Raw genomic sequence first — 69,405 nt, forward strand, 5'->3', positions numbered from 1 at the left:
TTTTGTCCAACTAGAAATCAAACAATTCTCACTTTTGTTCTTGGTATGGGTTTCATGCAACTCAAATTCAAGGGTTTCAGAATTGATAATTAGAGGTAATACTACTAATGCTACTTCTTGTACTGATAATCTTGAGTTAGAATTGCATGCCTTTGGAATTAGAAGAAAAAGTTGCTTTGTTATGAATGCTAAACTTGTTTGGAATTTGTCTCCTATTATTGGATACCTGAGAGAGCTTAGGGTTATATATGGTCCATTCAATGATCTTACTAGTGAAATTCTTGTTCAGATATGGGAATTAGAGAATCTTGTAGTCCTTGATGTAGAACGGAATTCCACTCAGGGAAATTTTTCGAGTTATAATTTTTTTGGCTTAAAAAAATTGATAATTCTTAACGTAATAAATGACTTGTCTAGAAAACTCTCCGCAAAAGATTCATAGATATTCTAAATCTTTACGACATTAATTATGTAATCTCGTCCTAATTTTGGGGCAAATACTTTTTTCGTGTACTTTAATTCATTTTGTTCCCTTTTATTCTACTGTAATGAGAACGTCTTGCTCAAGGGAATAATTTGTACATGGACTAAAACCAATATTCCTTTTAAAACAATTATAAACCTTGGAATAACATCATTTATTCTGTTTTTCGCTAAATTCAACACACTCAAAACCTACAGTTTGCTAGAAAAGGTGGAAACTTCTCCACAATTCTGTTAAACCCCCGTTTAAGAACTCTCAATTTTCTCAAACCAGGAAAATTGTTACTCGAAAAATTTCCCTAAATGGAATTCCGCTCTATATATCAAGAACTACAAGATTCTCTAATTCCAATATCTGAACATGAATTTCACCAGTAAGATCATTGAATGGAACAGATATAACCCTAAGCTCTTTGAGGTATCCAATAATAGGAGACAAATTCCCAACAAGTTTAGCATTCATAACAAAGCAACTTTTTCTTCTAATTCCAAAGGCATGCAATGCTAACTCAGGATTATTAGTACAAGAAGCAAAGATTAGTATTATTACTTCTAATTATCAATTCTGAAACCCTTGAATTTGAATTGCATGAAATTCCATACCAAGAACAATAGCCAGAATTGTCTGATTTCCAGCTGGACAAAATGCCAGAAGGAATACCAAATGATTTCTTCAATTCTAACAACAGAAAATGTAAAGAACTCTTAAAATCAAACCTAATTTCTTGAATATTGGAACAACACTGACCTCAATTGAACATGGATCTAAATTGAAGCGAAATAAATTGTAAAAATTCATGTAATCAGCCCTAACTATAATAGTTGTTTGAGATTTTTGAGCTTACAAACAACTCGGGGTCAAACACATTTAAAAGAGTAGATTTATAAAGATTGAAGTGTCAGAAAGAAATTTCATAAAATTGGAAGGTCGGGAACATAATTTCATGCAACTCTAGGGCCAAAGTTTTAACAAATCAAAACCAATCCGAACAATTTTATAATAGTGAGGGCAAATGTGCAAATATGGTCCTCAACTTTGCGATTTAGAGCAGATATACTCTTCCTTAAAAAAATGGTACATATATACTCCTACAGTTACACAAGTGGTGCAAATATATTCTTTTCGCTGACGGATTTTTTTAAAAATCATTTAGCTTATTTTAATTAAAAAATGTCAGGTGACTTTAAAAATAAGTCTACCCATTCTTTTAGTAGACAATTTATTTAAAGTCACGTGACAGTTTTTTTCTAGTGGGTTGTTTGGTTTTTTTAAAAAAATATCTCGGTTAAAAAATAAGTCTAACCATTTTTTTTAACGAACCAGACCAGATCCAACAGAAATAATTACCACGTGGCTTTAAAAAAATAAGTGAACTAAAAAAATTGGTGACTTATTTTTTTTAAGCCACATGACCTTTTTTTAATTAAAAAACAAGCTAAATGATTTTCAAAAAATTCCGTCACCGAAAAGGGTATATTAGTGCCATTTGTGTAACGGCAAGTGTATAGACGCACCATTTTTTTAACGAGGATATATCTACTCGCAAAGTTAAGCTATATTTGCACCTTTGTCCTCATTACAACATTTTTGTGCGTCAATTGGTATATAGCAATTATTCTTCTTCTATATGTGTATATGTTTAGATAAATTTAATTAGTTATTTCGTCATATAAAAACAAGAAATCCCTGACTTAAAAGTTAAACTACCTAATTACCCTTTTTATTTAATCTAAATGCCCTATTTTAATTAAAAAGAAAAACCTAATGCCCGGAAGGGAATCCAACGCTTTATAGCAAAAAACCGTTTTTTAAAAGCAAAACGGCTTACAAATATCCGTTTATTTGCCTTATAAAGTGTAGTGGTGCGGTTAATAAGTTCTTTGCACACGTTAAGGAAGATGAGTTTGATTTTTTTCTTGACTGATAATGATAATTCATTTCAGTTTTGATCACAAGTTCTGTGTTTTTTTTTTTTTTTAATGATTACTATTAGTATATGTTTCAATGAATGTATGAGAAGCAAACCATGTGTATGTAAGTTCACGTTCAAAATGAACGTGTGTGGGATGATCCTTATTTTTGGGATCAGTTACGTTGGAACTGCTTTCCATGTTTGAAACTGCTGCCCAAGATGAAACGCGCTGCCCATTTAAAATTCGGTCAAGTAACTGTTCTTGATGAGAGAATAGTATAAAGGTGAAGCAAATGGATTTGGGTTCCTAAGCACAAAAACTACTTAAAAACTTAGCCATCTCAAGACCATTGTGGTTGGAGGTACGTCAATCTTCTTTCCGCTGCGGTAATGCTGTGTAAAGTCTTATAGTGTACACATTTTTTTTTGTATCATTATGTAGATTTAATTTTTTGAATAACAAAATGCTTAATTATTTTAGTTCATGCCTTTGAATTCTTTGGGTTTCTGTGAATTCGTTGTAACCTATTAAAAAAGGTGATATTTCTTGAGTTGTGGGATAAATGTATAGTAGTCTAAGTAACAATTGTGAAGCAAGATCAGAATATAAAACCAACACTGTAATTCAATGTTTTGCATTAGAGTTCTTGATATAGTCTATTATTAATTAGATGTTCACTTTTAATCCTTTTCTGTTTTCGTTTGTATCTATTCAATTTCTGAAACCATCAATAAAAATGTGAAAAGTTTTACTCATAGATATGAAGGGACGTGCTCCTTTAGAAAAATTTAACTGCTGATTTCAAATTATGAATTTATACACATTCAAACCACTTTACTTCTTTTGTTCTTTAATTATCAGTTTTTGCTATTTTCTGGAGTTCCGAACAGGAAGATTTTCCATCTTCCTTTTTCTATTGCTTACATTTTCCCCCTTCTGTTTGGAAGGAAGTTCAAGTAACTTTCTCTGTGTGTTCCTTTTGTCCTCATTTTTGTTACTGGTTCTTCTTATCATGTTTCCTTTTGACATAGTGACTTTACAAGTTTGAGAACCAGATTGAAATTGTTGGTGAAATCCTTGTTTTTTGTGTTTGAATTCTATATAATTATTTACTTAAAACTTTATTTGATAATTTTAATATTTGTTGCAGCTCTGTGTACTACAAGACTCGACATACATGTGCAACGTACATGCAAAGAGACTGTAATGTGGCACACATTCAAACGCAGGAATAGTACAATCTTTTGCCAAATCCTTCAAACGGCCCACGTATGCAACTTTTTCCTCTTTAACTATATTGTTTTACTTCTGTCGCATTGGTGTATCGGCCACTCAACTATTTTCATGTAGATTTTCTCAACTATTTTCATGTAGATTTTCTCAGACTTCTTTCTTTTACTGAAAGTTCGCTCTTTGACTCCCATATCTTTCCAAAAATAATTGAATCTCCATAGCACTGCAAGAATTTCATGAGACTTTTCACCGTTGGAAAAATTATTCTTTGCAATTTTATATAAGCACTGAAAGACAGACTCTTTCTATCTTTAATTATCCCGTTTCATTCCCTTTAATTCCTCATATATATATTTGAAATGTATGAAAAACAGTAAGCAGCACATACATGCCAAAATCAGAGAATCAAAATACACAGATACCTTCAAATACATTTAAATATGAGGTCAAATACATATGTATACATGTATTTGAAAGTATCTGTACTTGATGTTCAGTTTATCAATTGTTCAAATACACAAATACATTAAAAATACATGAACAACTTACATGCTACCAGCGGCTTGCTGAGACAGATTTTCAACATAGACTACTTCAAGAATATCAATCTGTCCCTTATCCGCATAAGCTGCGTGTTTGACCAAATCTATGCCTTTTTGGTCTACGTAGAATCCACTAATATGTAGGAAATGTGGCAAAAGTGTAAAGTTTGTGTATTCCATCCCTAACAACTGCATTATGTCGTGCTGCTTGATATGAGTTGTAGACGTAAAGATGCCTATCCGTAATAGAAGGATACAAAAACACACAAAATATATACATACAAAAAGAAACCAGTATATTAAGACAATATGCATCCAACACTTATCTTAAAAAATATAGATACAAAAATACCTGTCCATGAATGAAAGGACAACCAATATCCAGTGATTTTCTTCTTTTATGTTGACTGGTATAAGCACATTGTCAACCGTATGCCATGGGACATTTGCAAGAAGCCTGTGCCCCTTCACGTACTCGCACAAGACTCGCTCTTCATTGGCCATATTGGTTTGAGTATCAAGGTTGTGAAAGATGCGGTAGACAACATCAATTTTCTGCTTGAAGAGACAGTCCACGTTGGTGAATTTGTAATTGGTCCTTTTGTCATACTTGCCTTTCTTTCGAAAGTAGTAGGAAATGACGTCAATGTGCTGAAATGATTAAATACAATAGTTAGAACACAAAAAATACATAAAGTATTTCAATAACTGGATATGTAAGTCAGGTATATTGCACTTCATCATTCCAAAGTTGGCCAGGCATTGATAAAAGGTAGAACCAGTTTTTATCGTCGACAATTGTGATGCCAAAATTGTACTTTCCCCCATGATAAAAAACTGCCATCTTCTTTTTGTAATGGTCTTGCTTGTTCTTTCTATAAAATAAAAATACACAAATACACACGGTTATTCCTTATAGTATACATGTAATATCTTAAAATGTACTAGTGGTGAAAAACATACTTGTTATCATGCCTGGCAAGCACATTGACGTCATTTTCTACTACTTTCGAAAGAAAGACAAGTATGACAAAAGGACCAATTATAAATTCACCACTGTGGACTGTCTCTTCAAGCAGAAAATTGATGTTGTCTACCGCGTCTTTCACAACCTTGATACTCAAACCAATGTGGCCAATGAAGAGCAGGTCTTGTGTGAATACGTGAAGGGGCACAGGATTCTTGCAAATGTCCCGTGGCATACGGTTGACAATGTGCTTATACCAGTCAACATAAAAGGAGAAAATCATTGGATACTGGTTGTGCTTTCATTCATGGACAAGTATTTTTGTATCTATATTTTTTTAAGATAAGTGTTGGATGCATATTGTCTTAATATACTGATTTCTTTTTGTATGTATATATTTTATCTGTTTTTGTATCCTTTTATTATGGACAGGCGTCTTTACGTCTACAACTCATATCAAGCAGCAAGGCATAATGCAGTTGTTAGGGATGAAATACACAAACTTGCTACACTTCTGTCACATTTCCTACATATTGGTGGATTCTACGTAGACCAAAAAGGCATAGATTTAGTCAAACACCCAGCTTATGGGGATAAGGGACAGATTGACATTCTTGAATTAGTCTATGTTGAAAATCTTTCATGTACTTTTAATGTATTTGTGTATTTGAACAATTGATAAACTGAACATCAAGTACAGATACTTTCAAATACATGTATACATATGTATTTGACCTTATATTTTAATGTATTTGAAGGTATATGTGTATTTTGATTCTCTGATTTTGGCATGTATGTGCTACTTACTGTTTTTCATATATGTTTTCCGCCCCTTATTTGGTCTGCAATAACAGTTGTTTCATTCTCTTTTGCAATTACATCTATGATTCAAATATATATAAGTAGTGAACTTGAGGTAATCGAAGATTTAGAACTATTATTTTATTTGATATAATGCTTCGTCGTCTTCTAATTTAAGTTTCGCTCTTGTAAGAGAAAAAAATTGCATTTACTAGTTTACAACTACATTTATTTCTTTCCCGCTCCAACAATATGAAATTACTGTTGCATTTAACCAGTTCTTTTTCATAGGTACACTGATTTCTGGCAGTCTTTCCAAGGAGTTACCTTCGACGACTTGCCTCCTCTCTTTGGCAAAGAACGGTTTTTATTTTCTTAATCTTTTTCTTCCTTTCCTTCTGCATATGTAGTTTCATATTTTCTCCCCTCTTTTTGGTCCTAATTTGTAACTATGGGTGAGTATGCTATGGAGTCCAATAATGTCTTAAAGATATTCAAAATGATAACAAACTCCGACAACAAAGTCCTTAATACGGTAGTTGTTTTCCACTTACTTATATGAAGTTTTAAACTAAATTAGATTGTTATTATAGCCTCTGTTATTCATATACATCCATATATAGTGGTTGCTTCTTAATTTCTTTTGATTCTCCAAAATTTGTGCTATATTAGTATTATTATATTTGTCCTGCTTTGCTATATTCTCTTTTGTACTCTGTTTTGTTTTTTGATTTAGGAGCGACTAACACATTTAACATGCCAAGAACATTGTAATGATCAGCAAAGCAGCTTTTTGAACCAAGAACATTGTAATGATCAGCAAAGCAGCTTTTTGAACCAAGCACAAGAAGTTTAAAGTTACCTTCGGAAAATGAGATGACTTACAAGCAACACTACTCACAAACATGTTTACATTTATCAGTTCAAACAGAAGTTAAAGGACATAAATAGAGAAATTCCTACGTCAACACACATCTACTGCAGTCACTCTACAGAAAAGCAGAAAAGGATCCAATAATTTTAAAGTCCAGAACCAACAATAAAAACTCTACTTCTTTTTTTTTTTTTTTTTTTTTTGTCTCCATCACTAACTTCATCGTCATTTATGATTAGGCTTCTTCTCTTCCTAATCATTCTTGATGAAGTTCTTCTCTTCCAACTGTTAGCACCATCACCATCATGTAGATCTTCTTGAGAGTCTTCCAAGTTGTCCAATGAGGCAGCATAAAAGGAAATATATTCACACATAAATGAAATATGTACTTTAATCGGTAGAAGTAAGCCGCCCTAAAAAAAAGAGTAAAGTAAATTGCATTTTCATTGATAAATCCTTCTGCGTTCTGTTTTCTTGGGTTCATTGATATCCTCCACTTCGCTTTTTCCCTGCAGAAGAAACAAAACCTAAACCTTATTCATAGTGTACATAATGCTTATTACAAAGTGAAAAAATCTGTATTACCTTTAACTTTTTTTCTTTCCTTAAGTAGTACTGTAATTCTAATTCCTCATCTAGAATGAAAAGCTTTGTTACTGTGAAATTTTCAAGCCCCTCTTTCAGATAATTGTTCAATTTTAGCTTGAAAATGAAATATCCCTTGCCGCAAAGGCTTTGGATTTGCGGAGGTACATCATTATTTTCCGACAATAGCCTATTTACCAACTTGTGAGCTCAAGTATCTAGGAGCTTCTAAGCAACAACATTAAACAGGATTAAAGCAGTCTCTCCAGTGTTGTCTTCGACTTCTATGTGTATTTTGTACCTATGTTTACAAAAAATCAGTTTGATAATACGACAATATGAATCAGAGTTACATTACCCATTGCTTTCTTACCTCATCAACGGAAACTTGCATTCTTTAGCGCAAATGTGGCATGTATAGACACCATTTGTAAGTACAATCTTCTTCAAGCACGAGTTGCCGGAAAAATAGCACCAATCAAAACTATTGTCTATTTATGTAACCTTGCCCCTCACAGTGACAATGCAATCCTAACATATAAAGAACACAATTATATAGTGGAAGCATATGGAAGAATTGTGAATCAAAAAATGGAAGCAAGCATAAATAGGGAAATAACAAGTATATCGACACTCTAGTCAGACTCCAACAACTCATTAGTGTTTGTCATGCTTAGAAATATCTCTTCCTCAAAGCTAATGCTATTGACATTAGAGCTTTCAATAGTTTGTACCCAAACAGATATGGTAACAAACTTTTGAATCAAAGAGGTGATGTAATCTATTTTAAGATTTACATATATTTTGCTCGCAGTGGTGGCAACCAAACTTTACGATACATTCAAAATGTTAGTAGAAAAATACAACAACATGATTATTAGAGCTATTACCGCAGAATTCTTTAACTGTTATAGAAGTTACTATGACAATGCAAGGGCCAGAATCGTTCTTGTACATTGTCATAGTAACTTCTACAACAGTTAAAGAATTCTGTGGTAATTGCATTGTTGTTGTATTTTTCTTCTAACATTTTGAAGGTATCTTAAAAGCTGGATTGTGCATTCTTTGTTTGCTTACCACCATTGCGAGCAAAATATATGTAAATCTTAAAAGAGATTACATCACCTCTTTGATTCTAAAGTTTGCTACCATATCTGTTGTACAAACTATTGAAAGATCTAACGTCAAAACATTCTCATTGAGGAAGAGATGTTTCTAAACACAATGAACACTAATGAGTTGTTGGAGTCTGACTGGAGTGCCGATATATAGGTTATTTCCCTATTTATGCTTGCTTCCGTTTTCGAATTAACAATTCTTTCATATGCTGCTACTTATATAATTGTGTTCTTTTATATGTTAGGACTGTATTGTCACTGTGAGGGGCAAGATTACGTAAAATAGACACCTATTTTGATTGGTATTACGTTTCCCGCAACTCGTGCTTGCAGAAGATTGTACCTACAAATGGTGTTTATACATGCCAAATTTGAGCTAAAGAATGCAAGTTTCCTTGGTGAGGTAAGAAAGCCATGAGTAATGTAACCCCGATTGATATTGTTGTATAATCTAACTAATTGTGCGAATGTAGGTACAAAATACACATTTAAGTCAAAAGAGAGTTGGGGAGACTGCTTTTGTCCTGTTTAAACTCCTAGATACTTCAGCTCCAAGTTGGTCAATAGGGCTGTCATAAGATAATAAAGATATACCTTCGCAAATCCGAAGCCTTTGCACCAGGGATTTCATTTTCAAGCTAAAATTGAACAGTATATAATATGAAAGTGGGGCTTGAAAATTTTGCAGTAACAAAGCTTTTCACTCCAAAAGAGAATTTAGAATTAAAATACAACTTAAGGAAAGGAAAAAAAGGTAAGGTAATATAGATTGTTTCACTTTGTAGTAAGCACTATGTACACTGTGAATAAGGTTTGGGTTTGTTTCTTCTGCAGGGATAAAGCAAAGTGGAGGATATCAACAAACCCAGAAAAAAGAAAAAAAAAAAAAAAAAAAGGTAGACGGATTTGTCAATGCAAAGGTAATTTTCTTTACTCTTATTTAGATTGCTTTCTTCTACAGACTAAAATTACATATATATTTAATAGATATGTGAATAAATTTCCTTTTGAAAACAAACAGGAACCTGCTACTGCCTCATTGAACAACTTGGAAGACTATCAAGAAGATCAATATGATGGTGATGGTGTTAGCAGTTGGAAGAGAAGAACTTCATCAAGAAAGATTAGCAAGAGAAGAAGCCTAATCATAGATGACGATGAGGTTAGTGATGGATAAAAACAAAACAAAAAAAGAGTTAAGAGCGTTTATTGTTGGTTCTGGATCCTGCTTTTCTGTAGAGTGACTGCAGTAGATGTGTGTTGGCCTGGTGGCAATTGACTTGAGCCTTGAGGTGCTCCCTTTCAAGGTCTCAAGTTCGAAACCCGCTGGTGCTAATTTCGAGGGCGCGTAGAGGAAATACTGGATGGTGCGAGCTTCTGAAACTCGCTCTGCCGCGCCTGTGCGGATTAGTCGGGATTAGTCAGCTGTGGACACCCGGTGCTTAATCAAAAAAAAAAAAGATGTGTGTTGATATAGGAATTTCTCTATTATTGTCCTTTAACTTGTGTTTGAACTGATGTGCTTGGTTCAACAATGGAAGGGGTGAGAGGAACTCATTTGCCTGATGGCCGTTTGTATCTCCTTCAACTTAATCATATTCTCGCAGTGCCCCTTCTTTAAGTTTTTTAATTCTCGGATTGCAGTTATTGGAAACTGCATAAGCGAATTAAGAAAAGAATTACAGTGCTATCCAAATTAATTTAACCTGACTTCTCTTGATAACCAGTGAGTAAAAAAACTCCAGAAACACATTCTGCTCCTTGCTTGCTTCTAAATGAAAAGGAAAATACTATACTACTATGAACAACCAAATTGAATGTGATTTCGAGATGAGAATGAACTTTGAATTTGGTAAAAAGGATACCTGATAAACAATTCAAAATGGCATTTGAATTCTTGGTGAATATTGTTTTACTTCTCTGAAGGCCTTGAAATCATAATTTTGTATCTCTTCAACTTGTGTTACTATTTTAATGGGAATTAGAGAACCTGTCCGCGCTTTACAAATTCAATTAAGATAGCCTTTCTTCATTATTTGGAAGGGATCAAATTGATCGTATCTAATAGCAATAAGCTACTGGAAAATTTTGCACCATAACTGGAAACTTTGAATTTTGGGTGAATATTGTTCTACTTCTCTGAAGGCCTTGAAACCTTAATTTAGAATCTCTTTAACTTTTGGTACTATTTTAATGGTTACTAGAGAAGTTGTTCGCGCTTCGCGGATTATATAAAATATGGTGACTTTGAAAATAATACCTTTTACAGATTCAAACAAGATAGTTTTTCTTCATTATTTGGAAGGGAGAAAATTGATCGTATCTAATACAGTAGCAATAAACTACTGAATATATATTAAATACTATTGAAGACATTACTAATTAGTCACTAAATATGCATAAAACAAGAGTTAGCACTAAATTATCACAGAATATGCATGAAACAAGAGTTAGTAAGAGGTCTTTTTCAAAGCATTATTACGAAAACCAAATTGAAAACTTTAGCCTAGATCGAGGCTTTATGTTGTAAGAATTTCACCAGATCCAACAATTACATGGTATACAACCTCAACTCACTCCACACTCATTGCAGGCATTACCAAAAATACATGAAACGAGAGTTAGTAAGTCGCCTTTATCATTATTATGAGATATGGAAAACAATTTTGAAACCAAGAATGTGACAGCAAATGGTTTAAATTAATAAGATTCTGACAGCAAATGGTGCAAAAACAAGAATAGTGAAAAAAAAGTTTCTACTTCCCCTACTTGCCACAGATAAGAACTTTCTTTTCCTTGAAAACAAATATTGTCGCTTCTTCTATTCCACTTAGGCTCTTATTTCTACTATTCGTAGAGGTAAATCTCCTCTTCTGATTTTATTATTTGCTTATACATAGTGTTGGATATTTAAATTTGGATAACGGGTCGCCCATGTGGACTGACCCGCTCATTTAGAAAAAGATAAGATTGAGGAGTTACCAGACAAGTTACCTTGGAAGTTACAAGTCCATACAATCACTATATTTGTGGTGAATGAACGTATAGTGTGGTTTTGATATAAGGGAACTGCTTCTCTCTTTTTTTCAGTAAGAAAAATATACATTCCCCTTCTTCTACAGAGAAGAGTTCTTCTCTTATACTTCTTAATAAAGACACACTAAAGAAGACATCTAGTTTGTGAAACATAACTTTGTTTCCAAGAGATTCAAAGTTTGACTTGGGGTAATTTTGGTGGCAAGTTCAACGATTAAACTTCCGCTGCTTTAAGGTACACAATTCGTTGTCCTTGCTCCGTATTCTTTTTCTAACACATATCAAGATTCTGCTGAATCCTGATCTTAAACCAAATAAGTGGGACGGTACAGCATTTGAAGTCTATATACAAGTGCATATACAAGTGCAAGACCAGATCCTGATTTTGTGGAGCTATGCACTAATTAAGGTCTTCATACTTCTCGTGGTCTTCATTTACCTCCGAGAACTCAGTGCATACCCTGTAAAAATTATAATCAACTTGAATAACATAACGAAATGGCTTTGGGTTGAAGAGCTGTCAGGGCAAGACTATTCAGATATGTCTCTAACATGACTACTTTTCTCATGTCAAATGCTACTGTTCATACTTACTATGAAAATTATGGTATGAGTTTTTCTTTTCCTGCATCCTAACCATTGTGTTATCCCATTAATTATACAGGTATATATACAATTAAGTTCCAAAAAAGAGGCTTGCACCATGCACATATATTCATCCAACATTAAAAAGTCCCTCTACAGATCATATTAACAGAATAATAGCAGCAGAAATACCTTATCTGGAAGGTGATTTGATGGTTATAATTCTGTCAAGAACTTTATGATGCACGGACCTTGCTTAGAACTGAATCCCCACTGCCCATGTATGAAACAAGGGAAGTGCACAAAGCAGTTTCCAAAGAAATTCAGTGATCGATTTTTTTTTTTTATTCAGATGGATTCCTATTATAGGAGAAGGAACACAGGTATTGAAGTCAAGAAAAACGGTGCCAGCTTAGACAACAAATATGTTGTCACGAACTTGATTGTCAAATTTGATGCACGTATAAATGTCGAATTATGAAATTGCTCAAAGTCGGTGATGTACCTGTTCAAAGGTGTTCATAAAGGGTCTGATAGAGCAACCACAACTATTGAATCTACCAGTACTGCTGCAAACATTGATGAGACAAAAGAATATCTATACTACAGATACATATCAGCTACAGTAGCTTGCTGTAGGATCTTTAAATTTGACATACATTACAGAGAGCCTGCAGTTGAGCGATTGCCATTTCATTTGCGGGGATAAAACACCATACTATCCGAAGAAGAAATGCGAGCTGAAAACGTACTTAGCAGGCCCGATATAGAAAAAACAAAATTCACGAAATGGTTTCAAGCAAACAAAAAATATGATGATGCACAGAACTGACATATTCTGATTTCCCTACACGGTGGGTCTAGAATGCAAGAGACAAAGAATGGACCAGAAGGCAAAATGGGAGGGCAATTGGTCAAATTCACTTCGCACATCCTGCAATTGGAGAACGTTTTTATATGAGAATGCTGCTTAATATTGTCAAAGGATGCACTTCCTTCTAAATCATTAGAAGTATCAATGGAATCGAGCATAAAACTTATCGAGATGCATGCTATGCATTGGGATTATTAGATGATGATAAAGAGTGGAATGCCTGCTTGGCTGAAGCTTCACTTTGGGCCACGGAAATGAGTTGAGACATCTCTTTGTAACGATACTTATTCACTGTCAGGTATCTGATTCAAGCAAGGTTTGGAAGAATAAATATGGATATTATCAGAAGATATAACATCATTGCAGAGAAAGAGATTACGATTGAAAGATTTACTGTTAAATGAAAAACAAATTGAAGCATTAACCATACTGAATGCTGACGATGACACCGAAGACCCTGCATTCATTAAAAATATTGTTTACAAAGAAGTATTCCAGAATGTATGTCCTAGAGTTGTAGAAAGATACGAGGTATTTCTCCCTCATTCTCAATTTGCAACATGCATTACTATATTTCTATTAGATAAGTGTCCAAGAGGGACTAACACAGCAATGAATACTTGTACCAAAAGCTATATAAATTGTACACTTTAACCAACTACTTTTTTATTCCACGTGGACAAATGTCATAGTACTAAATATTTATTCTCTTCTCCTGTATACACGTATGCACTTCAATTTTAATTCTACGACACATTTATTTCCTCCATAACTTTTACTTCTCCACTTTTTCACTTTTCACGTTCTTTAAGAATTAATAAATGAAATACTCCTCCCCGTCCCATATTACTTGTACATTACTAAAATATATGTCCAAATTACTTGTTCATTTACAAAATCAAGATAAAATTAATTAAATCTTTCCCATCTTACCCTCTCCATCCCATATTACTTGGACACATTACTAAAAATATATCTACAAATTACTTGTTCATTTACAAAACCAAGATAAAATTAATTAAATCTTTCCCATTTTATTCTTAGTAATAAATGTTCATGAAAATAGTCAATTTTGATAAGAATGTATTTATTGGAGAGAGATAGGGGTAAGATAGTAAAATATATTTTTTATTTATGATTTCTCAAGGGTCGTGCAAAAGGGAAAGTGCCAAGTAATATGGGATGGAGGGAGTATATATTTTACCATAAAATTCATATTTATTGGTGTAAGTCTCAATAGCCTTGAAAAATAATTTGAAAATAAGTAATTAATGTGAAGAGTAAAATTAATAATAAGAAGAAAAATTTCTTTCTCTTGATATATTAACGTGAACAAGTAAAAGTGAACGGAGGCCCCGTTTTCCTTCTTTGTCAATACTTTAAACGTGAAGAGAGACAAACAATAGCAATGCAAATTTGTACTAAAAGTTATATAAATTGTACACTTTAACCAACTACTACTTTTTTTTATCCCACTTGGACATATGTCATAGTACTGATTATTTATTCGCTTCTCATGTATACACGTATGCACTTCAATTTTAATTCTCTAATATATATTTATTCCCTCCGTGCACTTTTACTTGTCCACTTTTAACTTTTCACGTTCATTAGAAATTAATAAATGAAGTATATATTTTATCATAATATCCATATTTATTGGTGTATAGTCTCAATGGCTTTAGAAAATGATTTGAAAATGAATAACTAATGTGAAGGGTAAAATAAGAAGGAGGAAAATTTCTTTCTCTTAATATGTTAACTGGACCAGTAAAAGTGAAGGGAAGGAGTGACTTTTATCCCCGTTTTCCTTATTTGTCAATACTTTACGTATTTCACTCTCCTTTACATTATTTGATTATTGTTTCTTTACATTTATAAAATGTATTACTTTATATCGGAATTAAAATTTGGTGATTTACGACATAACATATATCTTTCTAATTTTGATCTCTTTGTAACAGATTTTTTAATATATAATTGTTAATATAAAAAAATTATTAGTTTTGCTTTTAAAAATTCAATATATACAACAATGGTTCTTATGTTTGGATTTGAGCAGGTTAGTTAATTGAGTTGGATATCGGCTATTAGATACATATAAGATATTAAAGAATTTAAAAGAAATAATCTAGAATCAAAATATTAATTTTCCCTCATATTCTTACTAATTTTCTTTTTCACGTCGATGAACAACTTTTACTGTCATGACAATGAGAAAAAAGTCCGACTCTTTCCATCTCAAAGACTTAGTTTCATCATATGTTTTTAGTTTTTAAACTCCATTTTTTAATTACAACTAAAGTGATGGTACATAAAATACATTTCGTATATGTTGTTATATATAATAACAATTAGAATGTTTTTAAAAGTTATTTGCAAAACACAAACCTTAAAGACTGACTAATTAAAGTGAATAAACATGTTCAGCCTGTGTATCACACGGGCATATTTTGCTAGTAATCTTACAAGTGGTTAAATCATTATGATCATTTCTCAATGTTGTGCATTCAGAAAACTAGGCATACAGATGATGATTGATGATGGAGACTAACTGCCAATGCCGATTAACATTTCTGGTTCTCTTTGGCTTAAATGATCAAGAAAGTCGTTCCAATAGATAAAATGCAGATTATTACTTTCTACATAGAGCTTTCACTTTAATTACTACATAACGGATGTTAGTATGAAATAGATAATTTTTTTTATTACATTATAACGTACTGTTGTAATGAATTGGACGAATTTCCGGAAAGTGAAGACAAATAAGTTCCATTGATGTATATTATCTAACAGGTCTTTGACTAAGTGCTCACGTTATAACACAATTTGATTCGTTTTGGTTTGTTCCCAATCCAGCACGCAGAAGTTTCTATTTTGAAATCATTTTTAACTGTTCCATACAATTTGGGCAAGTTGCACCATTTGCTTTAGATTCATCTAACGTTTGTCAACTTTGAACTCATTGCAAGAAGGTTATAACCAACTATAAGTGGGTAATATATAATTGAAATGTCTGCATTAGCATTCTGCTATATAAAGGATGTAACTTAACTATCTTTGGCTGGCAATAATCTGGTTTCTTATCGCATCAAATTTTGGGGAATTACACTCTTTAGAAGTGCTTGTACTTCCGTCGAATTAAGTGTTTGGTGAAATTCCAAACATTCATGGTGAATTGTAGGAAATAGACCGCCATTCTTCTTAACACTCATAAACAACATTAAACCCCATCTTTGCACCAGGCTGCACCAAGTCAGCAGTTAAAATTGAACTAAATTAACAGAAACTGGAATTAGGATTTCCCAATGAGATAAATTGATACGTTCTAATTATCATCCAAAACTGATGCATTGCAAAATAAAATCTACTGGTATCATAAGCAGATCAGTTATACCACCATTACCGGAGTTCATGGACCATGTCATAGAACAACAACAACAACAACAACATACCCAGTATAATCACACTAGGTGGGGTCTGGGAAGGGTAGAGTGTACGCACTTACTCTGCCTTGTAAAGGTAGAGACGTTGTCTCCGATAGACCCTTGGCTCAAGGAAAGATGAAAAGACAACAGTAATAGAAGGTACGTAGTAACAGTAGCAAGATAATAAGATAGATGAAATGAAAGAAATAAGCAGGTAGCCCCAGAGATCTAAGATAAACGAAATGAAAGAAATAAGCAAGTAGCCCTAGAGATCTAAGAATAAACAGACGTAAAAAGCTACTAATACATCTGGACCATGTCGTAGATGAGAGAGGAAAACAATATGGTAAGCACTTGTAGCTATTTGAGGTTGGGGTGATGTTGGATGGATTATTGCAGGAGACATTAATGTCACCATAGACTTAGAAGAGTAGAATAATGTCGCAACTTTTGGTACAACCAGAGGCCAGAACAATAATGAATTTGAACAATAATGTATACATGAACACTATCTCTAGTTGATTTACCTATACATGGAGGACAACACACTAGGAAAAAAGGGCGGAGACATTGTATATTCAATGCATTTTGTGTACACAAAAATAGAGAAAAAGTGATGCTTGAATATTGAGAAGACAATTATATCAAGGAACAAATGTTACAATAAGAAGGAAGTATTAGAAGATAAAATTGATCATAATTGCGACATTGCTATCATCTATTAGAGTCTCTTATAAGTGACAATCTCGAATCTCGTCAGTTATGTTAAAAAATATTGTTCTAAATATCTTCCTTTTTTCTTTTACAAGAAATGACCTATGAGTTATTTGTATTATTCAGATATTAGGGAATGACCATACGTAAGCTTAATGCCGTCGTTCACTACCGCGCTTTACATAGTACACTTCTAAAAATAACCCCAATATATATATATATAACATATCTTCAACCATCTTTTTTAGTAGTATCTTTGTTGTGCTAATTGCAACTTTTATTGTTGTCGTGTAAAATGAAATTCCACCCACGGTTTTATGAGGGAAAGAAGTGGGAATCTTTTTTTGACTCTTGATTCTCCCACTCCATGGATTGCTTACTCCATGGGTTGCTTTTCTTTTTGTTACTTCAGTACTCCCTCTCAAAATACTTATCGTCCGTATTAAAAATATATGTCATTTTCGGAGTTCAAGATTTTTTTTTTCAATTGTCCTTTGTAGTAATTATTTTTTAAAGACTATAAATACCTCAAGTATGGCACATACATAAAGTAAATATTTAATAAAGAGAGCTTATCTTGAAACATTAATTAGGATAAAATAGTCAAGCATCCTTCCTAGTTTTATTTTCATAAGGGGCGTGTAAATGAAAAATGAGACAAATATTTTTTGAGACGGAGCGATACTGCTTTAGCCACTTTGAATTTTCCAATATCATTTTCTTTTAACTATTCTTAGCCTAATATTGTGAAATCTTATTGTTATTACTCAAACAAACATAAAACATATTACTACTATATATAAGAGGAAATGAGGTGCTTTTGTAGTCCTCACAAAATTTTTAATCCTATGGTGTTGCTACGTGTGGCTTTGTTTTGTCTTTTGCCTAATCTCATTTTTTGGACTCATTCTTTAATTTTTATGTGGGCTAATGTAATTGGTGTATATATTGAATTGTAATAACTTTTGTGAATTTTTTCTTGCTCTTTACTTCCTTCGGTTCATATTATATGATATTTTAGCTTTTATATTTAATTCAAATAATTTTTTATATAAATTGAGAAGGTATTAGTAGTTTTTTTAACTAAATTTCCTTTTATTAGATAAGTGAACTTTTGCATAACCAAAAAATCATATTAAGTTGGTACTATTTAACTAAGGTAATTTAGTAAAATCGTTTCTTACTTTCTAGCACAAGCTAAAAACACCATATATAGTAATATGGACAGAAAAGATTATTAAATTATCCTTTACATTATTTGTTATTATACATATTATGTAGTAAAATTTAGGCAATTATGAAGCCATATTAATGTGTTCAACCGGAGCATTTATTAGATCTCACTAATTACTTTTGCCCCGGTTTTAATTTATGTGAGACTTCCTATGTTCGCCAGAGTATTTCACTAAACTATGAAGCTACATTGAATTTGATGAACTTGATATTTTAAATTAAATTTAGATATTAAAAATACAAAAAGTACTATAAATTGTAATATTAACTTAGAAGAAATAGTTTTAAGCATAAACTATATATAAAGAACTAAATTGATTCTTGACATTCATTTAATGAATTTAATTTTCCCCTTAATTTCGTCTAAAACTAAGCTTAAAACACCACATGTAGCTAGCATAAACTTTCGTTACATGAAATATTATGAGTGAAATTAAAACTTAATAATACAAAAAAAAATTATTTCTATCTATAAATACAAAATTTATATGCTCACAAATTCATAAAAATATCAATATTTTTCAATTTATGGTTTTCACCGAGTTTTATTATTTTACATAATTTAAATTGTGTTACTTTACATAATGTTGAATCACTTGTGTCCCTTGGCATTTGATGATTTTTCTGCTAAACTTCCTTCCTCAATTAGTTTTTTGTTTAAAAATTATCTAATTAGTTGACTAAAGAACATTAATAAAAATGAAGACTTATCAACAATACATATTTAACGTGCCACTGAATTATTAATTATGCTGTAAGAAAATATGTAATAAATTATATTTTTCTAATTGAAATATAACTACTTTTATATCTTGAGTTTGGGCCCGTGCGGGCCCGGGATTAGCATAGACCTCTAATAACTAGTATCTACATATTCATTCATTGGCCAAATCAGATATATAATTATTAAAATATTAGATATTATAATTAATTATAACTTAAATATAATGAAGGGATTATGGCAAAAAACAAACCCATCACTTTTTGTCGAGTGCCACCCCTCAAGAAAATGTATCATTCTTTTGACGATTAAAATGTATCACATAAATTAGAACGACTTGGAGTAATATTTTTTGTCTTTCGGTTATTAATTAAATTTAAAACACTAACTTTTATCTTGAGATAATTTATTTATATTTAAAAGTCTTTCATTATTTTTTAAATTTCGTGTCCAGTCAAACACATACATCGAGACGAAGGGAGTACTTATTATCCAAAATACCCTTATATATATCTTACAATCCAACCAGCCATATCCTTCTTTCCATTTTTCAATTACCCTAACAATTCCCAAAAATGGGTAGAATCTCCTCCGCCATAGAATTGCCCAACGGCAAACATCGCCGCTACTCACCCCAACCGACCTCACATTACGACAATCGCCACCGTAGCCCTAGCCCCACCCCTACCCGTAACCCGACCCGAAATCGTAACCCTAACGGCGACCGCTACTCACCTCAACGCCGCCCCCACTACCGTAGTCCCAGCCCTAACCCTATCAGAACCCGTAACCCGACCCGAAGTTTCAGTCGGAGCCCTAGCGGTAGCCGTAGTCGCAGCCGTAGTCCGGCATACAGAGGCCAAAACCGAAACAATTCCAACAACGAACCTTCTAGAAGGTTCCAAAATCGCAGTCATAGTCCAGCATACAGTCCATATAAAAGCCAACAACAACATACGAATAATGAACCTTCTAGAAGGTTCCAAAATCGCAGTCGTAGTCCGGTATACAGTCCATATAAAGGCCAACAACAATCTAACGGCCGAAACAACAATCGACGATCCTTTGAAATTTCACCTGATCGTTCGTATCGTAGAAACCCTAGCCCTACGAATGATTTACCGCCGAGAAGATTTGGAAGGGGGAAGAAACCCTACCTTGATCGAAGAACTGTAGATTCCGAATCGGATGAGGAGCTTAAAGATAAAGGATTGAGTTTCGAAGAGTATCGTAGGTTAAAACGACAGAAATTGAGGAAATCGTTGAGGAATTGTATTTGGAATTGTACACCTAGTCCACCTAGGAGAGAAAACGAACCCGAATACGAAGAAATTGATGAAATTGTTGAGAAAGTTGAGGAGGAGATGGTAGAGAACGACGAAAAGGATGTGAAAAGATCAAAAATTGAGTCTTTAAGTGAATCAGAATCTGAGTCTGAATCTGATGCATCGGATTCAGAACCGAGGACATCTAGGAGGAGGAAGAAATCTAGTTCTAGACGTAGAAGTAGGAGATCGAGAAGGAAAAACGAGAGCGAATCTGAGGAAGAGTCGTCTAGTGATGATTCGGAAGAAGAGGAACGAAGAAAGAAAAGGAAAAAGTCGAGGAGACGTAAAAGGGGTAGCAGTAGTAGGAAAATTGGGAGCGGATCGGAGGAAGAGTCGACTGATTATTCATCATCAGAAGAAGAGGAAGAAAGGAGAAAACGAAGGAAAAAGTCTAGGAGAAAACATAAAAGGGGTAGTAGTAGTAGGAAGAAAACAAGCAAAAAGAAAAGCTATTCAAGTGAGAGTGAGAGTAGTAAAAGCAAGAGCGAAAGCGAAGAGGGTGAAATTGATCAAAAGGGTGTTTTGAAGAGTAAGAAAAAGAAGAATGAGGATAGTGATGTGCCAGAAAAGAGCTTGGAGTTAGACGGGGATGATAGAATTAATAATGAGAAGGCTGATGAACCAATGATAGATGAAGTTAATAGTGAGGTTCTTGAATTGAAAGAATTGATCGAGGCGAGGAAGAAGAGTAGTAATTTTGAAGATGAGGCGCCAGTTGGTCCAATGCCGTTACCAAGGGCTGAAGGGCATATAAGTTATGGTGGGGCACTTAGGCCTGGTGAAGGTGATGCTATTGCCCAATATGTTCAGCAAGGAAAGCGTATTCCACGTAGAGGAGAAGTGGGTCTTTCTGCTGACGAGATTTCGAAATTCGAGGGTCTTGGTTATGTGATGAGTGGTAGTAGGCATCAAAGGATGAACGCTATTCGTATCAGAAAGGAAAACCAAGTTTACAGCGCTGAAGACAAGCGAGCGTTGGCTATGTTTAACTATGAGGAGAAGGCTAAGCGTGAGCAGAAGGTTATGGCTGATTTGCAGCGACTTGTGCAACGCCACATTGGTGGTCAGGAGCCTGAAACTTCTCATGATCCGTTTGGAGGGAAGTCTACAGAGGGGGCTGATTCTTGATACCGTTTGTACGTTGTTTTACTTAAATTTTGGTGTTATTGCTGTTATGTGTAGAAATTTGATTGTTTAACTAGAAAGTGGAGATTGAAAATAATTTGTTGTTACCTATGTGTAAGCTGTTAATGTTTGGATTTTACTAATACTGTTTCACTGGTTTGTGTGGTAGTTTAATGTAATTTGAGGGAGCGGGGTTTGCTGAAATATGTTATGCTTCCGCAAGTTTGTTCTTAGGCATATAGGGTCCAACCGGTTCTAATGTAGCTGCAAATGGGCTCAAGTGCTTTGGTAAATTTCTTGGAAAAGCATTTTCTGCAGATTGTGAGCAGTCATATTTTCACGTAGCTCCTCAAATACCAGTTTCACCACATAAAGAATAAGATATTTGCCCATTTCCCTGTCTTTGAAACGTCTCTGAGTTACCACATTTATGCGGTAGCCCCTGTTCACTTCATTTCACAAGATGTTACACCATTAACTGTACATTAACATTATTTAGTCGGTGAGAATTTAGGACATCCAGACTCCACTTGTGGGATTACACTGGGTATGTTGTTGTTGAGAATTTAGGACATATTTTCTTATTTTTCTTTCTTGAAGTTAAAATTGGCTGAGTCATGCTCGTTGAACCCTAATTAAACTTTTGCTGAAGTATCATTCTGCTTTAGTCCATTCATGTGTGTGTATTTTTCTGGTCCGACGAGCTTTCTGTTGTGGTTCTGATCTCTTGTGTGTGGGCTGACATGTCATGCTACTGTTTGAATATTTAAATGTGATCGGGTTCTCATAGCATGTTATTGAATAGCTGCTTGCTATTTTTCATTTGTTAATATATTAGTTGCTTCTTAGCTTTTCCGGGAGGACCGGGACACCACGGTTATCCAAAAAAAGGTTGCTTCTCACTATCACACAAGTGGTTGGTGTACTCAACTTTCTGATTAAGTAGTTGTTGTGCTAATCATATGTGTTGCCCATGTAATCATAGATCATTTGCCTCATTGGTTGATTGCTTCATCCGTTGATATGTAGTGTAGTTATTTTGTACTTTCTAAATCAACCATCTGATTGGTCCTGTTATGTATTCAGCTATGTGGCTATTCTTATATGTTATCTTTCTTCGGTTACCTTTTTTTTTTTTTTTTTTTTTTTTGGTTCTTCCAAATTAGTTTTGTCAGCTGTAAAAATTATGTTAAATGAAGCAGAGTCTCGATACTTAGCCTGTTAGAATCCCTACAGAACAGAATGTGATTTTTTTTTGGGGCTCTCTTGTACATATTACAGCACTTGCTGTTTCTTATTGCTGCAACTTTTAAAAACTTACCCTTTTCAAAAAGTTGGATGAGTCGCTGATTGTTTTAGCGGTATGCTGTTTCAAATTGTTTTTATGACTTCTTGAGTGGTGTGTTTGAATGTAAAATGCCATTATGTGTGCTTCTTCAGTTGACTAAATGCATGTTCCCTATTTGGAGAAAACTTACCAAGCATGTGTAGAAGTTTTGTTAGGTTCCTGGATGAAATCATAATGATCCATTGAAGTATGCCCTAGGAAACATTGTTTAGGTTGATTGACTTCAATTGCAACTTGTAGTTTTCATGAAAAGAATGTAAGGCAGAAATGTACTATAGAGTGCCACTCATTTTAAATGGTCATTTCCAGATCCTTGCAGCCTTTTTGGCATCTGTCAAGGCTTGTATTACTTGATGATATTGTTATTTGTATTGTGTAGATAAGATTAGGCCAAAAACTGAAATGCTCACTACAACTTTTTGAAGTTATATCCTGTATGTTACAAAAGGACTAGTTTCTGCATGTTCAACGAACCATTTGAGTCTTTCATGTCAAATATGTTTTAATTGCAGTATGTTGTCCTCGTTTAAAGAGCATGTGCTGAAATTTCATTCATAATCTGCTACTATTAGGAAAATATGCCTTGTATCTGCTTAAAGATTTTTCCCGGCTTATACTGTACGATTGTCTTTGCGCAGCATGAAACGGAACCTTGGATCGACGATAAAGTTGTCTCCATGTGTTCGAGCCATGGAATCTGATAGGAAATAACTGTAATTGTGAATTAAAATCAAATGTGAACTAAAAGAAAATTAGTTTCATTATTATTCAATGTTAATATGCTTGTGTCATGGTTGGGGCTGCCTACATCAGACGCCCTTGGGGCGCGACCATTTCCCGGACCATGTGGGATGCTTCGTTCACTGAGCTAGCTCTTGTTTGTCTTTGAGCAGTATGTTATATTTGTAATGCTTGTAGAGCTTTACAACCTTAGGTTATAATAATGTTTTGAAGCCATGCTTTACTTCTACATTCTGAACATCTCAAGCCTATGTTTGCCTAGCAAAGTGCATGTTTTTTGATGTATGGCAGATAACTAGTCGAGTAACTGTGCAGGCTATGCTGTCAAAAGTGTACAGGAGTATTTCATTAGGGCATTTACTGTCATTGTCCCAAAACATGTCTTAGTTTGTTTGAATCTGCTAGCTTAATCAAATACATATATACAAACCTCACAGAAAATTTGGACGTGGGCTTGTTTGGAAATGATTTAATTACTGGTTCCATGTCTTTCCATTGCAATATTCCTTCGTTTTTCTTGAGGATTTTCTGGTCAAACAATCAGAGTAGTCAAGATGTATCCTAGTCAGTATTATTAAAAGCATTTTCGAAGTTTTTTTGCTCAGAACCTATTCTAGATAATCTAACGAGCTTGTTTAGTCCTCCATGTTCTGGCTTGAACTTATCCGCATTTGAGATTTTTTTTGGGTTTAATTCCATGCCTTATGACCTAAAGGTAGCTCTGATATGGCGTTAAAAACAATCGTCTTTTCTGTGTTTGTATCATCGTGACCAGAGGCGGATTTAGGATTTAAAACTTGTGGGTTAACAATAAACTCAAATTAATGTACAATATACTACTGAAAAATTGAAATTAGCTAACTAAACAGTAAAATTCATCACTAATCTTATTTGGTGATGGATTAGCGATAAATTATCAAAAAATTATGTTTGCTACTAGCGATATAGTGAAAGATTAACGATGAATTTTATAGCTAATTTTTAACTTCTTTTTTTTTTTTTTTTTTTTTTTTTTTTTTTTGTACATATTGGAGTGTTTCAAGACAGTGGTTAAAAAAGATTAAGAGAAATTGTATTACAACAGAAAAACAAAAAAACAAAAAAAGAGAATGAAGAACACCAAGTTTACATTTGACTGGTCTTGTTTTAGTTTTGACTTTTGTTTTTTGTAAAAGAAAAAGTGAAACAAAGTACTCTGCTTGGGTGGCGTTTTATGAAAAAACAAAATGCGAGCACAGGTATCAATCCCTGGTGGATGGCGCAGCAGAGCTTTGGCAGGCTTCCTCTTCACTGCGGAACCAACAGCTCAACTTGGTCCGAGAGTTATGTATTGCTATTCTAGTCAATTCTTTGTTGGTAATGCAAAGCCAAAGGTCTCTTTGTGGGTTCTTTTTTCTTACTTATTTCCTATATGAAGTGCAAATGTCCTACATAGGTGGAGGAAAATCTTCTTTCCTCCTTATATTGAATTGTGTGGTGTAGGGTTAGTAAATGGGCTAAAACAAGAGATGGGCCTCGCACACATGAGGATCTTTTTTTTTGTGTGGATTGCCCTTTATTTGGGGTGGTCTTTAAGTTTTGCCCTTCAAATTTGTGGTCTTTAAGGTTTGCCCTTCGCTAGGGATCCCTTGGTCACGGGTTCGAAACCCCGCTCAGTGAAAATTTAATTTTTTTTTTTTCGCAAGGCAGAAGTTGTTAAAAAAGGCAGAATTTCTCCTTAAGACGAAAATGGGCACACAAATTACGTCGCCGGCGGTGCCCCACAGCAAGCGGCTACGTCTTTTTTCTTAACTTATGCCTTGCAATTTTTTTTTTAATTTTCGCATGAGTGGGGGTTTGAACCGTGATCGGCGAAGGGCAAACTTTAAAGACCACCATTTTGAAGGGCAAAACTTAAAGACCTAAAGACCACCCGTAATAAGGGCATTCGGTAAGCAAAAGTGATGAATTTGCCCCCTCCCTCCCCCCGCGCAAGGTATACGTGAGGCCCAAATTAAATTTGGTTTTACTTGTTAGTGACTGGGTTTCTACAATTACATAACCATTCGGCGGGTTTCAATATATAAATACAAGATCTACAGTAGCGGGTGGGGGTGCCACCCGAAGGACCGGCCATATGTACCTCAAGAGTCTCAAGCCATTTAAATAAAAAAAAAATAGAACAAGGTGACAGAATCTTAAAATACGAGGGCTATTGATTGATCAAGTCATTAAACATATTCGATCAACATTTCATAAACTTTAATGGATAATCGAACAAAAAGAAACAACTTGCTAGCTTACCTCTTTCATGTCATTTGCTTTCTCCTTTTACTTAATTTTAGTCTCAGCCATTTTGGGAAGTCTTTGTTCTTTATTCAGTAAAATTGCTCTGTACTTTCTTTTTTTGCCTTATCTGGCCATTATTGTTGTTAGGCTTAGCCACATATTTGGTTTGGCCAGAAAAGAAGTACCTTCTAACAGGTCTTGAAGAACCACCTGCAATATTATTGACCAATTGTCCACCATTTCCTTTATAAAATTTTCTTTATCTTCTTGAACCGAAAGATTAGTCTGGAAGAATCAAGATCATGGCTATGGAATGAAGGTGTAATCAAGAGGTGAATGAACACTTAGTTTTTATTTACCTCTTCTTCTATGAACTGACATGAGAAAAATTAGCCTAGCATTCAAGGCATGTGTGGGAAATATATTCTTGCAAATGAATGTTTTATGTATTACTCCTATAGTATTTTTTGGAACATGTGTTTCACTGTGTTCTAAATTTTTTCATATATCATCATTGGTTCACATATATCATGACATATTTTATAACCTATGACGAGTATATAGAAATTATTATAGGTTTATCATAAATTTAGCAGTGGGACAAGTATATAAGTAGCCACTCGGTTGAAAATATTGACAACCGGAAGACCACATAAAATCAAAGGACATAACGTAGCCAAAAAGAACCAAAAAGTATTGTAACAAGGTATTGAGGTCCAAGTTCTTCAACGAATTCATAGATTTTATCTTCCATCAGCTGTAAAACATTTTTGTGACGCAAAAAAAATGTATATGCACTGCATATATGCCTTATAAATTATATATACAATTTATATATATAGTCTATACAAATTGTATGAGCACTAAATGTTTATAAGTAATGTATATGTGTTATATACAGTGTAGATACACTTTTCATACAATATATATATACACATTATACACATTTTTATCAGTATCCACTACCATCGTAGCCACTATAATCCTCGACGGCCATTTTTCTGTATAATTTGTACATAATAAATGTATATAATAATAAATATATAATCACATATACTCGGTATATAATGTATACACATTAATTGTACATTTATTATACAGTTGTTATACACTAACTAAACAATGTATAAATGCAGGAGCACCGAAGAACCGACAAATTTGTCCGGAAAACAGTTATATCACTTTTTGGAGTTCCCAAACATGCATTGATTTCTAATTTGTGATTATGTTTTTAAAACGGAAAAGGGCCAAAATTACCCCTGAACTTTGAAAAATAGTTCAAAGTCATTTTCGTTATCTTTAGGGCCAATTATACCCTTCATTATCTTTTTGTCAATTATACCCTTATGTCTAACGGCCGTAATGGCATCATCCCGTTGAAAAAATTATTTTACCCTCAAATAATTTTTTACCCACTAAAATAACCCAACCTTGACCCGAATTTTTTTTTCCAACAAAACTAATACGGATAATTTTTCTAACAAAAAAAAATAAAAATTTCCGTATTAATTTGGGCGGAAAAAAAAAATTCAATGTCTGGGTAAAAAATTATTTGAAAAAATATTTTGAAAATTGGGATGATGCATTAAATGTATGTAATAATAAATATATAACATTTTAAGATAAAGAAGTGTATAATTATCCCAAAGATAACGAAGTATGAATAAACTATTTTTTAAAGTTGAGGGTAATTTCTTTTTTTTTTTTTTTAAAAAGAAGCTTTGAAAGTTGGAATGTCTATTTCTGCAAATGGCCCCAAAACAAGTAAAAATGGACCCAAATTCTATCTCCAAATTAAAATTCAAACTACCGTCATCCATAGAATTTTTCCAGGTACATATTTTAATTCAAAAAATTATTTCTGATACGAATTATAGTGTATTTATTAAAATGCCGATTTTGCAATTTATAGTTGTAAAATACGAATTTAGAATTTTCTTTTTGTAAATTTTACTGGTTAATATGTAGGCTTATATATGATTTTCATGTGATAATAGGTTGAAGCGGTAATGGTATATATATTTGTTTGCGTTTAAGAAGTAAACCTCAATTTTCCTAAAATCTGAATAAAATTAGTTTTGAGATATGCAGTGGGTGTAATTTGTGTGTCTGTAAATTGTTATAAGCACTTTGTAAGATTTGAGGCAGAATTAATGCAATAAAGAACATTACCATATTTAAGAATGATTAAATGACCAGATTTATAGAAAGAGGAAACTATAAATCATCATATTTTTATCAGATAACAGCTCTATATAAAAACTAGCCTAACTGATGAAATGACAAGGTTTAGAGGACCAAGCTCTCATTTCCTCAAGAAAAATGTGGTGTCCTAAGTTACTCGGACTAGGGTGTGAATCTATAGGTCGAACCAAATTTTAAGATTCGGGGGTATGGATATGGGTTGCTGCTTTGTTGTCATATTTTTTTTTTTCCTGATATCATGCTTCTTTTTCCTTTTATCTTCCCTTGTTCTCTCGAGCCGAGGGTCTACAGGAAACAGCCTCCCTACCCCAAAAGGTAGGAGTAAGGACGTAAGGTCTGCGTACATCCTATCCTCCCCAGACTCCACTTGTGGGAATACACTGAGTATGTTTTTGTTGTTGCTGGAGGTATGGATACGGGTGTGGGGATTTGGCTAAAAATAATTCAACTATCTAAAAAGAGAGTTATATATTTAAATTATGAGACATTATGTGGAAAACTTACAAGCTATTCTGAGAAGAAAATATTGATCAAGAGGAGAATCCTAGAAGGTGATACAAGGAAAAGGATTGACATAGAAATTTTTGTATACAAGGTATTTCATTTTCTTCAAATTCACCTTAGTTTTTGTTTAGATTACAAAAATCATTGTATTGTCCCAAATTTCACTGTCGATTTTGGTCAAAGTACCCAAAATCGGTTGACCATATCTGGTATGGATCCCACACCCACACCCCTGTCGTGTCGACACGGGTGCGGCACTGAAAGTGAAGAGTCGGAGCAACTTAGGTGATGTCTCCATTGGAACACATTTTTTCATCACATCTAATGTATCCTTGTGTGAATTCAGAAGCTATTCACATGAAAAATTGCTATTCATGTTCTAGTAATCAAACCTTAAGAGCTAGTAAGTCTTTTCCGAAGTACTAGATTTCCGGCTGTAGGAAGAAATACAAAATGATTATTAATGCTTGTCAGGTAAGGGTAAGGTCTGCGTATACTTTACCCTCCCTAGACCCCACATTGTGGGGTTTCACTCAGTGGCGGAGCTACACTATGCCGAGGGTGTTCATCCGAACCCCCTCGGCGGAAAAAAACACTATTTTTATAAGGTTAAAATTATTTTTTATGTATATATATTAGATGTTGAACCCCCTTAGGCTTATTCGTATGTTTACTTTTTTATATTTTGAACTCCCTCGGCGGAAATCCTGGCTCCGCCACTGTTACACTAGGTATGTTGTTGTAATGCTTGTCATATTTTGCCAAAAGTAGAAATTTCAGTGCTCTTTGGAGACTCAGCAGTCAGCAATGCTTTTGGCCGATGTTCTGATCATATGTTCTGATCACAACTGGATTACAAAGTATGCGAGACTACAAATTTGCAACACCAAAAGAAAATATAAAAATTTAATTTCCCTATTGCAGATTGTCTTTTGATATCAGACATCACCAAGATACATTATCAAGAAACAGTATCCAGCCATGTCTGAAGAAACGATCTGACGATGGTGCTATTCTTAGTTTCCTTCATCCTACAAGAAAAGCCAGAAGAGCTGTAAGATCATTAAGTATAATAATCTAAGCAAAACTCAGTAAAGCTAGAGCAGTTAGCTAAGTACAAGAGCAGCAATTGATGATCTCAAATCAAGAGTGAAGAACAATCAGATCTGATGCTCTCATCCAAAAACAAATCAAAACTTCATATTGTATTGTTAACAAAAAGGATCTTAGGTCTAACTCGACCTCAAAGGCTAACTAATGAAGTGAGGATTGCCTAAGACATGAGATAACAGCCCGTGGGACATGTACCAGCTTGGTACTAATGTTAATAGAACTTTACCTTATCAAAAAAAAAAAAAAAAAAAAGAAAAAAAAAAAAAAAGAAGAAAAAAAGAAAAAAAAAGCCCATGTGACCCCCTAATTTGTTGAATTGTCAAATCTCTTGAGCAAGATATTCTGTACAAACTCTGAAATTCATCTCTCAATAAAATATTGCTGCACCAGCTATGTCCCCAAAAATAAACTCTCCTCCCGTCTCCAACCTTGAATGAGATACTTTCCACAAAATAATCCCATTCCTTCATGATATTCCTGCACAAGCCCCAACCGAAAGGCAAGACAACATCTCTAGTTTTCCAACCCCCTTCCGAGACCCCATATTTATCAACTATCACCCTCCTCCACAAAGCTTGTTCCTTCACCCCGAACCTCCACAACCATTTACCCAATAAAGCTTTATTAAAGACTTTCAAATCTATAATTCCAAGGCCTCCCCATTTTTTGGGAGGAGTGACGGTCTCCCACCCCACGGAGAAACATCTCTATTAACTGTTGTAACTGACCCCTTGTTCCCTATAGATTGTATTGTTCCCTTTTTTGTCCGTTGCAAAATGCTTTCCGCTTTCCTAAATGGAAAATATTATTCCTTAAATTGAAAGATTTATTGCTCTTTTTATTTGCAAAATGCTTTCCGCTTTCCCTTAAATCAAAATCTTGCTTCTTTTCCTGTTTATCACTGTTTTAAAATTACACTATAAAATATTTATATAAGGTTAGCACATCTGTAGAGCCTTTGTTAATACAACTCTCCTTGATTAAAAACAAAGTTATATGGGGATCAGTTTATTATTCTACCATCTCAACTTATGAGAAAAATAACTTCAACTATATACTTGGGTTCAGTTTCTCTATAACACTACATGATTTCAACTTTTCTCCATGCATAGGAGAACTAAGTCAGTAGAATTTTGGACAATGGGCGTATGATTCAAAGCCATTTTAGGGGGAAGGGGCAGAGATTATGGTCAGGATACCATCGTAAATTATTTCAAATTTCCCAATTGGCTAGCACAAAACTTTATTGAGATGATAGAGACCATTATCCACCGAGTTTGGAACCATGTGCATTGGCCCTCAGGGGATTTCTCGGCTAAAAAAAAAAAAAAAAAAAAAAAAAACAACTTTATTGGAATGTGCCTATCCCTGCATGAGTCTGTTGATGCTGGTAGATATACCAGAACTTGTCTTTCAAATATGTGATGTTTGTTTGATTTCAATTTCGTATACCAAAACAAACTAAAGAAGATACGTACCTTGAGTTGTGGAGAGCCATGGTCGTCCTCTAGGCCTCTTAACTGGGTGTCCTACTGGAGTTGTGGAGAGCCGTGGTCGTCCTCTAGGCCTCTTAACTGGGTGTCCTACTTTTGCTTCATGGCGAGCACTTCGAGGATATAGTTTGGAGACCTTGAGCAGTGAATGTCAAGTCAAGCAGTAATCAAATAAGGAACCTCAAGTAGTTATGAAATATAGAAGGATGTACCAAGTCACAAAAGAGGTTTAACATATACTATTAGCTGTGTGCTATTATCCATACATTAACATTAGTTTGAAAGTCACAATTTGAGTTCTTGACTGCGAAGGAGATTGTCAATGAGGAAACACTTGTATATTTGTATTTTTCTTGTGCATACCAAATACAGGACAGAGGTGGCATGTCAAATAAGTTCTTAGATAAAAGCCAAAGAAGTGCTTGGAAGAACAAGTTTCTTAAAAACAAGCAGTGTTGAATCTGTTGAAAATAATTAAACTGATTCTTGAATTGTGTTCTCAACAAATCAAATTGTCTCTCTACCTCCTTGATGAGCGACTATTAGTACTTCTGGTGTTTTCCACATTTTCTAATCCAGTTTAATGGAATGGATGGAAAAGGTTCATGAACAGGAAGATTAATTATGCAGCTGTTATCTTAACTAGAAGATTTCTAATTTTAGTTTCCTAGCAGTTATTATTATCTGTTGTTTCCTTCGCTTTGATTATTGTATTATTTGTTGTTGCTACTGTTCTCTTATCCATTATTTTCAGAATGGCTTCTTCACTATTGGATTTTCATTCCATACTTAATTTTGATATGCTTTACTTTAGTCGAGGGTCTATCGGAAGCAACCTCTCTACCTTCACAAGGTAGGGGTAAGGCTCCGTACACACTACCCTCCCCAGACTTCACTTGTGGGATTACACTGGGTATGTTGTTGCTAGGATTTTTAGGTGCTGATCTTCCAGATGGAAATTCTCAGTTGTGCAGTTTCAAGTGTCAATATGTCTATTCTTGAAGACTTATAAATATAGCCTCTTTAATTACATCTTTATGGTGGATGGATAATTCACCCCAAGAGATCAAGAGGAAAAAGGTACAGAAGAAGATGTGTTATTTTTGTGACAGATGCAATGGAAGAAAACATAAGTTCATTTACTTGAAGAAAAAAGAAAAAGGAAATGAAGTGGAACCAACATAAACACGCAGGAGTTATGGATAAATAGTTGGATTTTTCCTTGTGATTGTAGTCCATGTTGACATATTGGTTAGGTTACCAAAATTAGATTAGCAGGTGCAGGTGCAGGTGCTTTGGTTTGTCCTCATTCACTCTGAACTTTGAAATACTTTTAGGATTCCTTTTTAGCACTAATTTCAAGTCTCTTTGTTAGCACTATTTTCGACTGTGGGGATTATCTGATTACTGTTGTCTTTTATCAGGTTGAACAAGCATGGTTACCATGACTCATCAAGATACTTGCAATCATACAAAAACTTGTAATGTCAAGCTGTACATACTTTGGCTAATATTGCATTATGAATGAACATGTTACAATAATATAGCTAAAAGACTGGAATCAAAAGGATAGAGAATATTATAAGCTAAAGAGAACATCTTCTGTCACTTCAAGAAGTAATTAATTTGTAGACATGGGCAGTGATGAACAAGGCAATGGTAATTCTCTTTTGATAAGTACTCCCTCTGGTTTAAAAAGAGTGTCCACTTAGCCATTTGCACACCCCTTAAGAAAATACTAACTGCTAAGCAAAAATAGGTAATTTGACTAAACTACTCCTAATTAAATAGATATTGGGATTTAGTCACTTAATACTTAATAAGGGCAAATTTGGAAAACTAAGGTTAATTATTTCTTGATTTGATAAGTGAAAACTCTTTTTGAACCAAAAGGTAAAGGCTAAGTTGACCCACTTTTTGAACTGGAGGGAGTAATTTATATATGATAAGGTTTTAACCGTAACATGTATTTTTTGATGATAAGTTGGTTTTAGCTAGACTTTATAGCATTGAGTTGTAGCACATACATGATGACTAAATGTAATAAAATGGGAGAACGTAAATTTTAAAAATGATCTGCAATCTTTTATTCTTGTGCTCCTAATATTTTGCTATGTTACTCGGACTCTTCACTTTTGGTGCCGCACTTGTGTCGACACGACATGGGTGTGGGATCCATAACTGATCTGGTCAACCGATTTCGGATACTTTGATCAAAATCGACGTAGAATTTCTGGACAGATTCAATGATTTCTTTAATCAAAACTAAAGCTAAGGTGAAACTGAAGAAAATGGAATACCTTGTATATAAAAATTTCTATGTCACTTTGTTTCCTTTTATCTCCTTGATTCTCCCTCGATCAATATTTTTTCCTCAAGTTTTCCACATAATATTCCATAATTTAGGTTTTATAACTCTATTTTTATATATTTGAATTTTTTTAGCCAAATCCCCGCACCCGTATCCATAACTGGATCCGTATCCCCGAATCTTAAAATTTAGATCATGAAGGATCCGACATCTAGATCCGCACCCGTATCGGACACCCGCACCCGAGTCCGAGTAACTTAGATATTTTGTAGGGTGAGGTTTTCAGAAAACTTAAGGATATTGTGCTTGTGTTAATTTGGTATTAATGATTAAGATTGAGATGTTGATTTGATATTGATGATTAAGATTGATAGCTTAATTTTAGGAATATATTGTATTGATGTAAATGATTAGGAATTGATTGTGTAATGTTGTCTTTCCTTATTTAGTCTTAGAACTCATGTATAAGTACCCATTCTTATGGATTGTCTATTCATTCGTAAATACAAAAGCCCTTTCTTCTTGCTAAAAATCTTCATAGTATCGAGCCATTCTTTGCCTTTTGAGGTGAGTTTTCTCCCTCGCGGCACTAGGGTTCCGTGTTTTATCAAAGAGGTCGAGTTTTTCTCTCTTGTGGCTGTCCGCACAAAAAACTCCTCCCGTTCGATTCGTTTTAGATTATTTTCTCTGTTGGGGTCGCTAGAACATTCCGAGCCTATCCCTATCGCCTTTGATTTTTCCGATCACCGGAATTAGGATTCCGGCGTGGCGACCAACTTTCCGGCGATTTTTTCTGGAATTTTTTTTTCCAGTTCTCGGGTCGTAGGCCTATTCTAACCCTTCCCATCCAGATAATATGGGTGACACTACTTCTGGAGAGACTTTGTCTCAAGATGAAGTTCAACATCTTCGCCGTCTTCTGAACAAACTTGACTCTTCTAGTGTTGCTAGCCCCAATTATGTGCAGTGTATTGCTTTTAATGCTCGGCTTAATTGTTGGATTATTGATTACGGTGTGAATAGACACATGACAGCTCTTCTAAAGGCCTTCAAAATTACTCTCCTAGTCCCAAAGGGGATTATGTCAGAATAGCCAATGGCTCCCTAACCCCTGTCTCTGGAACAGGTTCAATCTTTTGTACTCTTGATATTACCTTATCATCCATTCTTCATGTGCCTGATTTTCCTATTAACCTATTATCTATTAGCGCTATCACCAAAGAACTAAGTCAGTGTCGTCGATTCTTTCCGATTATCGTGTTTTTGAAGACCTTCATACAGGGAAGAAGATTGGCGATGGTAAATCGCATAATGGCTTATATTTAATCGATGGAACTCGAGACTCGGTCGGAGCCTTTTTGTAGGAAATAAGGATGTCAACCGAGAAATAATACAGATGGCATGAACGGTTGGGACACCCATCTTTTTTTTTTTAAAAAAGTTATACCCCGGTTTATTTTCTAGAACCGAGTTTGAATCTTTGTCTTGTGATGCATGTGAATATGCCAAGCACCCTAAAAACTCTTATCCTTCCGAGTGACAATAAAAGCACAATTCCCTTTTCGACTATTCATTCGATGTACGGGGTCCTACTCAAACACTTTCTTTGTCCGGTAGTCGATGGTTTGTTACTTTTATCGATTGTTGCACTAGAATGACATGGGTATATCCGTTAAAAGCCAAAAGTGAAGTTTTCTCCGTGTTTTAAGTCATTTCATAAGATGATTTGTACTCGGTTGAGGCTAAGATAAAGATATTTCGAATCGATAACGGCACGAATACATGGATAAAACTTTTGGAGCTTACTTGAATCTTTTGGGATAATCCATCAAACTAGTTGTCCTTATACTAGTGCACAAAAATGGGTTCCGAAAGAAAAAAATAGGCATTTGTTAGAAGTAGCAAGATCCCTTTTGTTTACTCATGAATCTGCCGAAGCCTTGCGAGGATGCCATTCTAGTAGCTGCCTACCTCATCAATAGAATGCCACTTAAAACTCTTAATTTTCGGAGTCCTTTAGAAGCTTTAAAGGGTAAAAATGACTATACTATTCCTCCAAAGATATTTGGGTGTGTTTGCTTTGTTCATGCTAGGCACTCTGGGAAACTTGAACCTAGAGCTCTTAAATGTGTCTTTATTGGGTATTCTCCAACACGTAAGGGTACAAATGTTATCACCCTCCTTCTAGAGATTCTTTGTCAAGATGGATGTTACCTTTCGGGAATGAGAGCCCTATTTCGCATTACACCATCACCTCTTCAGGGGAGAGAATTATAAGGAAGAAGAGATGGTTTTTCGTAGTTCTATTGTTGAAACTACCGCCACAAGGAAAGAAAGGAGAAAGAATTGGAGACTAAAAAAAATTCGGCTACAAGAGAAAGTGAAATCGAGAAAGATTCGTGTGAGACGTTTGGATAGGCCTGATTTGATAACTTACTCAAGGAGAAATAGAACGTGAAAAGCCATCACGCAACCTCGCCGAAGTCGAACCTCTCTTCTCGGTGAGTTATCTATACTTCCTAACGAGTTAGATTTGCCTATTGCTCACAGGAAAGGAGTCAGATCTTGCACTAAACACCCTTTATCTAACTTTGTTTCCTATAATTCTTTATCGCCCTCCTATAGAGCCTTTGCCTTGTCTATTTCTTCTGTGTCTATTCCCCGGAAGCTTGGAGTCCAGAAGCTTTGCGATTCTAAGTGGAAGCAAGCTATGATGGAAGAAATGAAGGCCTTATCAAAGAACGAGACTTGGGAACTTGTCGCATCACCACCGGACAAGAAGTTGGTTGGTTGCAAATGGGTCTTCACTGTAAAACATAAAGCTGATGGTTCCATTGAAAGGTTCAAAGCAAGATTGGTGGCTAAAGGATTCACTCAGACTTATGGAGTGGATTATCAAGAGACATTTGCTCCTGTTGCAAAAATGAATACTATTAGAATTCTTTTATCTTGTGCCTAATCTTGGAGCGGGACTTACAACAGTTTGATGTGAATGCATTTTCATGGAGACTTAGAAGAAGAGGTGTACATGGAGATTCCTCCTGGTTTGGTACTGAACAAAGTCAAGGAAAGGTATGTAGACTGAAGAAAGCCTTGTACAGATTGAAGCAATCTCCGTGGAGCTTGGTTTGACGGATTCTATAAAGCAATGATCTCCTTTGGTTACCAACAAAGCAATGCGGATCACACCCTCTTTATAAGACATTTAAAGGGTAAACTCACTCTTCTCATAGTTTATGTTGATGACATAGTAATGACAGGAGATATTGAAGAGGTTGTTGGCACAGGAATTTAAGATCAAGGATCTAGGAAAATTGCAGTACTTCTTGGGAATTGAATTTGCTAGATCAAAAGAGGAATCTTTATTTCTCAAAGAAAGTATATACTCGATCTCTTGAAAGAAACGGTATGACAAGTTGCAAACCAGCGGGAATCACCCATTGAAAGCAATCACAAACTACTGAAAGCGAAGTTGGAAAAGAGAGATATCGAGAGATGCTGGTTGGAAGACTCGTTTATCTCTCTCACACTAGACCGTACATAGCCTATTCAATCGGCCTAGTGAGTCGGTTTATGCATGATCCTCGAGAACCTGATATGCAGTTCGTCTTTCACATTTTGCGGTATCTGAAGTCCGCTCCAGAAAGGTCTACTTTACTCATACGGTCACCTCCAAATAGAAGCCTTTACCGATGCGGATTGGGCTGGATCTTTAGATGACGGAAGTCACATGCGGTTATTGTACACTCGTAGGAGAAACTTGGTCGACTGGAGAAGCGAAAAGCAAAGTGTAGTTGCTAGATCGAGTGCGTTGGCGAGAATATAGAGCTATGGCCCGTGTTTGCGAACTTTTGTGGTTACAAAAGTTACTAGAAGAATTGAGATTGTCGAAAAAAGTAAACTTTCCTTGTATTGTGACAACAAGGCTGCCGCAATCGTATAGCTCGAAATCCGGTCCAAAGATGACCGAACAAAGCACGTTGAAATTGATCGACACTTCATCAAAGAAAAGCACGGTGGTGTCTTGAGTTTATTCCACGTGTCATCGAAAAACAACTAGCTGATGTGTTTACTAAAGGCCTCGACAAATGGACTTTTCATACACATCGGTTTGCAAGTTGGGCATGTGCGACATCTTTGCGCCAACTTGAGGGGAGTGTTGATTTGGTATTAATGATTAAGATTGAGATGTGGATTTGATATTGATGATTAAGATTGATAGCTTAATTTTAGGAATATATTGTATTGAAGTAAATGATTAGGAATTGATTGTGTAATATTGTCTTTCCTTATTTAGTCTTAGAACTCATGTATAAGTACCCATTCTTATGGATTGTATATTCATTCAGAAATACAAGAAGCCCTTTCTTCTTGCTAAAAATCTTCAGCTTGATTTAACAAAAATCACAATTGATGAACACACAATTTAAATAAATAAAAGTGTACTTTCTCTAACTGTTTAAGCTTTTAGATGAGGTGGTTACACACCTAGACCTAAATTGTGGGATTACACTTGGTTTGTTGTTGTTGTTGGTCACACTTCAATATGGTATTAGAGCGGACAGAAGTCCGGGATTTGAGCCTTACTGTCACCCATAATAAAAATAAATCATTTGCTAGGACCCACATATGAGGGGGTGTGTCGAAGATATTATTTAAGTAAATAAAATTGTGATATCTCTAACGTCTTAAGCTTTTAAATGAGATGGTCACACACTTCTACAACTTAGTAGATTTATCTTTCCTCATGTCAATTGTGTCTACAATTTTCATGATAGAAGTGAGGCTTGCATGTGAGCCCATACATTCGGAAAGCATTAATGCAATGGCATAGAAGGACTTCAATGTTAGAAATGAGGTGTGATTGGAAGAGAGCAACATTGAGCATAGAACCTGACTACTACACGTAACATATAACTCCCAAAATCTCTTCCTATAAATGTGATAGCGGACGGATGGTCTAGTTGTAAGGACCCTCCACCTTCAAAGATAGCATGAGGTTTGAGTCACCGATGGAGCAATGTGAGAAAAAGAGCCTATATTGGGCTCTTGGATATGGGGTTTAGTTGGGGTGGCGGCAACTTTACCAAATCAAAGAAATAATACTATGAAGAAAAAAGAAAAGAAATAGTACTACCTCTGGTCCATTTTAAATGTCGTTTTAGTCTTTCAAATTTGGTACGAGTAAGTGTCACTTTAGGAAACCAAGAATGCTTTATTGTTAGAAAGATCTAAAAAGTTTGTGGAGAGATAATGGGTAATTTGAAGAGATATAAAGGGTAACTTAGTCAAATAACCCATATAATAAATGTTATTAAATGGGTTTCTTAATGTTTGTGCCAAAAGCTTAAATGACATTTAAATACGATTTAAGGTAGCAGTATATAAATATCTAATGTCCCCGATCTTTTTCGGGTAAGAGGGACTTCTGATATTGATTAAATTTTTTTGTACTAGACTAATATTGTAAACAGATTCTTTAATGTAGGAGGGGGCTCCTTTCAGGATTAAGGAACTTTATATGGTGTGTGGAACAACAATATTAGTGAAACTACATGTTGCAAGTTTTGTATTAAGCTATCATGTTGTGTTCCTTCCATCAAGATTCATTCTTGTACTTGAGTATATAGTAGAAAATTTTCGCTCCACCATTTCTCTCTCTCTTTTTTTTTTTGGGCATAAATTTACCTCTCCGGCCAATTATACTTCCTTTGTTGGCGAAATAATTAATTTTGTAGATTAATCATCCTAAGTTTAAAACAAAACTAAGCACACAAAGGTACGACCCAAAAGTAGCCTTTTTCAGTTGTATGATGCTCGGAGCCTAAGATATGCTTATACAACCCGATGAGTCGATTCTCATTGTTTCTTTCTCTTTTCAGCTATCATCATTTACATTGCTCTGCCACTGGTCAAAAGAAAGACAGAGATTTTACGTTCTCAGTTCTTCCGACGTCCCATTCTCCTGTTCTAAGCAGTACTATATTTTACTCTCTTTGCAACCTTTCTTTTGTTTTAGTACTTTCTGGCCTTCTAAGAAGTTTTATGGTTGTGAATAGTTGATCCATATTTTCGGTTTTTACACTTGTTACTAGAGTAGTAGTTTAGGTAGTTGAATGTCACAAAAGAGTGTTGTCTTTTTGCTTTTACTATGTCTACTTCATAATTACTTCAAAGTCTACCAAGTAATATAAGAGTATAGATCTATTTTGAAGAGTGCTATATTGCTACTTGGGGGCATTTATGAAACTTGGTACTATATTATTCTCAGTCTTAAACTCTTAATTGCTCCTGGATTATGTATTGATGGCTCTCTAGCTTCTCTTTAGTGCAATTATTATTGGAAGGTTTAGTGGCTTATCGACTTGTCGTTATAACTTAAAAGGAGATCGAAGAGACTTTTTAGTCCACTTAGTTTTCAAACTTTTTGTGGTTGAGCATACAATATCCTAAAGCTGATATACCTATTTCTTCAACAATCAGACTTTCATCTCCGTATACAGAAGAAGATTCAATAGCAGCAGCATCTTAGAGAACAATTTTTTTGACATACCCTTGATGTAGTATCCATATGTAGAGCGAGTCTATTTTCACGTTCCTTTGCCTTTCCACCCTCATTTCCAGTAGCTTCATTTTGCATAGCCACATGATCTAGTACATTATTGTTTATCCTGAAAAAAGTATAATGCAAGCCATTACAGTTGTAATGACAAGCATGTGTAAGTCAAATGCCCTTTGAGATGTTACAATGCCCTGTGGAATCCACACAAACTAACAAACTTGTAGGTGAGTACGTCATGACAGACATCAGAATTGACATATTAAATGCACCAAAAAACAGAATTGACATATTAAAAAATGTATGCACAAATGGCAAACTAGATGGTCTCAAAACACCTAAGTTGTTGTTTCCGTTCAAAACAAAAAATCCAAGTTGTTGTGTGTTGCCTTTAGGGACATCCAGTAAAGTTGGAGCAGCCAAAATTGTTTTTAACCAACATTGCACTAGCTAGACAATAAAATTTGGCTTCAAATACCAGCTTGAACCTTATGCATGCATCTCAAAATTCACTTACAGATCTGAATTTTCTACCGGAACATTCATTGAGCAAGAGGCATTATCTTCTTCCATTGGAGATTGAGACGTCGAACGTTCTCTAATAGTAGTTGGTGATACGAGCAGCATAGTTCCAGGACCAATTTCATTAGGAGGAATGTTTCTGTTCTTTTCATAAATTAGAATATCTGCTTCTTCAAAGCCTTGTTCCTGTAGAATGTTAAAAAGTTGCCTCTGGAGTCTTTCAACAGGTGACAAGATGTGCTGTCTAAGCTTTGATCTCTTTCTTCTTGGGACGCTGTCAAGATTCCAGAGAGGATCTTTGTCTGCTTCTCCTAACAAAAGGTGAACGTTAATGCATACAAAACAATAAGGTATCAGTACAATATATCTTTTTCTTTGGGTTAAGCTTTTATATTTGTATGGTTAAGGTATGGTTGGACCGGTCAGTTCATATCTTTATTGAAAATCCAAATTATCTGAAATTTGTCAATGTCGGTTCATTGCGTAAAAGAAAGTAAATTATTGAAGCTTAGGGGAGACACTATAATTGATGGCCTGTGACCAAGAAAGGAAACTCAATATTTTGTTTATAGAGTATGATATAGTGATTGCTCCCCTACTGCTTATTTGGTAATACCATGAATGTGATTGCATAATTTGACAAGCAGATCACACTAATCAGGAAACAATAGGTATTTCCTGCGTAAAAATAAATCTTAAGTGTCGTGAATTTGATATCTGCTTATCAAGTTGTCTTAGAGATCATGGTGTAAGTGATTCTTTTGAGTAGTCGGTACTAGTGAAATCCTAATATAAAACAACCACTTGGACAATGGGAGAATGCTGATGAAAAATTTCTGTTTCACAGTTAAATTTGTTTTGTAGGGTCTGTAGATTCTTCCCCCGTTTTTCGCTCTCTCTCTTTTTTTCTTTGGGGTGGGATGGTGGGGTCAAATTCATCCATTTTTAATTGGAAGGACAAGAGAAGTTCTTATTTGGAATCACTAATAATATTGGGTGAAATGTTTTCTTCCTTTCCTTTTGAATCAGAAGACTATGCGCTGTGGGATTACTTTTTTGGCGAGGCGCATCATCCAAAGATTTGGTTGGCTGATTTAATCTATCTCATAAATTTCTTTGAGACTAGGAGTCTTGGGATTACTATCAGGCGAATCAGAGGAAACACATTGGCCAGAATTGAATAGGAAGCTATTAATTTTCTACTTTTTTTTTTTTTTTTTTTTTTTTTTTAACCCTTATGCTTAAGAAAGGATTTGATTGTGTCAGGCCTTAACATCAACCTCATAAAATGTAAGATCACTCTGGTTGAATAGTGAATAATAATGAGGAGATGGTGAAGGAGCTAAATTGCAAGGTGGATACTCTACCTATTACTTATGGGACTACCTTTGGGTGCTTCTAGCAAAGACCTTGAAGCAGTGTTATGAAAAGCAAAAAGCGCAAAAAAGATCTAAGGTCTTTTGTGGCTTTAAGCGCAAAGCGCAAATAAAGTGTGGGCTTTAATGAAAAAGGCGCAATTGTAGAAAAATACAAATACATATGTTTAGTCCAAGACCAATATTAATTAGCATGAATAACAAATATATGGACAAACAAGTTGAATAACAATTTACGATAAAGTGAAATATCAATTGTTTAGTCTCGCATCTTTAGGAGACGCTTATTGGCAAAGGAAAAGTATGTCTTAGAGCCTTGATGGTGTCAGTGAAGCACACATAAAGCGAGGCGAAGCGCTCAAAATGTTTTGCGCCTTGCTTAAGGGGTGGGAAAATTTTCGCAGACATATTTCCTCTAAGGTTGGTGACGGAAGCAGGATTAGTTTCTTGGAACATAAGTGGTGTGGGGAGAACGAGTTGAGGGCAATCTTCCTTAATATATATCGTGTTTCCAGCCAAAAAGAGTTCGTAGTCCAAATTCGGGGGTCTCACTAGGGGATTATTCACTGGGACCTAAGATTGAGAAGGAAGGATTGGGAGATGGAATAATTTCACAATCTGATTGAGTTTTGTTTGGACTAGCCAATCATAACAATTTATCGGATGTATGGAGTTGGCGAGAAAGTAGAGATGGATTGTTCACTATCATCTCTTATTATAAGAGGTCACTAGTGAGAGACGAAGGTACTTTTCTCCCATGACTCTATATGCATCCCTAGAGCTCTGAGGAAGGTGTGTTTCTTTTTTTTGGTTGGCGGCAAGGGATGCAATCTTAACAGTGGAAAATCTGAGGAAGAGGAGGATCACCTGTGTTAGTTGGTGCTTTATGTGTAAGAGTGCAAGCGATAATGTCGGTCATCTTCTATAGCATTGCAAGGTGGCTAATCGGTTACGGAGGGTGGCCCTCAACTTGTTTCGGATGCAATGGGTGATGCCGGACATAGTGAAGGAGGCTTTACAAAGTTGGACTAATAGGAGGGGGAAGAAATCCTCAAGAGCATGGAGTGTAGCCCCTTTAGCAATCATGTGGGTCATATGGAAAGAGAGAAATAAGGGGCGTTTGAAGGGATGGAGTAAGATTTTGCAAAATTGCAGAGTAGTGTTTTGTCTATAGTTTCTTTTTGGTGTACTTACGAGATCCCTATTTGTGTAGAGGATTGGATCTCTTTAGTTGAGAATGATACTTTGATGTAGGTTCCTTCTTTTGAGAAAGAAAGGATTTGATTCAGAATGTACATTATATTTGCCAAGACAAGTTAAGTGCTCTATCTATAAGTGAAATTATTTTACCATTTGTTTCTTCCATCTGAATGCAGTTGTATGAGGATGATCCTGCTGAACCTAAGCTTGATATGTTATTCATTTCCTCTTCAAGACAAGCTGAGGAGCCATCCTGTCCAGAAACATCTACTCCAACTTCTAGCTTTTGGTCGTCACGAGCTAAGAGACGCGGCTTCTTCACTGAAGGTAACTGATAGCTCTGTATTTCTCTCTTTCCATGTTTGGGAATATAGTCATCTAGTGTCCCCCTAGTCCGCCATCTTGATCCACATGCATTGCAGAGCACTGGTTTTGTAGGTGGCCCAGGTCTCCAAAGGGGGGTTCCTGTTTGAGTTCACAATTATATAGTGTTTAAACTTGGACAAACTATGAATACGTTCCTTGAAAGTAATCTCAGAACATACAGCACAATGATCATTGACTCTTAAGATTTTCTGTAAAAACGTATAGAATGTATTGCACGATAACGAAACTAGAGTATGTATAGCGGGGGAATTTTTTAGAAAAACAAGGGGAAATATCTTTCTGTGAAACGTGCTTCGACTTTTAGGATGTGTCAACTGTTTTTGTACTCACATTTTCATCACCATGTTAAAGAACCATACAAAATAGTTAAAATTTAGCTTGATGGTGGAAAGATTGAAAAGGATTTGCTTGATATGTTAAGGAACCATGCAAAATAGTTAACCTTTTGGCAAACCACATTTAATTGCGTGATAATTTTAAGGAGTTACTGGAGAACTCGCTGAGCAAATATTAACTTCTATTTTTATGGTCTTTAAGTTTCTAGAAAGTGTGGACTCTCGGGACAACTGTGTGAAGGAAGTTTTATCTCGACTTAAAATTGAGAATATGCGTGCATTCAGGACCTTTTCCCCTCTGTAAAGAAATTGATCTCGGGCCTAACTCAACCTCAAAAACTAACTCAGGAGGAGAGGTTGCCCAAGTCCATATAAGGAGTCCAAACACCCATCCCACAATGTGGGATGGGTGTTTGGACTCTTAACTTGGGCAATCCTTCCTCCATGAGCTAGGTTTTGGGGTCGAGTTAGTCCCAAGATCCATTTCTTTACACCCTCCATATTACTTGCCATTCTGAATCCAGCTGTCTATCAACAACTTTTGCTGAGAAAAAAGTTCGGAGTATACATCATCTAGAACTTAGGGACCACTTTGTCAAAAGATCAAATAATGGGGGCTAAATGTGCATGGATGCTAGGGATTGGGGAGCGAATCTGCAATTTATCCGAGATGACCTCAGTTCTTGTTAGACTAATGGATGCAGTGTTGAAAATCAATTAACATTTGGCTCGAGAGGTGAGTCAATTGAAGTACTCCATGTTTTATGTTTAACGTATAGGCAGTTTCGGGAAATTTGGGTATTTAGTAGCTTCATAATGTGAGTCTTCAAAGTTTATTTGCTGAACATCAGGCACATAAATTCTAATCATCACTGAACCAAGTATCCTGTAAAACATGATATTATTGTTAAACATAAAAGGGTGAGATATAGGTGGTCAATAGAACTTACGATTGATGCCACAATGGGAACATGGCCCTTCTCTACCCATAGAATCTGGTTCTGAATGATCTGTTTGAATCAGGTTGAATGTGCTGCTGCTAACCAATAGAGTTTGATTTGCTCTCTAATCTAAACGAATCGCAAGATATATATAAACAGATAAGAAATCGGTAGACTACAACTGGTCATTCCCATAGAAATAGATGGATCATGATAGAGTTTCCATTTTACCTTCCCTATAAAAATGATCGAGTTGCCATTAACGTTAATCTATTCTGAACTGTTCTGTTTCCTCTTATGACAGCTCCCCAAATTTGATTACTGTAATTTCTCAACTATTTACGCTATAGCTCCAATGAGAGAAGTGTTAGATTCTCTATCGAAAGAAAAGGGGGTGGGGATTTGGTGGGTGGAGTGGGTGGGGTTAAAGCTGGATTTGGTGAATCTTCGTAATTTTAGGCATTTAGTCTAGTGGTCAAGGCTTTTTAAGCAACAAATCTTAAGGCAAGGGAGTGTTAAATAGTTTCAAAATGATAATTCAAATATGTAAGAGTGAGCAAATAATAGAGTTGCCAAATAACATGTATAATGCAGTAATTGCCTGCAGTTGTGGGAATCAGATTTAGTATTGAAAAATCCAAGGAAGGCCCTCAGATTACACTACTGAGAGCAGATCAGAAAAGAATTTGTATTCCCTTGCACTAGTACAATAATCAAATAAACCGTTTTGCTTAAATATAAGATGGTCTCATTAACTCTCTGCAGGTGAGAGTTGAAGTCCATACAGGTGGTGAAATTGGATGGATTTCCTATTTGGTGATCACGCCTCATCTCGTGATTTAAATTGAGAATATATAAATATTATCATAGAGCTGGCTATTTCCTTGCAAATTTTCTTAAAGTCTTTGGCCCTGTGAAAAAAAGATATCTAAAAGAAGAAATTAAGTTCGTTCGCTTACTAGGACAAAAAAATTTCTAGAAGAACAAACAAACATTTTTCAAAAAAAAAAAAAAAACAATCTTTTGTACAGTTACCAGTTTCAAAAAAAAAAAAAAAAAAACCTTTTGTTGGTTTTGTTTTACTCAAACCAAAATTGTACCAACTTCTAAGATAGCCCCCAGATTCTAAATATTATCATTTTGACCCTCTTCTTGTAAGTTTAATTTACTTTTTGATCACCTTCTTTTCCAGAAAGAAAGGAATAAGAAAGCAGTTTCCAAAAACTTCCCAATAGACCGTTTAAACACACCTTAGTGAGTTGCCAAATCATGAGTTTTCTCATTTTTTTTTCTTGGCACTACTATTGTCAATTTAAGAGGTCCTTATCTCAAAGTTAGTCCTGAAAAGTCGACTCACAATTTTTCCTTGTTCTTGAAATGGAGATATGCTATTACGCAATTCTATCTTAGCAACCATTTTACTGCTTAATGGACTTAGTTATGAATGTTTCCTTTTTCAGGCGAGAGTTTCCCTGCTATTGAGATGCAGCAACGACACACTTATTTTTTCTATCTTACCTTCCTTGCGAATTTCTTTTGTCGCCATTGATAGAGTTTCATGTATCTAAGGATATGATTTTTCCTTTATATCATGCTTACTGATTTCCAAATAACAACAACCACTATGCCTTAATCCAAGCAAGTTGGGGCGACTCTATGAATCCTCATCATCTTGCTTCATTTAAGCTCATCTCGTCATGCTTACTGATGTAAAAATACTTATTTCATATTTAAGATTACTGACATATTTTACATGCATAATATATAGAATATTACTGGCTTTATGTACTCTGTTATCTACTTCACTGTGATACCCAAAAAATGTGCTTTTATTTTTGACATGGGAAGAGGAGAAGAATGTTGATCTTAGTTGTGTGCATATTCTTCATGTATCCATTTAGTGGCATGATACTGTAGGGTTTACTTCTTATGAAACTTTTGCATAATTGGATATAGAATTTGGTTATAAACTTCATTACTGCTGAGGGGAAATCTAACATATGGTGCCTAAGAGACAGTTTTTACGGTTCTTAATGGTTTAGTAAAGCTAGCACTTAATCTTCTTGCCAGAAACGTTGGAATATACTAGATATGATGTGTTTGATAAATTGACACGAATAATAATGGTATTTCCCTTGCTTGCTGGTTTACTGGAATGTGTATTAGGCACGGAATTTTCAGTATATATGAAACAGGAGGAAGTCCTTTGTCCCATGTACATGGATGTATAGGTTGTAGAAGTCGACACTCTGTGCGTTGCGGTAAGCTTATGTTGGTTGTTTTTTCACTGTTCCCATCTTTTGCAAAATTAAATCTGGATTCAATCAGCTTAATCTAGTGAAAAACATTATTCATTGATTTGCACTAGCGACTTGAGATGTTTCAGTTCATATGTCAAACTTGTTCTAAGTAGTGCATTATTGGTATTACTACTTATAAGGTTCACACTCACTCTGCCATCATACTTGTTATTGGCTAGTTGAGTATGTTTGAAACTTATAATGACTAAATGGTAAACTTATCTGTCTTCAAATGCAGGTTAACACAGATGTTTTGGCTCAGCCTCTGCCTTTTAGTGATGATTTAACTAGGTTGACTCTCTAAAACCTAGTAGTCAAACCTGATGATTTTTGCAGAACACTATGTTCATCAGATATTTTCATATAAAGGTTCTCTCAATATTTATAACTAAAAACTACGATCATTTGGCCTCATAAATAGTGTTAATAACTATGTGGCGTGAGTTGAGCTAATTTTACCATGTTACCTAGAATTTCCTGTTATTTTGGACAAACTTGTTTTGCATAACTTTCTTATTCAAGTGTTATTGCCTTAAAGGATGCGGATCTTTGTCTAATTACACTTGCTCCTAAATGTCTTAAATTATTTTTCGTGATTACTAAAAATAATTGTCTCAAATTATTTGTGGTTTTAGATTTTCAAGGCACAATTAGTTATTTTTTCTAATTTTACCATTTGTAAAAGTTTGTCATTTATGGATATGCACATAAATATAGAAAACATTTAATTGAGAGATATTACTCCAACTTAGACATAAATAGGAGTAGAGTTGGTAAAATACCCCTCTTAATTAATATTTTTTAAGGGATGTCTTAAAAAAAAAAAAAAAAAAAGCGACAGATAATTTGAGACGGAGGGAGTAATTTCAAGTAGTTATATTGTAATGACTCGTTTGGTCGTTAAGGCATTTTGACCCTTTTACCCCTGTTTACCCTTCCCTTAACCCAGTTAGAACATGCTTGACTCGTAGAGATGGGTAGTACGGTTCCCTGGGCGATTCAGATTAGTTTTGAGGGAATTAGTGGCTGAAAGCGAAAAAACATTGACGAATAGTTGACTTCTAGGTAAACAAACATTTTTGGGAATTCCGTTGATTCCATGAGGTTTGGAGAGTTGTTTATAACTTGGTGGGGGTGATTGGTTCGGTTCCCCAGGCACTCAGGGGCGCTTAGGGTCTTTGGTTGGAAACTTGACTTTGAGGTTGACCGGGGCAAGATGACCTGAGTTGGGAATTTTGAGGGCACGGGTGAGTTCGTAGCGTCTTTTATAGTCAGTTTGCATATTTGGTTTGTATTTGAGACGTTTCGGATGAGTCTCGGGATTTTGGGGTGTTGGAGTCAAAAACCAGATTTTTTGGTTTCAGCAGTTGCTGACATCCTTCTTAGCGATCGCGTGGAGAGGACCCGCGATCGCGAGGAGGCGCGTGTTTGAGTGGGTCAGTTGTGGTGTTTCGCGATCGCGGGCCATGGTCTCGTGATCGCGATGGGTCTTTGGGTCGGGTTGTCATTTAGCCTTCGTGATTGCGTGGTCCCAGATCGCGATCGCAAATGAGGCACTGTAGCTCTAGTGATAAAAATCCCAAAATCCGAAGTCTTCTTCATTTTCCATATTTCCAAGTTCTTGAGCTCGTTTTGGAGGGATTGCAAAGAGGTTTTGCCAATCTAATCTTGGGGGTAAGTTTCTAATCCTAATTTCTTTATTTCCAATTGGTTCTTATCATTGATTCTGGAACCAAAATGACTCAAAAAAAAAAAAAGACTTGAATCAAATACCCAGAAGAAAAAAAAAAGCGGTACAAAAGTACCTTTAACACATTATTTTACTGCGTTAAAGGAGCTCCCCCCCTCCTCCCCCCCTCCCGCCTTTTGTTTTTGTTAAACTCTCTTTGTTTTACTTTTCACACTTTTTTATGTACTTTAGCCATAGATTAATCATGCTTTGGGATTCCAGAACTTCAATATTTTATATAAAACTCGACTTATTTTTGTGAGATTAATAAGGTAGGCTCAATACATCAAGGATACGCTATAACACCTCATACCTTTAGACTAGGCTACGTTCATGATTCAGGACTTAGTAACCAAAATGGGAATGTTGGGATTCGAAATTTGCTCTGTCACAGTAAAAGTACGTGTTGCGACATTTTGTACGGGCGATACATGATGTGAGGGACGTGCATTGATGAAAATAACGAAGTTGGAGATGTACGTTGAAAATAATAGAAGTTGGAGATGATGTACGGGCTGTACTTCTAGCCCGTACGATAAAGTATGGGACGTACCACGCAAGTCGTACTTCCCCCGTCGAATACTGATGTTCACTGGAAATTGAAATCCAAGTACGGCGGCGAATGTACGGGCCATACATGGTGGCCGTACTTCACTTGCCTCGGCCATAAACTATAAATACGTGGGATCAATTTTATGTCCCGCTTTTTACATTCTTCAAGACCTAGGAGGAAGTCTTCTCCTCCTTCCATTGAAACACATCAAGATAAGCTTATTCTACGCATTCCAAGTCAATTCTAATGTGTACCCATGATTCCTAAACAAAAATTCATCATTCTTAACCTAGGGTTTTCAAGAAAACCCGTTTAAGGAATTCAAGATTAAGGCTTTGGGATTCTTCTTCAAAGTTCGGACCTTTACTACGAGTTTGGAGTATTATCAGGTATGTAGAGTTTCTATCTACGTGTGGAAATATCTTTGTTCTTCCCCACACCACGTTCCTCCATGATTATACAAGAGTTCACCAAAACTAGGGTTTTAGCCATGTTCATGATAACTCTAAATTCATTTACTATGATATACCATGTGTGTGATGTTGACACCCAATTTTGTCCCTCCCTTATTCCAATTTATTTCCTCGGGCTTTTAAATTAATTAAATCTAAATATTTTATTTCGCTACTATTTCTACTGCTATTAATATTATTACTTTCATTTTCACTATTCTAATATCAACATTAATAGTATTACTTTATTACAAATTTTAAATGGTTCGTCATCGTTTCACTTTAGGATTTGTATTCGTCAAAATTTTACTTGATTAAATCCTTTACTTTCCATATGCTAATTACTATTCGCCTTCGCATAATATATATTGTACTAGATATTAGGTCAAAAGCCCAAGAATAATTAAAATAGAGGGGAGAAGATCAACATTTTTAACCAATTCACATTTATTTTAAGCAGCCCACTACCCACTACCCGCTTAATTTTTTTTTTTTTTCTGATCCAGCCCAACCAAAATTCGTCTGACCCGGCCCATTTGTGTCTTAAAACCGGTTGAAGCCTAATCTTCAACCTTAACGCCGCCTCTATCGTTTCCTCTCTCTTCTCTCTTTTTCGTCTCTTTCTCTCCCTACGCTCTCTCTTCTTTCTCGTCGTCTTCTCTCTTCTCTCTCCTCCATTTCCAGCAAAAATCGGAACAACTTTAGCCGCGAACAGCCCCTGTCCTTCCTATTCCGCGCAAGTTTTGTCCGAAATGGAAAAGGGTTTCTTATTTTCGTCCCAAGATACAACAAATCTTCAAAAAAAAAGAATAGTCGAACCATTTTCAGAAATACCGAATCAACTCACGTGAAGTTCCTCCTATTCCACAACGTTCAAATTTCAAACCAATTTGTTGACCAAGATTTTGATTCCGTTTTACCGCTCTAAGAACCCTAACCTGTACCTATAAATACTTACGCTTTGGAACCCTAGTGGTTCAACAAGGAAAAGCCGTCACCTAACCCGAAATACACTATCATTTTCCCAAAACTTGCTTTCTTTGATTCTAGTGAACTTTAGCCGTTATAAAACTCATTTGGTTCGGGTTCAGAATCCATTCGTAACGAAAGAGTTAGATTCGAGGCCTCGACGCCCAGTTCATTGCACACAAACAAGGTAAACTTCGATACACTTACGCTTTCAACCTTTAGTTTCTGTTTTAGTTGAAACTTTAGCTCTTTCTGTTTATTTTATTGTTATGTGGTTTCTTTGTCGTCGTGTTATTCGTCTGATGTTTGGTAGCTGTTAGGATAGATTAATATTTATTATAATGAATTTGAAAGACGTGTACTCTAGTTTGGTTGGTTAAACTGAATTTCCAGGATTTAGAATCTATTTCAAGCTGAATATACATAAGATATACGGTGGGTTATCAATGTAAGAAGAGGACATACATCCGATATGCAACTGATATATATACCGTGGTGTATATCTTAGATATATTGTGTGGTTAAAACAGATCAGCATTGAACCATTTCCATAATTGTCTTTCATCTGTAAGTTTAAGTTTTCCGCTTTTGGTTAAGCTAATACGAACGTTAGTGGTGAGCATTGATTATTTGCTCTTCTATGATTTAGAGTCTGCTACTGCATATGTTCGTACCAAACAGGCCCTAATATAGCATTAAATCATGACATTTAATTCAGTCCCTTCTGTTGTGTTTAAATGCCCATCGAAGTAATAGTTTGGTATAGTGACCTGTAACATGGTAAACAAAATACCAACAAGTGCGTTTGTGTCCACATGTTGAGAATCGGTTTTTATTTAACATGCTATTTTGATAAGCTGACTTTGTTGAAGTTTAATTGAAAGACTGTCTTTCAAATATGCTTTTTGCCCTAGAATCTTTTAAATTGCCTCTTTTTGGGACTGAAGGTATGTCTTGGGTTTGAAATCTGAACCTTATACTACATATCATTAACATGTTATTAAGAAAATTAATGATAGTGTACAGTGGTTGACCCCTCCTTTTGATCAGTGGCTGTTTTATCTTGTCATGTGATGCTCACCTATTCTCTCTCCTTTTCTTCTCTAAGTTCTTGTTGATGTAGTTTATAGCATTTTCGTTTCCCTGCTATGGCTTTTAGTACTTAGTTCTGCTTCTAGGTCATGGTTTTGGTTGGTGTCGTACTTAGGTCGCTGTTTGTATTTGGTGCTGAATAATTTTCCCCTTTTCTGTTCATTTTTCAGATTCTATCCTTAGGTAGTTCATTTTGTTCTGTTGATGTTTTTGGTTGTCTTTCCCTAAACTAAAAATCATGATTCGGTAGGTTCTTTCTGTAGTTATTTGCTAGAGTGAATGTAGTATGACAATTTGGTCAAATGAGCTAATAATGCTACGAATGCCTCAAGTGTGTTAGACAGTCTGTTTTTACTTGACGACATGTTTTATTAAAACCGATCATGATCCTATTTTATCCCTTTCCAGTTAAATGAGAATGGAAGTTACATGTTTCTATGCCGAAACCATGTTTTGGCTTTATTTGTCGCATTAAAGTGGACCCAACGACCTGCTATTGTACTGAGAAGTTGATTAAGAATATACTAAAACAGTACCTAAATTCCCTTCTTGGTATTTCCCATCCCGTTGTACGTCTCGAATCCCGTGACTGTTTTAAAATGCCGTGATGATTTGTGCTTATTTGAATTCGTACATGTTAGTATATCTAATACATCCCTATGAATGTGTATGCATGAAATGCACTTAATATACATAGTATATATATATAATCTATGGAGTTGTCTTGAATTTGTATTCTCACGTGTTTAGCCTTATTGTTCATATACTAATCTTTTTCTTTTGTTTTATGCACGATCTTGGCACACGTGTCCGAGGGAGTCGTCTTCCGCATTCGGTGTTGGGCCAAGGCCCAACGAAAAATACCATTCCTCTCTTTCCAGCCCCTATCCATAGCAAAGAAAAATGGAAAAACAAATTCTGGGCCAAGCCCAATAACAGCAAACAGCCGCAGCAGCAATATAAATTTACTGGGCTTAGGCCCGACGACGTGAACAGCCTCGCGGCGGTTGGGCACGGAATAATGGGCCCGATCCATTTAATTTTCTTCCCCTCTCTTTTTACTTTATTGTTGTGTATTTTGATTTGTTTTGTATGGCTAACACTTTATCTCATTTCATTTTCTTAACTTAGACGAATTCTAGTGAAACTAAAGGGTTTAGTTTTAATATAAAGGGTAGTTACTTTAAGGAAACAAATAATTAATCCCATAAGCTTCATTTTTTTCTTTTATGTCAAAACTATTTATAGCATCTAATATTTATGTTATTTATTTGGAATAACTAATTTACAAATAGCGTAATTATATATTTTGAGTTAATAGAATCATGTTGTATCTTAAATTTTCAAGACGTTATTAATACACAAATACGAATTCAAGGACTTTTATAAACCATTTCTTCAAGATTTATCAAATTATGCATATTTTTAAACTAATATAATGAAAGAGAAAGAAAATTCATCACCTTTCGCATTCTACTTTAAGTCTAGATTTTTACACATAACATAATTTTATTCCAAGTTAAATCGGTTAGATTCTTCTTTTGAAAACTTCTGCGCAAATCATTTATTTTGCAAGTCTCATTTTCCGAACAACATTATTATTCAAAGTTTAGCAATACTATTTAAACCTTAGCACATTTTTTCAATCTTATTTTAAAATGGCATTCTATTTGAATCTTATTTAAACCCTTTTGTATAAGTCTTGTTTTAATTGGCATTTTTATTTAAAGTCATAGTATATTTTGAATCTTATTTTAAACAACGCTATTATATTTTTCTTTAAGACTTTAGTAATGTTATAAGCTACTTTCTTTTCGATAACGCTATATTTACACTTAGCCTAATTAATTCACCTAAGTCCGGTCGGATTAACCATTTTAATGGAATTTAGAGGATGCCTAATACCTTCCCTCTAGATTAGTTGAACCCTTACCTAGAATCTTAAGTTTCGCAGACTTTTAAAATCAACTTTAGATAATTACTTTAATTAACCTTAGGTGCCCTAATTCACCGTAAATAATTAGGTGGCGACTCCTTAACTTTAAATAACCCCGGAATTACCCGGATGTTGTAAACTATTTTGACCCCGGTTAAAATAGGGTATAACATGTGATTAATTCGTTATTGTGTTAATTCGTTGTTGTGTTCTTAATATTCCCTTTTGGTTATTGAGAATCTGTCTGTAATCTATAAAAACCCATACTTTGCATTCCATGGGTTATTACATACAAGTTATGAACTATTATGCTTATTTTATGAAAATCCTACATGTCTCCATGTTTTCGTACAAGTTATATTATATATATTATCTTCATGCAAGCAAGAATAATGTTTACAAGCAAGTTATTTAATTCATGGGCTACTAAGCCAACTATATCCATGTTCATGTTTTGAGAGTTGCACAGATTACCGAGAAGGCTCAGATAGCCTGAAACAACGTATGCCAAAGATAGGATAAGGGTCGCTCTGCCCAGTTAGGACGATACCTTCATGTTTACCCATTGTGGTTATTGGTCCATTCATTTTCATGTTCATGTTCATGTCTTGCACCCTGGCAAGGTACATGATAGCTTAGCTAGTCGGGCAGAGATCAGACGCCACATTGTTACGTGGTGTTCACATGTTGGTTATACTAATGGTCTCCCACAGATATCTTTACAGGTGGTTACATGTTGGTTATACTAATGCTGTCCCACATATATTTTTACAGACTTAAAATATTTTACTCATGTTATACATACATATTCATGTCAGATGATGTTCATGTTCAGTTTACAGTTTCAGTTTCAGTTCTATTATTTCATGTGCCATGCTTTACTTCATTCAGTTGCTTTACATACCAAAGACAATTCAAGTGTACTGACGTCCCCTTTATTTTTTCCGGGGCTTGCATTTCACGATGCAGATTTACAGGACGACGGATCAGCTCATTAGGACTCTACACGTATCAGCTATTGGTGAGCCCCATCTCATTCGGGGTTTATCTTATTTATGTTATTTCAGTTATGCAGTAAAGGTATGCCGGGGGCCTTGTCCCGGTAAACAGTTTAGCAGTCAGACTCATGTCAGAGGTTTCATAGACTAGTCAGTCATGTTATGTCAGATATTCAGAGTCGTATAGCCATCTTTGGCTCAGTATTTATGACAATCTGTATTCACGTTTTAATCAAGTATTTTATTTACTATTATGACATCTCATGTTTATTCAGGCTCATCATGTTTAAGTTATATTTCGCTCATGTTTATACCCCAGGTTGATTCAAAGAAGCCATGTGGTTCGCTCAATCACATGCAGTAAGGCACCGAGTGCCATGTTACGTCCAGGCCATGGTTCAGGGTTTGACATATGCAAAAATTCAGATTGTCGTTTTAATGGTTGAAATGTGCTCGAAGTCCATTTTTGTCTGAAAACTTGTTGTCATTAGCTTTAAGTTATTTATGTTTTAGGGTTTAGATTTAAGCGTGTTATTTTTGGTCAAAATTGCATCATTCGTACTAATCTCAAAATAATTAAATTGCATCATTCATAACAATATAAAAATACTTAAACTTGTTCATTAATAACAAACCAAACTTTTTAAAATACAATCATAATTCATCAATTCATGCCCTTGAGTTAATGCAAAACTAAACATACTAATATTCTTCAAATTAGCAACATCATCATAAATTAAACATATAACTAAAATCATAATATTCTTAATTATCATCAGAATTGAAGTCTTCAATATCGTCCTCAGATAAATATCTTGGGTTTCTTAAGACAGATCTTCTTTCTGTAGATGTTAGTTCCCTACCAGTTGATGATGCTTGTTCTTCAGCCAACTTGACCATGTAAAATCTACAACGTCGTGCTAGCATTCGGTTGTTCTCTTTCCTAATCCTTTGTACCGCAACCTTGCAAGAATCTTGATTAGTTTGAGGCATCCTCAATGGAAATCTTGTTGGGATTGGAGCGTTGAGATTTTTCAAGTCACGAACATGACATTGTGATTCGGCGTACCGATATGCGCATTTGCGAAGTAAACCACAATAATATTCACGTGGATCTGAATATTTCAGCTCTCGAAAATCATCATTACGCTCTATTAAAAGGTGGGGCTTGAAATCATCTAGCACAAATTCACTGTTATCGGTTGAGGAATCACTGGAATAGTTGCTTTGATTTGAGTTGTCATTACCACTGCTATTCGAATCCTTTGGAAAAAATACCGACCAAGCTACATTTCTACTATTCGACATTGAATTTTAAATAGATATTAAGTAGCAAAAGGCTACTTATATAGGTAACAAACTCAATAGATTGGGGGATCATGACTATGACTCAATAGGGTGAGAATGACTTTTAAGCAGGTTGTGGAGCCGTTCGTCACTAGATCAAAAGAGGCCAAAGGACTTGCAGCAGAAGGTCTAAAATGGATGCCAAAACTATCACAATTGTTCGAGTATAACAAATTTAAGGCTCAGCAACACGACCGGATGGAGTACAACTATGCAGAGCGCATATTTGAACTCACAACAAGTGTGCACCAAGGTCGTGGAGGTAACGTCCACACAATTTGTGAGATTCCAAGAACATGCACATGTGGCAAGAAATACAAAATGATTTTTAATTTTTTTTTTTTTATTATTTTTTTTTATTTTTTTTCAGTGCTCTTTGGACACTAAGCAGTCAGCAATGTTTTCCAAGGCAATAGAGGAAATCACGAGGAGCAGAGTGCATCCAATCAAGACAACTTATTTTATAAAGTAATCAGCACATGCGCACACGTTTTGGGTGCCGGAGGCAGGATGTAAGAACAATGTACAAATGTTTCAAAATAAAATCAAGTAGCTTATAAGACATTATTGATGGAATGGCTTAGAAAAGGAAGCAGTACGGTGCAAATATGTTCTTAAGATTTTATCATCTCCCTTTATTCTATCTTCAGTCAGGTCAGAGAGTAGTAGTTTTATAACGTTCGCAGTTCCTCGTCAGAAGTTGTCAGAAAAGTGCAACTGATTCCCATAATTTCCATCTGTAGTTCAAGCCTTTGAATCTGTTGCGTCTGATCTTCCACGATATGTTCATTCAGATTGTTTTCCATATTGACCGTAAGTGTGTCAACTTTCCTTCCTTTAATCGCCGACGTACCTGTACTGTCATTCAAATTAACTGAGTGTATGGGGACATTTATTAGAGAGGAGGACCAAGCCTGCAAATTGTCATCTGCTGTTTCAGACCTTCTATCCTTGTCAATATATCTGCCTGGAAAATTCATGAATGGCAAGTGGCATTTTCTGTGTGAGAACTTCTCTCCTTGGGTGGTTAAAGAGTCACTTCTGAACTCTGTGAATTAGTGATCAAAGAACATAGAGATTAAAAAAGGCATAGTACATAATCGGACACCTTAACTTGGACATGTAGCACCAGCTGAATCTCTATACAACTATCATATTTTTAGGAAAGGTAAAATGGCAACTCTATCATGATTCATCTATTTCCATGGGAATGACCAGCTGTAGTCTCCCGATTTCTTATCTGTTTATATATATCTTGCGATTCGTCACCTCACTCGGACATTTTAGATTAGAGAGCAAGGCCAACTCTATTGGTTAGTAGCAACACATTCAACCTGATTTAAACTAGAATCATTCAGAACCAGATTCTATGGGTAGAGAAGGGCCATGTTTCCATTGTGGCATCGATCGTAAGTTTTATTGACCACCTATATCCCACCTTTTATGTTTATCAATAATTTTATGTTTTACAGGATACTTGATTCAGAAATATGTGCCTGATGTCTTCAACAAACAAACTTCCAGGCTCACATGATGAAACACTAAATACCCAAATTTCTCTGAATTGCCTATTTGTTAAACATAAAACATGGAGTACTTTAATTCTCTCACCTCTCGAGCCAAATGTTAATTGATTTTCAACACAGCAGCCATAAGTCTAACAAGAACTGAGGTCATCTAGGATAAATTGCAGATTGACTCCCCAATCCCTGGCATCCACGCACATTTAGTCCCCAGTTATTTAATCTTTTGACAGAAGTGATGCTTAAGTTCTAGATGATATATATTCCGAACTTTTTTCTCAGGAAAAGTTGTTCATAGACAGATGGATTCAGAATGGTAAGTAACATGGAGGGAGCAAGTAACATGGCAAGTAACACGGAGTACTTCAATTCTGTCACCTCTCGAGCCATTCTGAGTCAAGCTGTCTATGAAAACTTTTGTTGAGAATAAAGTTCGGAATATACATCATCTAGAACTTAAGGACTACTTTTGTCGAAAGATTAAATACATGGGGACTAAATGTGCATGGATGCCAAGGATTGGGGAGCGAATCTACAAGTTATCCTAGATGACCTCAGTTCTTGTTAGACTAATGGCTGCTGTGTTGAAAATCAATTAACATTTGGATCGAGAATTGAGAGAATTAAAGTACTCCATGTTTTATGTTTAACAGATAGGCAATTTAGGGAAAATATAGCATTTCAATGTGAGTCTTCAAAGTTTATTTGCTGAACATCAGGCACATAAATTCTAATCATCACTGAATCAAGTATCCTATAAAACATGAGATTATTGATAAAAATAAAAGGTGGGATATAGGCGATCAATAGAACTTACGGTCGATGCCACAATGGAAACATGGCCCTTCTCTAGCCATAGAATCTGGTTCAGAATTATTCCTGTTTAAATGAGGTTGAATGTGCTACTGCTAACCAATAGAGTTCGATTTGCACTCTAATCTAAAATGTCTGAGTGAGGTGACGAATCTCAAGATATACATAAACAGATAAGAAATCGGGAGCCTACATCTGGTCATTCCCATGGAAATAGATGAACAATGATAGAGTTACCATTTTACCTTTCCCAAAAAAATGATAGAGTTGTCATTAACTTTATTCTATTTTGAACTATTCTGTTTCCCCTTAACTATTTACACTATAACTCCAATGAGAGAAGTCTTGGATTCTCAATTGAAAGAAAAGGGGGTGGGGATTTGTGGGGTGGAGTGGGTGGGGTGAAAGCTGGACTTGGTGAATCTTCATAATTTTTGGGCCTTTAGTCTAGTGGTCAAGGCTTTTTGAGCAACAAATCTTAAGGCAAGGGAGTGTTAAATAGTATCAAGATGATAATTCAAATATATAAAAGTGAGCAAATAAAAGAGTTGCCAGCTAACATGTATAATGCAGTAATTGCCTGCAATTATGATAATCAGATTTGGTATTGAAAAATCCAAGGAAGGCCCTCAGATTACAATAATGAGAGCAGAACAGAAAAGAATGACTATATTCAATTTCTTTGCAATTATGCTTTTTTACATCTGTATCCCCTTGAACTAGTACAATTATCAAATAAACCGTTTTGCTTAAATATAAGATGGTCTTATTAACGCTCTGCAGGTGAGATTTGAAGTCCATACAGGTTGTGCAATTGGATGGATTTTCTATTTGGTGAGCACGCCTCATCTGGCTATTTCCTTGCAAATTTTCTTAAAGTCTTTGGCCCTGTAAAAAATAGATTTCTAAAAGAAGAAATTACGTACGTTTGCTTATTAGGACAAAATTGTTTTCTAGAAGAACAAACAAACATTTTTCAAAAGAAAGCGGAAAAAAAATAGATCTTTTGTTGGTTTTGTTTTATTCAAACCAAAATTGAACGAACTTCTACAATAGCCTCCAAATTCTAAATATTATCATTTTGACCCTCTTCTTGTAAGTTTAATTTACTTTTTGATCACCTGCCTTTTCAGAAACGAGGGGAAAAGAAAATCAGTTTCCATAAACTTCCCAGTGGACTCTTTGAACACACCATAGTGAGTTGCCAAATCATGACTATTTTTGTTTTTTATTGGCACTTCTATTGTCGATTTAGAGGTCCTTATATCAAAGTTAGTCCTGAAAAGTCGACTCGCAATTTTTTGGTAAGATTTCCTTGTTCTTGAAATGCAGATATGCTATTATGCACTTCTGTTCTGTCTTAGCAACAGTTTTATTGCTTAATGGACTCAGTTAAGAATGTTTCCTTTTTCAGGGGAGAGTTTCCCTGCTATTGAGATGCAGCAACGGCACACTTAATTTTCTGTCTTACGTTGCTCGCACAGTTATCTGTCGCCTTTGACCTTGTTCCGTGTATCTTTTTTTTTTTTTTTTGAAACTGGTAACTGTAGAATTTCGTGTGTCTAGGGATATGGTTTACCCTTTATATCATTCTTACTGACTTCCAAATAACAATCAGTATTATGCCTCAATCCAAGAAAGTTGGGGCGACTCTATGATTCTTCATTATCTTGCTTCATTGAAGCTCATCTCATCACGCTTACTGATGTAAAAATACTTATTTCATATTTAAGGTTACTAACATATTATACATAGAACATCACTGGCTTTATGTACTCTGTTATCTACTTCTCTGTGATGCCGAAAAAATGTTTTTTTTCCTTGACATGGGAAGAGGAGAAGAATGCTGATCTTAGTTGTAAGCATATTGTTTGTGTATCCATTTAGTGGCATGATACAGTAGGGATTCCTTCTTATGACACTATTGCATAATTGGATATAGAATTTAGTTATAAACTTCATTACTGCTGAGGGGAAATGTAACATATGTTGCCTGAAAGACTTAGTTTTTACGGTTCTTAATGGTTTAGTAAAGCTAGCACTTGATCTTCTTGCCAGAAACGTTGGAATATACTTGTGTTTGACAAATTGATACGAATAATAATGGTATTTCCCTTGCTTGCTGGTTTACTGGGTTGTGCAGATGCGGGTTTGTTTGGAAATGATTTAATTTCTGGTTCCATGCCTTTATATTGCAATATTCCTTCAGTTATGCTTGAGAATTTTCTGGTCAAACTATCAGAGTAGTCAAGATGTATTCTGGTCAGTATTATTGAAAGCATATTTTGAATTTTTTCACTCAGAACCTATTCTAGATATTCTAAAGAGCTTGTTTGAGCCTCCCTGTTCTGGCTTGAACATATCTGCTTTTGGTGATTCATTTAGCTTTGCATGACACATCCTTTCTTGAAAAATATGGCTTTATGAACTCCCGTAGAGGCAAAAATACTAGGTGAGCTTTTCCCATATATCCTAACCTTGGTGATGGCCTTTCCTTTCATGTATGACAGGAAGGCCCTCCAGCTTGTCTGGTTAACCGGGCTACCTATTTCATGTTCCATAGCTAGCTCGGGTTGAACCACACTCTGTGGAAGCATCTTTTGAGGCAGACAAATTGATCATGTCGAATAATTCTTTCCAGTTCCTGCTACTCCTCTAGAGTCACCCGAATTTGTGCTGATGGGAGTTAGCAGGTACTTTGTGAAATTTGTTAAGGTGTGCGCAAGCTGACCCGGACACCATGATTATTCCAGTCTCTACTGTCTTTTCTAGTAATTTTCTTGACTGCATGCTCTGCATTTTCCATGAGGAAATGCTTCCATTTTTTCTATAATGGTTTCTTCACCAATTGCACTTCCACTAGTATCCCAGATTGATGAGTTTGTTTGAGATGTCCGGATAGTTTGACAGGTTTTAAGATGTTAAGCTGCTAAAAAAATTGTGTGTTTTGCCCATACTTGCATTTGCCTATAAGAAATAACCCTGCCATTATTATCTGCTTTGCTTTACTTGACACCAAAACAAAAAAATCTCTACCATTACATCATGCCTTTATCTCATATGTGAAATCAATGAACTAATAACTAACTCAAGAAACATATGAAAATACTGTAAAGCTGGACATTTAAGTCAAACATGGGACATATAATCGAAATATATAAGTCACAATTGGAAAGCATAAAACATCTATCAACATATCCCAAATATAAATGAAACTGGTTAAGTATGAAACTAGTCATGAGTTATCTAGACAAAACATAAGTAGTAAATAGATGCTTCGGGGCATACCCCGAAATAAACAAGCGGAAGGTGCTGAGGAGGATACGAGATCTATTCGATGGTACCGTACTCGAAGGTACCTGTCTCTGCACCCAAAAAGATAAGCAAATCTGAACGGGTTGAGTACATTATAACAGTACTTAGTAAGTCTCATGAACGACCTACCGAGTGATATGACACGGTTATAAAACATGAAATGCGCAAATAGCATATACTATTCAAACTGAAAACTGAAAACAACTGAAGGAAACTGATAACTTAGAATTGTGAAATATGAAGGCATTTTTTATTCTTTGATTCTATTAAAGAAATAGTTTGAGATAAGCAATTGAATATCTGAATTGATCCTTAAATTTTAGTTGTTCCATATAACCAATGTAGTGCTATTACAACCTAATTATAATGTTATACTTAGATCTATCCAGCGTTTAATATTAAATTCATTTTATATGCTTGAGTACATATATTAGAGTCCTAATTGTTATACCAAATATACCTAACAATATTGGTGCTGAGATAGTCCTCCTCAGTGGTCCAGGTGGCACATTAATCCTCTTATGATCTTTCATAAACTGAATAACATAGAAAAATTAAAATTAATAGTAAAAGGTGGACCAATGAATTAATAATTATTAATAAATTTTACCGTAATCTTTTTTTTCAAGAATTTGTTCTCCTTGAGAAGCTTCCTACATATAGACTTCAAATGTGCATCACGAGCCTTATAATCATCAACATAAAATGAAAACAAACAAAATCGCCGAGTGAGAGTGTTAGATAGGGGAGGAGCTACAATATTAGGTACGAGTTCAAACAAATTTAGTAGCTTTTAATTAAATCATATATTTGTATTAGAAAATTCACTAAAAATGCATCAAATATTTAATTACGAATTCAATAACTAAAACGAGCTATGGGTTTGGTGCCAAGTTCAGAACTCAAAACTTCAAATTTTGCCTCCGCCTCTGAGATCTCCTTTGGTTTAATGCCACGTCTTATGGCCAAAAAGGAGTTGATGTGGCGTTAAAACCATCGTCTTTTCTGGGTTTGTATCATCGAGACACCCCAAGAACCTACCATATGTACCTCGGAATCCTAAGGCCATTCAAATAAAAATAGAACAAGTACCAGTGACAAGGAAATGGAACAAGTACCTATGACTAAAGGAAATGGAACGCCCACAACAGGGTGAGAGAATCTTATTATACGAGGGCTACTGACTAATCAAGTCATTAAACTTAGTCGATCAACATTTCATAAACTCTTAATAGACAATTAAATAAAAGGAAACATCTTGCTAGCTTACCTTTTTCATGTCATTTGCTTTATTTGCCGTCTCCCTTGCCTTAATTTTAGTTTTAGCCATTTTGAGAAGTCTTTGTTCTTCATTCAGTACAACTCCTCTATACTTCCTTTTTTGCCTTATCTGGTCATTATTATTGTTAGGCTTAGCCACATTTTTGGTTTGGCCACAAAAGAAGTACCTTATAACAGGGCTTGAAGAACCACTTGCAATATTATTGACCAATTGTCCACCATTTCCTTTATAACATTTTTCTTTCTCTTCTTGAATTGAAAGATTCAAGTCTGGAAGATTCAAGCTCATGGCTATGGAAGAAAGGTGTAATTAAGAGGTGAATAAACAGTTAATTATTATTTACCTGTTCTTCTATGATCTAAAGTGAGAAAAATGAGTCTAGCATTCAAGGCATGTGTGGGGAATATATTCTTGCAAATGAATGTTTTATGTATTCTCCTATAGTATTTTTTTTGGAATATGTTTTCCATGTGTTTTAAAATATTTCATATATCATCATTGGTTCACATATATCATGACATATTTTATAACCTACTAAGACAAGTATGTAGAAATTATTATAGGTTTATCATAAATTTAGCAATGGGACAAGTTATAAGTAACCATCCGGGTGAAAATATTGACAACCGGAAGATCACATAAAATCAAAGGACATAGAGTAGCCACAAAGAACCAAAAGCACCATAACAAGAACTGAGGTACTGAGGTCTATGTTCTTCAACGAATTCATAGATTTTCTCTTCCATCATCTGTAAAACATTTTTGTGATGCAAAAAGATGTATATGCATGTTATAAGTTGTATATGCACTGCATATATGCATTATATAGTATATATAACTTTTATATATATATATATATATAGAGAGAGAGAGAGAGAGAGAGAGAGAGAGAGAGAGAGAGAGAGAGAAAATGTATGAGCACTAAATGTTTATAAATAGTGTATATGTGTTATACACAGTGTAGATACACTTTTCATACAATATATATACACATTATATAGATTTTTATTAGTACCCAATTGTAGCCATTGTAATCCTCCACGCCCATTTTTCTGTATAATTTGTGCATAATAAATGTATAATAAATATATAATCAACATATACTTAGTGTATAATGTATACACACTAATTGTACATGTATTATACACTAATTACACAATGTATAAATGAAGAAGCACGGAAGGAACGGCAAATTTGTCCGGAAAATAGTTATATCACTATTTGGAGTTCCCAAACATGCATTGATTTCTAATTTGTGATTATGTTTTTAAAAAGAAGCCTTGAAAGTTGAAATGTCTTAAAATTCGAAAATTTCTGATACGAATTATAGTTGTAAAAAATACGAATTTAGAATTTTCTCTTTGTATATTTTGCTGGTTAATATGTAGGCTTATATATGATTTTCCTGTGATAATAGCTTGAAGCTGTAATGGTATCTTTATTTGCGTGTAAGCATCAATTTTCCCAAGCAGATTGAATAATTAGTCTTGAGATATGCAGTTGGTGTAATTGTTATAAGCAGATTTGAGGTAGAATTTAAATGCAATAAAGAAGATTAGTACCATATTTAAGAATGATTAAATGACCAGATTAATATAAAGAGAAAAGTAATATAAATTATCATATTTTTAGCAGATAACTGATGAAATGACAAGGTTTAGACGACCAAGCTCTCATTTCCTCAAGAAAAAATGTGATGTCCTAAGTTGCTTGGACTCTGGTGCGAATCTAGAGGTCGATCAAAATTTTTGGATTCGCGGGTATGAATACGGGTTGCTACTTTGTTGTCATATTTTTTTTCTTTTATATTGCTTTGCTCTCTCGAGCCGAGGGTCTACAGGAAACAGCCTCCCTACCCCAAAAGATAGGGGTAAGGAGTAGGTAGGTCAGACGTTATCTTACCTCCCTGCTTTGGTGGAATACACTGGGAGGTTGTTGTTGTTGGATACGGGTGTGGGGATTCGGCTAAAAATAAGTCAAATATCTAAAAACAGAGTTATATGTTAAAATTATGAGACATTATGTGAAAAACTTACAAGCTATTCTGAAGAGAAAATATTGATCGAGAGGAGAATTCTAGAAGGTGATACAAGGAAAAGGACTGACATAGAAATTTTCATATACAAGGTATCCCATTTTCTTCAAATTCACCTTAGAGTTTGTTTAGATTACAGAAATCATTGTATTTGTCCCGAATTTCTCCGTCAATTTTGGTCAAAGTACCCAAAATCGCTTGACCATATCCAGTATGGATCCCACACCCACACCCGTGTTGACATGTGCGGCATTGAAAATGAAGAATCGAGCAACGTAGGTGATGTCTCCATGGGAACACATTTTTTCATCACATTAATGTATCCTCGTGTGAATTTCAGAAGCTATTCACAAGAAAAATTGTTAGGTTCGTGTTCTAGTAATAAAACCTTAACTGTTGGTAAGTCTTTTTCGAAGTGATAGATTTCCAGCTGTAGGAAGAAATACAAAATGATTATTAATGCTTGTCAATTGTCATATTTTGGCAAAAGTAGAATTTTCAGTGCTCTTTGGAGACTCAGCAGTTACAATTCTTTTCAAGGCAATAGAGAAAATCACAAGGAGCGGAGTGCATCCAATCAAGAATACTTATTTTATCAGGTAATTAGCACATCTGCTTTTTTAGGTGTCGGGGTGTTACACCTTGTGAATCTTCGCGTCGTTGTAAGCAAACTAACATGAGTTTAGAGAGGCTATGATACCCCTAAAAGGCTAAGGAAGACTTTTAATAAGTGTTAGACAAGTATTTAAGGGTTTTGAGATCAAGCGAATCGAAGAAATTAGGTTCGTTGAAAATTTAGAAAACTTGGCAGAATTTTTGACAGGATTTTGGTCCAACTTTGAAGAGGCATATCTCCTAGAATATAAGGAGTTACGGAATCCATAACCTATGTAAATTGAAGTTCAGCGAGTCTTCTTTCTAATGCAACTGCTAGATCGCATTTCTGTGAAATACGGATGAAAGTACGACCCGTACAATAAAGTACGTCTCGCACTTTTTGGGCGTATTTTGCCAAAATTTCCAGAAAGTTAAAATTTTTGCCTCCAAAGTATGGGATGAACAGTAACCCGTACTTTGCCCGAAATTTCCAGAAATTTGAGTCGGTGAAATTTTTTTCCCCAAGCTTTTAAATACCCATTTCCACGACCTGGCCTCATTTTTCACCCAAAATCAATCCGTAATTTATCTCTAAGCTCCCCTTAACACCCATAAACACACCAAATCATTCCAAATCAAATCAAGAGAAGATCAACCTTGAAAACCTAGTTAATTTATGGAGTTGGATGTTCTTGCTTTCACTTAGTGTCGTGGTGAACTTGGCCTTGAAACAAGTTGTGCGAGTTGAAGTTCTTCAAATAAAAGGTATTCTTCACCCAATTTGTATGGTTGGAGTTGATGTAAAGGTTTAATACCCTTAGAAGGGAAAAGAATTAAAGTGAGAAGCTATAAATGTTGTAGCGAAGAAGGACTCTGTGAGGTGAACTTGAAAAGGGGATTTGGTTAAATTTGAGACTAATTCAAATGTAACTTCGATTATGATATTATGGATGTTATTGTTGTTTGGGGGTTGTTTTTGCAATACGGTGAAAGTTGATAAAATAGGAAGTGTCGTCAAATTTCATTAGTTCGTAATTATGCTAGTTTGAACTTAAGAAGGTTTTCAAGACTTAACCTTAGTGTAAATCCTCTTGAATGTAGATTTCGCGGTCGTTGGAGGAGAACGTTAAGTAAATAGAAGTCATAAAGGTATGTAAGGCTACCCCTTTCTTTCAAAAGGCATGAATCCTATGTTATGATCCCCTATATGCTATCTATGTTACCTTTACCCCTAGAAGTTTTAGTGAACCTTAACTCTCAAGAGTCTTATGATATGATTGAGCTTACCATGAAATTCTTGACTACATGTATGATGGTTAGTCTCATCTTGTGTTGTTATACCTTCAAAGCAAGACAAGATAGTGATGATGCTTATGATGATGATTTTCATTCTAAAAAGGCTAAAGCTTAAAGTTCTCAATGTTTTTATGATATTATTGAGTTGCCACATGTTTGTTGTTGTTATTTATTATTGATGATCTCACCTTATGATCATTGTTCCTTCAAGGTGAGATGTAGCGACGATTATTGTTCTATAACATAATCAGAGGTTACCGATCTTACATCACTCCGATATAGTTGTAGCTTTTGATTGGGCTCTCACGCATGCTTATGTTTATGTATGACTACCCCGGGCCTAGTTGGCCGGGCAGACACCACTTCGGTGGGCAGCTTATGGATGATGATAGTTACACCGCGCAGTCACCACTAGTGGGCGGCGTGAGATAATTACCCCAGACGCGGGCTAATGATGATATTATGTTATGTATGTATGAAAAATGTTTTCTTAAAAGGCTTAGCATGCATGATATCCGCCTTAAGAGACAATCATATATACAGGTTATCTCTTTATCTTATGTTTCTTTACTACTTGTTTATGTTGTTATTCATGCCTTACATACTCAGTACATTGTTCGTACTGACATCCTTTCTTTAATTGGACGCCGTTGGCCGAGGTAGACAGGAGACGGATCGATCCCCAGAGCTTTGCTCATCGGAGATTCAGAGCACTCCACTACTTTGAAGTCGCGGTCTATCATTATACTTTTGTATATATGGGCGTTGGCGGGATCCCGTCCCGTCCTCTCGTGATTCCCGCACTTGTGATAGGCTCGTTGACACGCGTGGGTTGTGATGTTTCACGACCTCACTAGCGCATATTTTGTATATCATTTTTGTAGCCTTGTGGGCTCGTATATATATATATATATATATACACATACATATATATATATATATGTATATATATATATATATATACACATACATATATATATATATATATGTATATGTATATGTATATGTATATATATATATACATACCACATATACATATACATAGATATACGTATATGTACATATACATATATATACACATATATATATATATATATATATATATATATATATATATATATATATATATATATATATATGTATATACACACATATACATATACATATATATGTACATATACATATACATATGTATGTATATGTATATGTATACGAAAGTGGGAGTTGAACGTTGTCTTATAATGAGTTTTACCTTGAGAATTATATTCATTCGGACACACAATCGAGAGCTCGATATATGGTCCACCGAGAAGATCGGGAAAAGATGTTGGGGGTCTGGGCTATTCGGACCCGGGGGGTGTTCAGGCCGGGGTCCCGGGTAGTCTTTTTAGGGGGAAGCTGCCCCCCCAAAGGGAGGTGGGGGATTTGTAGACCCCTTCTTACGCGCCCCAAAGACCCTTTATAAAAAATTTCCCTTTTTTAAGGCCTATGTTTTCGAAAGTCATGAAAAAAAAGCCCGCCCGGGAAGGCGGGCAAAGGGAAAAGGGGAAAACCCCCCTACGAAGGAGGGGGGAGCCCCGAGAAAGGCCCCTATTTTTCCTTCCCCCCCGTCCCCCGGGGGAAAGAAAAACCCCTTTGCTCCGACCCCGTTCCTCCACCGATGCCTGGGGAAGAGAAAACGGGGCCTTTCGCCCCCGGAAAAGCCGTTTTCGCCCGGGCAATTAGGGGGGGGGAAAAGGGTCGTCTTCGGGGTTTGACCGTGAGTCGGGGGGCCCCAAAGCCACCCCGGGGACCCCGGCTAAAACCCCAGTGCGCCCCCGGGCCCGGACCGGGGGCAGACCCCTTTTTTTTTGGGCCGGAGCCCAGCCTCCCCCCAAACCGGGATTGGCCCAGAATTATCTATACCACGATGTACCGAAACCCAAATTTCTGGCCGTGCGCTTTTGGGAGGTTTGTTATCCCTTTTTTTTTACGGGCCATATCGGGCGAGTCCTGTCGGGGAAAAGTCCACCAAGGATAGAACCCCGCCTCACCCAACCCTCCAGGAAAAGCCCCGGGACAACCCGGGGGGGCCCGAGGGGGGAACCCCGGGGTGGCTCCCCCTACACCAGCGGACCGGATCGAGTTTTCCCCCTGTTGTCCCCCAAAATTTTTTGGGACCCTTTTTTATGATATAAGCTTTGTTTGACCCGGGTTTACTTCGTCAATAATGTCGCCGACCTTTGGGTAAACCAGCCAATCAAACATTTTGAGGTTTAAATGGGCCCAAAATGAAGTGGGTGATTTAAAAATAAACCCCCGTGA

General features: G+C 35.4%; 2 protein-coding genes across 8 annotated transcripts; both read left to right on the top strand.

The window, feature by feature from the left end:
• Positions 1 to 19,634: 19,634 nt before the first annotated feature.
• Positions 19,635 to 21,765, top strand: LOC132065560 (uncharacterized). Its single transcript, XM_059458999.1, has one exon. The coding sequence runs from the start codon at positions 19,684 to 19,686 to the stop codon at positions 21,562 to 21,564; it is 1,881 nt and encodes a 626-aa protein (XP_059314982.1). The 5' UTR covers positions 19,635 to 19,683; the 3' UTR covers positions 21,565 to 21,765.
• Positions 21,766 to 27,623: 5,858 nt separating this feature from the next.
• Positions 27,624 to 60,665, top strand: LOC132065561 (uncharacterized). Of its 7 annotated transcripts, none has more exons than XM_059459004.1 (4): positions 27,624 to 27,751; positions 43,378 to 43,528; positions 45,630 to 45,680; positions 60,413 to 60,665. In XM_059459004.1, the coding sequence occupies exons 1-3, from the start codon at positions 27,668 to 27,670 to the stop codon at positions 45,638 to 45,640; spliced, it is 246 nt and encodes an 81-aa protein (XP_059314987.1). In that variant the 5' UTR covers positions 27,624 to 27,667; the 3' UTR covers positions 45,641 to 45,680; positions 60,413 to 60,665. The 7 variants fall into 7 exon arrangements, 6 of the variants coding, with proteins under 6 accessions (XP_059314987.1, XP_059314988.1, XP_059314986.1 ...); XM_059459005.1 differs by lacking the exon at positions 60,413 to 60,665 and adding an exon at positions 47,403 to 47,722; XM_059459003.1 differs by lacking the exon at positions 60,413 to 60,665 and adding an exon at positions 46,325 to 46,613.
• The last annotated feature ends 8,740 nt before the right edge of the window (positions 60,666 to 69,405 follow it).

The sequence above is a fragment of the Lycium ferocissimum genome, chromosome 7, assembly GCF_029784015.1.
Source record: "Lycium ferocissimum isolate CSIRO_LF1 chromosome 7, AGI_CSIRO_Lferr_CH_V1, whole genome shotgun sequence".
Taxonomy (NCBI): Eukaryota; Viridiplantae; Streptophyta; class Magnoliopsida; order Solanales; family Solanaceae; genus Lycium; species Lycium ferocissimum.

What these genes read in the sequence shown, in the direction of transcription:
- LOC132065561 (XM_059459001.1), top strand. Translation starts at nt 40,819, where the DNA reads ATGTTAAAAAGTTGCCTCTGGAGTCTTTCAACAGGTGACAAGATGTGC. An exon ending in TCTGCTTCTCCTAACAAAAG is followed by an intron (nt 40,947 to 43,377) that starts GTGAACGTTAAT and finishes ATCTGAATGCAG; the next exon opens with TTGTATGAGGATGATCCTGC. An exon ending in TTGGATGGATTTCCTATTTG is followed by an intron (nt 45,681 to 46,324) that starts GTGATCACGCCT and finishes TTCCTTTTTCAG; the next exon opens with GCGAGAGTTTCCCTGCTATT.
- LOC132065560 (XM_059458999.1), top strand. Translation starts at nt 19,684, where the DNA reads ATGGGTAGAATCTCCTCCGCCATAGAATTGCCCAACGGCAAACATCGC.